Source organism: Phragmites australis, chromosome 15 (assembly GCF_958298935.1).
Source record: "Phragmites australis chromosome 15, lpPhrAust1.1, whole genome shotgun sequence".
In the NCBI taxonomy this organism is placed as follows: domain Eukaryota; kingdom Viridiplantae; phylum Streptophyta; class Magnoliopsida; order Poales; family Poaceae; genus Phragmites; species Phragmites australis.
The window spans coordinates 26295143-26353304 of NC_084935.1; the positions used below are offsets into that span (position 1 = coordinate 26295143).

General features: G+C 47.7%; 2 protein-coding genes across 2 annotated transcripts; one reads left to right on the forward strand and one right to left on the reverse strand.

The window, feature by feature from the left end:
* The first annotated feature begins 18422 nt into the window (after positions 1–18422).
* LOC133893212 (auxin-responsive protein IAA24-like) lies at positions 18423–19630 on the forward strand. The gene is made up of 3 exons (XM_062334186.1): positions 18423–18742; positions 18830–19144; positions 19236–19630. The coding sequence occupies exons 1-3, from the start codon at positions 18549–18551 to the stop codon at positions 19291–19293; spliced, it is 567 nt and encodes a 188-aa protein (XP_062190170.1). The 5' UTR covers positions 18423–18548; the 3' UTR covers positions 19294–19630.
* A 2434-nt stretch (positions 19631–22064) lies between these two features.
* LOC133892252 (uncharacterized mitochondrial protein AtMg00810-like) lies at positions 22065–22445 on the reverse strand. Its single transcript, XM_062332940.1, has one exon. It carries the CDS (start codon positions 22443–22445, stop codon positions 22065–22067), a length of 381 nt encoding a protein of 126 aa, XP_062188924.1.
* Between the last annotated feature and the right edge of the window lie 35717 nt (positions 22446–58162).

The window sequence follows — 58162 nt, forward strand, 5'->3', positions numbered from 1 at the left end:
TCAACCATCCCAAAAAGGTATAACAAATATATTATTTCTCAAGTTGCATCCGATGGGACAAACTTCGCATTCAAGTATAATTTCCATGGATACATTTTGTGATGAGATGGCTATCACTATTGCGCTTACTTGAAACTATTTTGTTTGTTATGTGATTCACGGATATGTGGTATTGTATTAAGACATGTAATATTTTGTGATGTGATTTCAAATGAACTAGTTGTATTAAACCTTCAATGGATGCACTATTGGATGGACATATGTAAGATCTATAACAATTATTTTGTATTAATACTTGTTCATTTCAAACCTCCAAGTTTGTATAGGGACAATAGTACAATAATCTTCGAAAAATGGTACTATTACTTGCGAAAAACCCTGCTTATACGATCATAGTACTGTACAACTGGAAAAACCAAGGGCAGCAACGACAATTCACCCCAAACCTCCTCATTCCTGGATCTGGAGCCAACCTGCTACCAAACACCCATACTAAAATCTAGTTCTCCACTTCTGGATCTGCTCCAATCTGGATTTGTGGATCTACAACTGAAATTTGGATCCAGATCCCTACCAAATAGGCCCTTTGTGTCCAATGCAGTCCCACTTTGAGGGTTTGATTTCATTGCTCTCAATCCCATTCGTGATGATTTGGGTCTTCTTGCTTTTTAATGAGATGACATAGGCACATACTTCAACCATGTAGTGCTATACATTTTTTTAGAAACCCCAGTATAACACACAAACACATGCACTGATGCACATACTCATGCCACCATATGTACACAGTCACATAATGACTACTGAAGATCGGAGATATAATGCTAAGAGATTGACGAAGTTACCACATGTGTCTCACTGTCGACGAGTACATCGCTTACCACTGAAAGAAAATTCCATCTTGATGAGATACACAATGAGCAAAGCTAGAGTTTGATCCCTGATGGCTACAAGTTACAACCACCTCTACTAACCACCCAAGCTAAGACTTAGTTCTCATGTAGTGTTATATGTTTGTTGGATGATTATGATATTGTTGTATATTTTTATCTGGTTGAGTGAGGTAAGCATGAAGGTGTGGTTCTATGTATTTTCTTGACCCATCCAGGCAGGTCTATTGTTAAGACTTAAGTGAAACAATGTGACTCAATTAATAAGTGAATTTTCCCTGTAGGTTTCAGCGAATCAATTTATTGGTTGAAATGTTAACATTGGGGTTTCGGTGATCTCACTTCACCTCACGTTGTGACTTTCTTTTAGTTTTGATCCTGGTTCAAGTGTTGAATGTCTAAGGGTTCTGTTTTATTGCTCTTACATTGATTTTGATTTGTAATTCCATTCGAAAATGGAGATTCATGGTAATTCAGATCTAGCCGTTAAATGAGATAAGATAGGCCCATACTATATATATATAGTTATATACGTCGTTGGACCACCATATCCTCGCATTGTATTTCGGACGTGGCTAACGCATGCACGTGCATGCATTAGTTGATCCATTCGCACACCCCTAATTAGGAAAATTCCTAATTAGTCAATTTCCTAATCAAGCAAACTAACCTACAATGTTTTCCCCCCACATGCTGACAGTAATGCATCACACATATAAACACGATATGATCACAGATTCTTAAAAAATGCAAGTTTTATAACACACAAATCTGGGCACAAGTTCAAAAGGCTGCCTCAAATATTTCTGCCCATATATCTGCACATTCACATATCTAACATGGGCACAAGTTCAAAAGGTTGCCTCAAATATTTCTGACCATATATCTACATATATTCACATACCTAACATCTTCTGCACATAGCACTATCATTTGAACTACATGAAAAAGCAGATGCATAGATCACGTAATAGAGTTTGAACTACAAAAAAGTAAACATAACCAGATAAGGTCAGAAAAGATAACGTATCCATATCACCGAAAATATGCACAACTTGATTGATCCCAAATGAGTAGATTCTTCTTCTCTTACAAAATGCATATACAACAAGCATTATAGTTCAAAAAATATGAGCAATTAACTTTGCAATCTACCTATTTATTTACTTTCTACTACATATTTGGTAGAAATGCTTATTAGTTCAAAAAATATGCTTATCCGAACCACTTAAGTAGCCTAACAGTGAATGCAAGCAGCAGAGGTATATTTTACTTCCTCTAGGGTGTATACTAGACAATAGAAATTTTTGCTTCTTGTTCATTGTATATACTTATGTAACTCATAAAAATGCTTGCATGCCAAATTGAATGAAATTAAATTTGACAATAATAAAACTAAGAGATTGTAGCTGGAACCTATTCTATTTTTAGCTTTAGCTTCCAATTCACTCGAATAAAAATTGCATGATGATTATGAAAGAATTGCTTCCAGATTTCATAGAAATTGCTTTCATATTTTCAGAAAAAAGCACCCTGAACACTGTGTTCATAACTACTTTTACTAGCTTCATCCCTACTGTTTGCCCCCAAAAAAGAATATAGCAACTACTAACCACCTGGCCTATATTTTGGATAACAAGCATGCACAAAGGAGTGATCAGAAGCAGAAGAAAAATGTGCTCTATCCCCACTTCATCCCTACTGCATATGCACAAATGCACAGGGTATACACAAAATTTCTTTAGATAGTTAGATGGGTGAGTGATGCTATATTTTGGGTAACAAGCATTAAGAAAGAAAATTAGCTAATAGGTTCTGGTTTAGGTTGAAAATTTCTAGGGAAAGATTTCGTTTGTTCTAAAATGATCAACGTGGCTGCATATGGGATACTCAAATGAACAATCAAATACCAATGGAGGATAAAACCCCAGCAAGTATTGATTTACTAATCCTAAGATACATATGGGACAATAATTGTTCATTTACACTCTGCTATACATATTAGCAAGTTTTTTACTTCTTGTTTAAGAATTTTTGCTTCTTTAAATAGTTAAGTAGCTTGATTGAATAACTAGATTTGCCTGAGAACGAGCACATAAATGACTTGGACACTAGAATTACCTTTTTGTTGGTTGTTCCTTTGCATGAAACACAAGCAAAGTCCTATAAAAGAAGGAAATAACCATACATGATTTAGGATATTTGTAGCATATCATTTCACAGAAAATGCATAATATGTGAGTATATGAATGTTGTACATATGTCATTTCAGCTTCGCTCCGGATTTCACATAAACATAGGATTTCACAAAAAACGATAGTTTAGATTTACCTATATAGTACCATAAAATTGCCAATGCAGTAAAATCAGATCAGTACCCATGTGGTTTTAGCTGTTCATTATCACGAGTGCAAATATGAATCGCACATCGCACAGAAATAGTTCATCACCATGGAAAAAGGAGCCATTCATGATTCAATTAACACACTATTGACGTCCATCTATCATTGAAACGAAAAAAAGTAAACCATAACTACGAAACCTATATGAAAAATCACTATTGCGCTTCATTTGTTAAAAAGATGTTAGGATAATAGGCGGATTTGCTAAAAGGCGTAAGCAAATCATAGTGAATTCATAAGCTAATTAGATCAGTGTGAAAAGCAAAATGCTTCTTCAAACCACTTAAGTAGACTAACTCGATAACCAGATTTGCCTGACAGTGAATGCAAGCAGCAGCAGTAGCATAAAAGTTTCAAGTCTTGGAGTTGATTATTAGTCTAGTTTACTTCCTCTAGTGTAGTAGCCAGTAGTGGATGTTCCAAATGCAGAAATGCAGCTATTCACATACAGATATGCAGAAATATAAACATCATAATGTTAATTTAATTTATTTATGTAGTGGACAATGATGTGATTTGTTGAACCAAGTGCTTCATGTAGTTTTTTTTTCAGATTTGAATATTAGGTTCCTTCTTTGTTTTTTGAAAATATACTTATATATACTATTATATTTTGCTTATACGTTTTGAAAGTATGCTTCTCTTACATTAGATTTCAACAATTTAATTGCTTGTCATACAAATGCAGGGTTTCATTCATGATAACTGATACAAGTGCTTTCATGCACTGACTACATTCTGCATTACTGATCAAGTGCTTTCATGCATTGACTACATTGAAAAACCACTCAAATACATCATACTTCATTAGCTGCTTCTGCTGCCAAGGTGCAACTACAATACCAAGCAAAAACAACGTGATAAACACTGCTTACTTGAACAACTTCTCCACAAACCACAAATCACAAACCGAATCATGTGAATCCACCAAAAAAATGCTTCAAGAAAGGGCTCTACTCCGGATCATCCCAAGACCAGAACTTGCACCAGAGCTGACAACTTGAGAGAACCATGAGAACCAGCAACATGCACTTTATGATCACCTAGGGTTCTATTTCGATGGCATACATGACATTAATCCATATAAAATGGAGGTCCCAAACACCTAAGATGAAAACTTGGGCAAGTATAAAGACTGCACAGAGCACAAAAGTACCAAATAACATGAGACAAAAATAAAATAAAAACAAGGCATGAATCAGTAGATTTAGAGCATAGTTAAATGAATGCACCACTATGTGTTTTATCAGATAAAAGGATAAGTACCAAAAGCAGCTGAGTAAACAAATCAATCACATAATGAACCTATTTGCCGATCAGCATAAGTAGCTAAGATCAGTAGGAGGATAAGTGGCAAAATAACGAAAGCATAAGCAGTAGCTTTGTATTTCATACAAACCCCATGACCAGCAACAGTGGAGACGGTATCGAAGCAACCAGGCTGAGTAACTCTAGCTCATTTACCTAGCCAATTAGGCAAATTTGCAAAGGAAACATCACGTAAAGCAAGATCTTACTTATGAAATCAGCAAAGAGATTAATTTAACTCAGCCTAACTAAATCTAATAGAACCCTGGAGAAATTTGAAAAGGAAAAGGAAAAAACTGAGAGACATGGGAAGGATTTCCACTTGGGATAGCCAATCCTTGGATCCCCATTTCAATTCTGTACTGCACCATCTTCCCACGAGAGAGAGAGAGAGAGAGAGAGAGAGAGAGAGAGAGAGAGAGAGAGAGAGAGAGATGTGATGTACCAGGTTGGGTTTGAGGCAGGCACAACCTAGCGGGAGGATGGCTGACGAATCGATGACAGGACGGAGCACGCTGCCATGGAGATAGCCACGCACCAGCGAGCTGCAACCGCACTTCAGACATGGCAGGCCCCGGGCTACATGCGCACCGGCCAGGGTGACTCCTCGGCCTTCTGACCTTCAGATCCAGCACCACACCACCCAAAGTGGACTCCTCCCGCCTCGAATGAAGTCCCAAGCAGCAATCCCACTCAAAATCGTTCGTCATGGTGGAGGCCACGAGTGGCAGATTTGGTTCCGCATCCTCGAGCTCGAGGCAGTCCCAGGAGATGGAAGTGATCTCCATTGTCGTCCGCATCCTCGGTGAACCCGAGGTGCTCGATCCTAGGTGTGAAGAGGTGATATCCATAAAGAGGAATAGGATGCGGACACGATCGGCTGTAGCGGCCACCGGTAAAGCCGAAGCGGAGGAGGTCGAGGGAGCCAGGGCAGCGTTGAGCGAGCCGGGGAACTGGTGAGCCCTCATTCCTGTTGAAACCCTAATCCCCTCTCCTCTCTCCTGCCTTCTCGCGTGCGGGGAGGAATGGGGGGTAACTCAAGTGGGAGTAGCGGGTAATTATTCTCCCGGCTTCTCGTGTGCGGGGAGGGACCGGGGTAACTTAGTGGGAGTAGCGGGTAATTAAATTATGGGTTTGGCCGTAGGAGTCTATTTGGGCGGCTGGAAGCGGCGTGCGAGCCGAAGTGACATCATTCGCATGACCGAAAAAAAGTCTTTACCTTGTTTTATCATGCTTTCTACAATAGTTATGGCTATTGCACTACTATAGAACTGGACTTATATGCCAACCCATCATTGTCGGTTCCTAATGGGCCGGCAATGATGGGGTATCACCGTCGGTTCATAAGCCGTGTGGAAAGAATCAGTCATCGTGGCTTATGAACCGGCAGTGATAAGGGTCATCACTGCTGGTCGATAGATTGAGCTGACAGTGATGCCCTGCTCCCTCATCACTACCGGCTTAATCCACCGACGGACAGTGATAGCATAGCATCATGAGCCAACAGTAATGTCCTGGCTATATAAAAGTCGTCATCTCCTTCCGCAAGCTCAAGCACAACAGAGAGGAGCTCTGTTCTTGCTCAGTGGTAGCCATTTTTGCTCACCAGGATCTTGGTGGCTTCAAAATTTTGAGGAATCCTCATGCCCTAGGTGTTCCAAGGTGTGTAACTTCCTCTCCAATTCATTTCTATTTAAATTTTATTTGCTAAAATGCTCTAGATTTTGAAATGATGGAGATGAACCTATGGCCATGATGTTCTGAGACAATATAGATGCAATTATACCTCATTTATGATATGAAAGCTTCAATTCCGGTGGAAAGTGTCTTTATTATTGATTTACATTGGCTATATGTATGAGCATATTTATTTTTGGTTTTTAATGAATTAGAAAATTTAGCCATGATATTAAGTTATATAGCAAACTCCAATTATATTTTTTATATTTTAATTAATTAGCAAGCTCCAATATAGAAACTTTAGGTATGAGCATATTTATGGTTGATTTTTAGTGAATTAGAAAAATTAGCCATGATATTTAGGTATGTAGAAAGCTCCAATTATATTTTTTCTATTTTAATTAATTAGCATGTTCCCAATATGGAAACTTTAGGTATGAGCATATTTATTTTGATTTTTAATGAATTAGAAAATTTCGCCATGATATTTTGGTAGGTAGCAAGATACAATTATATTTATGTATGAGTATATTTATTTTTCATGTTTCCTTAATAAGTCATAGATAAGGTGTTGAATAATAAAGAAAATTTTTAGGGATGACACCAATAAATACTCATCGAAAGCGGACGCGAAAGCATGCTGTGGAGGAAACCGAAGGCTCAAAACCTAGAGGCGTTCAGGCGTCAGACTTCAAAGTCTTTAACACGGCGACGAGCCTGGAGCATAGACGACGCTGTAGTCGATCAGGTATTGCCTGGTCCTCCGCTCCACCACCATCGCCCCCCCCCCCTCCCCGGTGTCCCCGGACGTACACACGCTATCAATCTTCAGTGCGGGGACGTGTTCCTCGTCGCGGGAGAGGTAGAGGGATACTGGACTGGCTCAACTCAACTGACTTTTCAGAGGGTGACTTGTAATATTGTGTGTTTGTCGATGTCTGACTTGTAATATGTGTTCATTACTATGTATTAATGAATGTATTTTTATTATTGATTTACATTAAATATATGTATCATTGTATGCATGTATTGAGAGAGAGACGGAGAGATTGATGAGAGAGAGAGGACAGAGAGTAGGACCGTGGAGCGGGGAGAGGAAAAATATTGCCGGCTCAAACCTTCGACCGGCAGTGATGCCAGAGAATCACTATCGACTGAATCCTTCAGCTGACAGTGATAACCTCCTTCACTGCCGGTCCACCGAGCTGACAGTGATAGTCCTCAACTATCATTGTCCGTTGCCGGCTCTAAAACCGACAGTAAAGAAGGTTTTGGAGCCGGCATTGAATGGATTTTTGTAGTAATGTTGTTTGATGGCCCTGTTGTATGCGAATCTTGAAGGTGACATGCCTTTTTTTTAATGGGAGATGACTCTATCTATATGCTAAGTACTATGACGGATCTTTAACTTGTAAGACAGTGGTCGTTCTAAATTAAGTGTATTTTGCATTTATTGCTCTTCGCAATGCGATTATTAAGAAAGAGGAAGGAGGGTTTGAACCTTCGATTTCATGCATGTAGTAAAAATATCAAAATGGCAAACAGGATAGATACATGAATGTGTTTGAAATATTACATGTACTATATCAATACCTAGGAATAAATTAGACATATCCCAAATGCATAGTTATAGTTCTTTGTAGCATGTGCTAATTATTTCCATGTCCATACAGTTTTTAATCGCAACATACACAGCCATTTGATACAAGATTATGAACGCGATAGTCCTAGAAATAAAGTGACAGAATTGGAATCTGTGAAAAAAACCGATATCTTCAGACCTCGTCATATCGCATGCTCAGAATTTGCTCTCATAGAGTCTCCTGATCGATATCCTCTCGACGAACGTGGATCAAATGATGAATGCAGGAGCAGGACACAAGGTGATCATGACTAACGTTGGGACAGTGGACCGCCCCATTTGTCATCCGTGTGGAGCTTGATTTTTTTTAAATAATATTATTTTATTAAAAAATTGTAAAAATAATATTCAAAATAGAAAAATTAAATAAATAGGTGCTAGTTGGCACTCTAATTGCCAACTAGTCACCCATAGGCAATCTGAGTGCTGAGTAGTCTTTTTTTAGCAATCAGTTAGCCGACATGTAATTCCTTAGGACCTGTTGGCAGTCTTGTGTCCCGCAGATGATATTTAAAGAAAATTTATAACTTTTCATATGATCTCGTATAGATATTGTATTTATATAAAATTATATCTATCGATATGATCTATAACTTTGTAGTTTAACACTTTTTTATTTAAATTTGTTTAGATGTCAAAAAGTGGTTATAAATTTTAGATTTGGAATTTCTAGCTACTTTTTGGTTATATAAATGGATTCAAATAGAAAAGTATTTAAATGCAAAGTTGTAGATCTCATTAATAGGTATAATTTTAATATAAAGATCATCTCTATCCGAGATAATATGAAAACATTATAAAAAAATTTAATATCATCTGCAGGACACATAACCCATCGGCAATTGGAATGTCGACAGACATCCACGTGTAGGCCAAATAGGATGTTGATACTCCGATTACCGATAGGTGACTAGTCGGGACTTGAAGTGTTGATTGACACACATTTATGCAAATTTCCTATTTTAAATAATATTTTTGTAATTTTTTAATAAAATAATATTATATCCTTAAGCATGATCATTGTTCATGTCAGGCGCGCACCAGGGTCCAGAAGTTGTGTGGCACGCTCGGCCCGCCATGTGTCACAGTCCCATGGCCAGCCAACCAGGAGGAGATGCCGACATGGATGGGGCCCCGCTGCTGCTGGTTCAAGCAGGGATTCTCGATCTGTGGCCGCCTGCACTGGAGTCTGGAGGACGTCCAAGAAGAAGAAACACGACAGTGCAACGGGAACAGTAAAATTAATACAGTAAATTACGGAACCACTACTACAGTATTTTTGGTACAGTAATTGACGTTAGAAAACTGTTCATCTACTCACAATTTATTGTTTCCTCATGACTTCGTACCTGAAGTTAGGGGATCCGGATCCCTCGAATTCTGGGCGAGAATGAGAGGGGCCTTGCTGTTTTCCTTGGACGGCCTCGACGATAGACACGAGATTCGACAGGCCGAACCTGCAGGTGCAACAAAGCACAGCCGAATGAATGGCTCTGCTCCTCTCTCTCAAAAAATGAATGAATGGCTCTGCTCAAGAAAGTTCAGGTTCTCTCCTCTCAAAATCTTCTTGGAAATGTGGTAGCAGCGCTACTTGTAAGGTCCTATTTGGAATATTCAAATTTCTACTAAATCCCGGGGATTTAGATCCCGAAACATCCTTTCCAAACAGGTGCTAAGTTTAGCTTGAGTTACATAATTTATAATTAGCCATGTATATTTCTATCTTCGTTAGATCAACGGAAAGCACTGACATCTTCCCCTGTTAATCGCCTGCTGTCGAAATACTGTAAGTGAGAGAAAGAAAGTGATAGGAAGTCAAGTTCCCAACTTCTTCGATCATTGGTATAGGAAATCCGTGTTAGTAGTCTCTCAATTATTAAACGTCAAGTTGATCGATCGATCGAATGCTACTACTTACCAGCAACGGAATATATACCAACAACATATATGTATGTATGTATGTATATGTGTTTGGTTCCCAGATGATTTTTTATAGAGCTATATTATATAAGCAGACCGAGGAGAAATAAACTAAGTGGAGTCATATTTATTAAAAAGAAAAGTGTTTGCTTATTTGTATCTGTTTGACTGAGCTGATTTTTTCTATTTGGTTAACCGAATTTGAGACCGTATGAGTGAATATAAGAGTTGAGATTATGATTCATTATTCTTATAAAGGTAATTTTATAACACTAACAAATGAGCTTATCTATATGAGTGAATACAGAGTCTGCAAGAGACAAACAAGCTTCTTTTAGGAATTCTACATATCCACAGTTGCAGAATAACAGAGATTTGAGGAACCAAATATACCCATATAGATTATGCTGATGCTGCACTAGCTAGTAATACTAATGATTCGCTTGTGTATGGATGGACTACAGAGAAGCAGGCAAGAAGCCGCATCTATCAGCAACCAAGTCACATCTAGGGAGGATTTTTTTTAATGCTACGTAATATACTTATCAATAGGAAGACATTTATAGTAATTTTATCAATTAAGTTTTGCATCTTAAATTTTCAGTAGACGTTGTTTAAACACGTACATATTGTTGTATGAGTATGTAGAGTCTACATGTTTTACGTGCTTCTAAAAAACTACAAGCTGCAAAGCCACCACGTACGTAGGTCGTGCCGATCGACCGTCCGACATGACAAGCTGGCTCTTGCAGTCTTGCTACACACGACATGCACACACTCGCTGTCGACCGTCGTCGTCGTCTCCGCTGGATATATACCAGCTGCAGCTGGCTGGACCGACCGAGAGAGGCGAACGATTGATGGACCAATCAATTTACATGTGCTGCATCCTGGGAATGCGTATGCATAGCATCAAGATGGATCAAGATCAAGGTGATACTCTGTGTAGAGAACTGACCAAAGGTCGGTCAGATGGCTGAGTGTGCTCGTTTCAAAAAAGGAAAATAAGTCAAGGTGACACGTACGCTTCGTATTTAGGTGCAATAGTAGTTACCAATCATCACTTGTTAGCTAGACTATCGATCTTTCTAAGACAGAAATCTCGAAGCGGAAGCGAATTGCCGTCACAGCCTTACAGGTACGCTAGCCGTGTTTCATTTTTGTACGTAGAAAGCTGTCAATAATTTGCATTCTGTACTGTGCATAGTGCCATCCGATCCGTATGCACGGCCGTTCAGTGCACTGCGCACCAGAGAGAGAGAGAGAGAGAGAGAGAGAGAGAGAGAGAGAGAGAGAGAGAGAGAGAGAGAGAGAGATGGCAGATGGGAACTCGTTCGAAGCGAATGCGCGTCAGAACCGTTGGGAAACCGCGGGAATTGAGCAGATGGCACGTATGCCAAGTTGCCAACAGATCACTAAACGGAAGGTAGGTAGCGATCGATCGAGATGGAGAAGGTTCCATGCATTGCAATGTCACACGTACCACGTTCTTCTGGTGGCCCGACTCGTCGAAGACACAGTGGACTGCCGAGAGCGTACGTGCTAGCTCCAAATGAATTTTGCATAAAAAAAAAAACCCAGCTAGACTTGACCCGGAACTAACACGGTTTCCCTTCTCCTTTGGTCCCCTCGTACCTTCTCTCTCGTTCTACGCATACCCGGGGTCGGCCGGGCTGCTCGATCGGCCGCCGCCGCCGCCGTGCGCGCGCGCGTGTAATGGCTAGCTGCGCCGTCTGCCGAACAGCGCGAGTATGGGCGTGGGTCCTCCGGGCGACGCCGCGCACGATCGTCCGGTGTCTCCGCGCGGGCGACGATGGAGATCGTTTGGGAGCGAGTTATATGGCCCTTGCCGACGCCGGCATGGAGATGGAGCGGCGGCACAGGGCTAGCTGATCGAGCCGGAGGAAGGCACGCCGATCGAGTTCTGGAGAGAGGTTCGTTTCTCGCCGTCGATCGTCCTCCATCTCCAACGCAACAAACTCGACCGGCCGGCCGTTCGCACGCACGATGACACACGGTACAGCTGGTGGCGATCGATCGAGCGGACGGAGACTACCGTACCGCCGGCTTTTCGGGGCCAGCATGATCGTGCCGTGCCCTTCCCGGAAAAGGAGCTGAGCCATGCATACGGGCCGTGACAGCGACGCGGCTGGCTAAAGCCCGGACCTAACTTGATTCGTCCTGCCAGGGACAGCTAGTTTGGTGCACCGTGCCATCCGTCCGTGCTGACAAACTGGGAGCAGCCTAACTGACCACTTTAGTCGTCACGTTTCGCATGCTTCGCCGGACATTTCTATTTCTTCCGAGCGAACCTCCCGACAGCCTCTCACTCTTTTGGTTTTTAGAAAAAAATTCTTTCGCGTCTTTCTGTTTTTAAAAAGTTTGTACAAGAAAAGTTTTACAAAAAAGTTAATATATGAAGCTTGAAAAGTTTCGTAACAAAAGTTTGCACAAGAAAAATTTACTCAGAAGTTTTAAGGAAATTTTTTTGAAAAATATTATATGGGCACGCGCGGAAAAGTTTTTCTGTGCTCCGCCTATATACCCTGTAACCTTGTTCTGTTCGGTTCCTGCAAAAAGAAATTGGCTATGGTAAGTGGTATGTGAGTACTTTAGGTGAATGCCTGTACCTCGATCTGTATATTTTAGATACGGTGATGTTTTATATTCGGAGAAACTTGTAGTCGAGTTGTTTGTGCAGCACGTGTGTGTATATATATACATCCTCGCGTTGTGTCTTAAATAGGTATTTAATGCATCGGCTAATCCAACTTTATCGAATCAGCTCGCAATCCGAAAATTCTTTTTAAAATCGGAAACCACAAATTATAAAAAAAACTGACAACAGTAAAATTCATAATACAAAACAGAAAATCACACATTATAAACATAGGAAAACTGACCGCTATAAAATCTCTATTACAAAATAGAAAAACACTTATTAAAAAAAACCGACGAACGAAAAATCCATATTTTAACACACTGATTGTTAAATATGAGTTCTATATACGCACATACTTGCATCTGTTTTTTTTTCCGTCTCTGGTTGCTAGTTCTTTAGTCTCCTCGCGCTTGCTTTTGTGTTTGAATGAACAAAGTGATGTACGGAATTAGAGGTAATTAATTTCTACGACTACAAGGAAATGCATATAAGACCACTCTCGATACTTTGTTTCGTAAGGATATCTTAATGAGAGAGAGTAACAAGTTGGTATTAAAAAAATAAGTTTTTAATATATAGTATATATATGTCAGTTCTTTTGATTTTCTAAGATAATTAATAGTTGCATGTAATATGATTAAAGCTCATTACTGTAAAAACTCTCTTCACTGCCGGCTATAAAATCATCTTCACTGTCGGTTTTGGAGCCGACAGTGAAGGGCCTTATCATTGCTGGTTCAAGGATTCCGGCTAAATCCTTCAGTTGGCAATGATAAATCTGAAATCTCTACCGGCTGAAGGATTCAACCGACAGTGTTTTCCCTCTCCTCCCTCCCCTCCTCCCTCTCTCTGTACTCCCTCTCACTCCTCGATCTCTCCGTCCCTTTCTCAATACATGCATATAATAATATATATATTTAATGTAAATCAATAACAAAAGCACCTTCATTAATATATAGTAATGAACACATATTTCAAGTTATAGGCATCGACAAACACACACACACACATACACACACACACACACACACACACACACACATATATATATATATATAATAGTTCTCACAGGTTACCCCTGAAAAGTCAGTTGAGATCAACCGATCCAGTATCCCTCTACCTCTACCTCTACCTCTCCCGCGACGAGGATCGCATCTCCGCACTGTCGACTGTTGGCGTGTGTACATCGGGGGACGGGGGGTGGGGGGGATGGTGGTGGAGCGTTGGACCCAGCCACGCTTGATCGACCGCAGCGTCGCCTAAGCTCTAGGCTCATCAGCGTGTCAAAGACATCAAAGTCTGACGCCTGAACGCCTCTACAATTTGAGCCTTCGGCCTCCTCCGCAGCATACTGACAAGACACCCTCTCATCCTCCTCCTAGGCACGCTTACGGGACGCAGCTTCTTGCTCCTTCGTAATGCACAGCTGATGAACCAGCCTCTCATCCTCCTCCTGGGCACACTTCCTGGCCGTTGTTTCTTGCTCCTCCTTCGCATCATCATTGGAAGACCATCCCGTCGATAGCAACTTCACATCATATATAGTAATTCATATCATTCATTAATAAATAGTAATTAATGACATACATTAATATCGTGTCATTTGACGAAATATAATACGTTGTCAAGCCCCTTGGTAGCCTATCTCCTTGTCGCATACTCTCTACTAGAAGGAATGGTGTTATCTGAAGATCTGTGATGCGTGGACGGCACAATCAGTTCATGAAACTCGTCGTTTGGGTTGATAATATGTTCCAAGAAGAACCCGGCGATCTGTTCTTAAAGGGCATGTATTTTTACAGGTTGTAACGTATTTGTGCGTAGTTTCTAGCACTGCGCTTGAAGAATCGAAAGAACTAGTCCTTGAACACGTATAGAAATTGAAAAGAATGTATCGATATGTTATTTCATACCTCAAGATCATTGAACCTAACAGCGTCTCCGTTCGGGCTGAATGTATGCATATTAGTAACAACATAAAACATGCAGAAATTATTACCAACTTTGTTACTTTATGGAGAGAGGAGAGGTGAGTAGTACTTGTGTTATGAATGATGCAAAGGAGCAAATGTAGAGGGAGAGAGGGCATAAGAAAGAAAATGCAGCATCCCAGTGTGGTGTTTTACGCATTGGATTGCTTAACCAGTTATTTTCTTAATAGTTGTAAGTAATATGATCAAAACTATCATTTTGATTATGTGATCAACTTTGTTACTTTACGGAGAAAGAGGAGAGGTGAGTAGTGCTTGCGTCATAAATGACGCAAAGGATCAAATGTGATGAGCATCTTAATATGATGTTTTACGTCTTTGATAGCTCAAACAACTACTTTTTTTCCATAAAAAACAAGTTACATCTCTCTTTTTAAATAGTTTGTCACATCAGTTTTTTCATTACATGCATACCTAATCAATATTAAAAAATCAGCCGTGTTGATAAGGTGAGAGACCTAATCATGCACTCATGGTTCAAAAGTATAATCATGCATTCACGTGTTTATCTCCGAGAACAACTATACTGTTTGCACACGCAAAGGGAGCTCCGGACGAGTCATCGTCGCCGGCGCAGGGAATCAGCTGCCCTTTCAGAATGGAAAAAATAGGAATTTCACAGTAAATATTTTAATTCCTAAGGGAATAGTAACGGTTGCCAAAGCCCACTGTCGATTCCTCAAATATTTTCTTAGCGATAATGTATGATTGCGAACGAACATTAGAAGAGTTAAATAGATGTCTAAATAAATTTCTTACGAAATTGATATTCTTCTCTATTTTTGAACCTAACACACTTTAAAACCATATACGGAAGCAATAGGTAAGAATAGATTGCAAGACTTCTAAAATCAACACTCTTCTTTGAAGGAAGAGGACTCTCAATTCTGTTTAAGGACATATCAAAATTTGTAGGGTAAAAAAGCAATCAACAAGAAGAAAACTTCTAAACCTAATAAAAATAGCCACCGTAAAAAGAGATTTTTTAAGTTGATAGATCCAAAAGGTTGAGATGGTTCAGGACCAACTCATATAAGAAGATTAATCCTCTAGCGACAAGAATAACACATTTTACAAGACCTAAAAGGAGCGGCTCTAAATGAAAACAAAAATCAACAAGACATCGCTAAAAACTTGCATCGAAACACGTGAGCTAAAAGTAGAAGACTAGAAGAAGATGAACTCAAGCATATACAAAAATACTTTCTTCATTAATCTCAGATGAACACTCACTTTTGACATATTACAAAGTATTTTTCTCACGAAATATCTCATCTAAACATAAGCTAAGCACTTCTACTTCCCTCTTCATACAACACAAATGAAGACTCTCAAAACTCACAAAAACTCTCAAAGGCTCACCCTATTCCACCCATCGCACCCATCTATTTATAGGTCAATGAGGCTTGCTTAACTCTTAAGTAATCATATTCCTAAACTGTCCTTCCCTTACAATGCACTCCCACCTAACACATGTGTAGTTTCGTCTGAATTTTTCTCCGTCCATCGGATAGCCGTGGCGTCTTCATGACTTAGCTTCGCCTCAATACTAGCTTTATGATGATGCACGTGCACTCTATTTTTCCATGGTTTTGAGGTAAAATCGCGAAAAAATCTTGCCCGCTTCTCAAAGCCTGACTCATTGCCGCTTGGTCTAACCCAAAGCAAACATCCCGATGTCAACGCATATACTATATCTTATGATCTTAACCGCTGACAAGTCTCTCCCGCTTATGATCCCTTTGGACCACTTTGTCACTTGCACTGACATCCCTTTTGTTTGATTTTGTCAACACTCTGTCTTCATCCTTTCTTTCATGTTTTGCTTAACTTCCATGTGCACAGCTAGGATCACCCTTCACTCCACCCAGCCTCTTCGATCGTCCGACATCAAGCACCCCGCTTGGCCCCGATCATCTCGCCGTTGGCTGCCATGTTGCATCCATCACCTGCACCGCATAAGATGGGCAAACACATATCACTAAACCATCTCTAGTTAGTTCCAAATCAAAATTATTAGCTTAAGACTCATCCTAAAAAAATCGTGAATGCCGGATGATCCAGCGTCCACATCTCCTGAGCGCCGAACTATTTGGTGTGTTCAACTTCCTAGACTAGCTGTCTAGAATCCCCTCTGCAAGAAATAGTCTGACACACACAATTTCTCATCGTCGGACCATCTGACATGTTCATTTCCATTAGACAACCATTTTGCAATATCTCTACAATAAATGGTTCGATGTATTATTCAGCGTTCACATCTTTCATCGCCGAACCATACGGCACATGTAAGTCCACCAGAACCAATTTACAATATCTTTGTAAGAAATACTCTAGCGTTCACAGTGCCTATCGCCGGACTATCTGGCTTGTACTTCAACCTTGTCTTTTTAGTTGAAATACTCTAGCGTATACACTATCTGAATGTCGAACCATCCGGTATGTTCATTTTCTCAGCGCCGGATCATTCGACATGTATAATTTCCCTGCACTCAGAGAAAGACATGTTAGCTCCATTTGTTCTGCAACTTTGGTTAGTAATAATCATAATTACATTATACATACATGCTCATGCAATCTAATAATTATAAAATCAAATCCACAACCTCATCAATCACTCATTATATATAAATCAAATTACATTTTAACTTAGTTTTTCAGACAATATACTCGGTCATAATCCATGCTCTCTACGCACAGTTATTTGTGTAGTAGAATAAAATTCAAAAGGGAAATAGATGAAAAATCAATACACCCAATTCACATAGGGCGTTCAATATTACAAAGTTACAACCATAGGCCACTACACGGCAAGGCAACTCAAATAATTTATTTGAGAGTACAACCATGGAAGCTAAGCTCTCCGACACAAATTACGCACGCTTGAAAAAAATTTCCATCAATGTAGTTTCCAATAAACGACATCCCGACTTTATGTTGTGTTCGATCTTTCTTCTATTGTAACCAGAAACGCATCCGATGGACTTTTATCTTAAACCTCACAAACCTGCTCGCACTGTCTGAGGATTAGGGATGGCAGTTGGTCCTGTCAGGTTGGGTCTCTGCGGTTTTCAAACTCGACGGGGCTGAGTTAGGGTGTAAAGATGGTCCCACTAGGCTGTCAGGTCGGGGTTCGATCTGAATCAGGTTTGAGTCTAATTTTCTAACCGTGGGGCCACTAAAATCCGAAAATCAATTTATCCGTACCACCGCCCATCCGACATTACAACCCAGCCTATTTAGTGATTTTAGTTAGGTCTCAGAATAGCTCAGAGCTTCAGACCCTCATCCCTCACTCTCTCAGATCTCAAAATGATATAACTGTGTGACGCGTGAGGATCCAACTCCAAGAATTGTCGGGTTTTGGGTCCCTTATCGGGTTAGGTCCCCAGTAGGGTTGGGGGTGAATTTGCATCCGATTTGAGCTTCGAGTATAGATCAAGTTTCAAAATTCGGGTTTCAAATTGGATATGTTCTAGCGCCACACGTCCCGACTCGCTCGGTTGCCATCCTTATTGTGGGGAGACCTCCAACAATCTCACAGCATTTTCACAGCATTTTCCTCCCCACAGCAATTTGACCAAAGTGTATTCAAACATCACCATTCCTTTTCACGAACCCATTGCACACGCGCGAAAGCACAGGGAGCGCGGCACCCACCAGCGACACGTGTCCGCTGCCGGTTGGTTGCCCGCCCCAATCACACGCCCACCGGCGGGTGGGCCCCGCGCACCACATGGGCTGCCGGCAAGGAATCTCCCCACGACCCCGTCCAAAATCGCCGGCCCCACCCTGTCGGCCGGGGCCCGCACGGCTCACCTGTCCCCGGGCCCCACTGCCGCCCGGCCGCGGGACACGCGCCTTACGCGCCACCATTTAAAAACGCGCCACACCGCTGTGGAAGCCTCGCCGGAACCACCCTATATAAGCACGCGCGGAGCGCAATCCTGCTGTCTCACCCTCCAATTCCACACGAAGCTTTTCTCATCCTCCTCTCTCTAGCTTGCAGCCATACCTTCTCTCTCAAGAGCGCCGGCTAGCCTCACCTCTTCCATGGAGATCGACGCCGACAACCTCAGCGCGACCGAGCTCCGCCTCGGCCTGCCTGGGAGCAGCAGCACCGGCGACCGGCCGAAGAAGCCGTCGCCGTCCGTCGGGGCGAAGCGCTCGCTGGACGACACCAAGAGCGAGGCCTCGGGGACCGGCCCGGCCGCCGGAGACGACCAGGACGCCACCGCGCCTGCCAAGTAAGAGCAACATACACATGAACACCCTTTCATAGTCCCTGCATACAGAGAGTACATGAGGTAACCAGGTTTACTTTGGTTCATCAGGGCACAAGTTGTAGGATGGCCACCAGTGAGGGCATACCGGAAAAACACATTCCAGGCGGCGGCGGCGGCCAAGAAGGCAGAGCAGCAACAGCAGCAGCAGGGAGGCCTGTATGTGAAGGTGAGCATGGACGGGGCACCTTACCTCAGGAAGGCCGACCTCAGGATGTACAAGGGGTACAGGGAGCTCAGGGAGGCGCTGGATGCCCTCTTCACCAAGTCCTTCTCTGCCGCCGGGGAGGGCGGCGACCACCAGCACGCCATCGCCTACGAGGACAAGGACGGTGACCTCATGCTTGTGGGAGATGTGCCCTGGGAGTAAGTATCATCGGATCGACATTTTACTATTTTAGATCTGAAGTTGTTTGTGTGAAAGAAGTCTCATAGTGATTCATGTATGTGTTTGCAGTATGTTCATCGCTTCATGCAAGAAGCTGAGGATAATGAAAGGCTCTGAGGCCAGGTGATGGTTAAGGCACAAGAGTTTAGATCATGGCATGAGACGCATGGGGTCAAGCAAGGCAAGGATCAGGAGAGCTGTGTGGCTTGGGCTCTCCAGTACTGTACAAAGAGATCTCTGTTTCTGCTGCATCAAAGACAGAGAAATATCTACGAATTGTGTATATAATCTTAGGTTAGCCGCCTTTTGTTTTTTCGAGATGTGTTTTGTATGAGCAAAGGCTGTAAAAAATAAGAATAAGAAAATGAGAAATTTGGCTTAAGTTTGGTCATTTTTCTCTGTCCAAAGGTCGCCTTCTCTATATGTGCTTATAATAAATACTGTGCCAAGGCAGCATTTTGTCAGATCAGGTTTCAGCCTTATCTATTGCCATCTAGTTTTGGGGGGCTAGTTTGCTCTTTGTATTTCACTACAGGCTCGGTTATTCAGAACTCATCCGGCGAATCGAAACACACATCTGAAGGCAGTAGATCTGAGTGAACACAAAACATGATTTTCCAAATCCATTTACTGAAGATCAATAAACATAACCAAACAATTCCTACATGATTCTTGACATTAAAAAACACAACAGTTGCAAAAGAAAATCAAGGACGCAAGAACCTCCAGGCCATTGGTTCAAGCTGTGAAGAAGATAAGGTGCCTGCCTGCTGCCAGACAAAGCAGGGGCATGAACCAACAGGACCCAAACGCACAGAAAGCCACGCATGCTGTCTACGAGGAGCAGTCCATGGCATGATATCATACGCAGCACTGCAGGAAGATAAACGGACATGAACCTGCCACATATACTCGCAGATGGTTCAGAGGACAAGATGATATGGTTGGTGCACACATTCCAGGAATCTTCCCCTGAAGCCAAAAAATCGCGCTGCCCGAGCCATGGTATACAGCAGCACGGAGGATATATCCTGAAATAGCGACAGCTGACCGTCTGCAATTATATCATCAGAATGCAGCAGTTGAGAGCATGTGATGACTGATGACTGTCAGTCTTGGGGTACAATCATACTGTGACTACATTAACATATGAGACAAGGAACATATGATAAGGGCATTAATATTTTAGTTTAAGATTATAAAAAACAATTTGTAGGTTTTAGATTGTAAAAAATTATATAGTATAATTTACCAAAGGTAGTAGAATCTAGATTACTAGATTATTATAATCTAAGAATTAGATTGTGATGATAATATATTTATTTTAGCTTATAGATTGTAAATCACAATCTACTGTCCTTGGCTAAAACAAACCGAGGAAATGTTTTCATGTTACTAAGTAGGACCTGTACTTTTTGATATAAACAATCTGGTACAAGACCCACCCGCTAAATAAACATGAATCGGAATCAAGGAGACGTTCAAAATACTGCCGTATTCACACCAGGCTTTTCAGGTTATGGAAGTATGAGCACTGAGAAGGGAGCAGATAGTGGGCCTAATGGCAACCAGTTCACAGCTTAGAAAAAGGTAACAAAGATGCCTTTAAACAACTTCAAGAACTGAATTCATAAGATAAGCAGAATGCAATGTTTATGGTAACATCAGCCCATGAGTTCAGACAAAATATTTTGACATGCATTTGTTTTCTTAAAAGAAGAAGAAGATATTTTGACCAGTAGCTATTACTTCAAAAGAAAGTGCAGAAACTGAAGCATTAAGGGGTCATCTCAAATCAAGTAAATTCATTAAAAAAAACGCTACTTCCTTCGGGAACACATGCGATTTTTATTTTATTTATAACTTCTATTTCCTTTAAATTTGCCAGCCTTTAATTGCACTTCTGGAGGGCAGCATTTGTTGTGGTATCCCACAGCAGAATATTTATGCCTGTTGAGACAGAGAAGTGGTACAATGAGACTCCACATGTTGATTAATAGCATATAACTATCGGAAGACAAATCGTACAAATAGCCTAACTCAGATACTGCTACAACTAATTTTCTTTGTGAAGTAATACCAACAACTTGTGCCAACTGCTAGGACCTAATTTTCTTTGTGAAGTAATACCAACAACTTGTGCCAAGAAAGGAGTATAGTCATCAAACCTACAGTCATGTCATGCACCTGGCATGACAGTGCATCCAACCATCCACTGGACCATCTAGAAGAGTGCCTTGTCATGTAAAATCCTGTTGTTATTATTGAAAGAAATGGAGAATGAGGAGAATGCTCGACTTGAGTTTATTCTCACAAAGCTAGCTGGCTTATATAGTGGTACAAGACGCTAAACTAGGTAAGAGATATCCTAGACAAGGTAAGCCTAAATTAGGTAAGCGATATCTATACAAGGAAAGCGATCAATCTCGAAACTAGGAAGGAGATCAATCGCTGCTGTACATCCCATAAGAATGGTCAGCTGGGCTGGCCGGTATGACTCATATTCCAACACCCTCCCGCATTGTCAACTTGGAGCTTTGCGGATGTTGATATTGGAGCGAAAGTCTTAGAATACCATGGTCGGAAGTTCTTTGGTGAAGATGCCCACGTACTAAAGAGTTGTCGAGACATATAGAACACAGACGTCTCCCAGTGCCACCCGTTCGTGAATGAAGTGCAAATTAATCTCAACATGTTTAGTTCACTGATGTTGGACCCGGTTTATGGAGAGATACACTGCGCTGATGTTGTCGCAGTAGACAACGGTGGCCTTGGTCAATGGGCGATGAATCTCGGAGAGGACTTGACGTAGCCATAAAGCTTCGGCGATGGCGTTGGCGATAGCTCGGTACTCGGCCTCAACACTGGACCTGGAGATGGTGTGTTGGCGCTTGAGGATCAGGAGATTAAGTTGTCGTTGAGGAAGACGTAGTAGCCCGAGGTAGACTTGCGAGTGTCAGGGCAGCCTGCCCAGTCCGCGTTAGAGTAGATGACGAGGTCATGGGAGGGGCTACATGAAAGCTGCAGACCATGGCCGAGTGTCCCCTTGACGTACCTCAGGATGCGCTTGATCAGCAGGAAGTGTTGCTCGCGCGGGTCATGCATGTGGAGACAAACATGCTGAACATCATGCGTGATGTCGAGACGAGTGAAGGTGAGGTATTGAAGAGCACCCGCGAAACTCCGGTATAGTATCGGGTTGGAGACCGGGGTGCAAGCTGCAGTAGCTAGCTTGGAGTGTGCTTCAATTGGGGTGGTGCATGGGTTGCATGTGGACATGTTGGTCCGTTGAAGAATTTTTGTGGCATATTTTTCTTGAGAAAAATGCCCTAGGAGTCCCGATGCACTAAGATACTGAGGAGGTAGTGGAGGTGGCCCAAGTCGGTAATCGCAAATTCGTTGTGGAGGGCGGTGATGACCAGTTGAAGCAGTGCCATGCTTGATGCTATCAAGATGATGTCGTCGACGTACATAAGGAGGTAGGTGATGTTGGTCCTGCTATGGTAGACAAAGAGGGAGGAGTTCGTCTTGTAGCCGCGGAAGCTGATGGAGACTGCAAAAGTCTAGAAGCCGTTGTACCACACGGAGGAGCCTTCTTCAGACCGTAGAGCGATCTGTTGAGTCGGCATATGTGATTTGGGTTGCCGGCGTCGACAAAGCCAGAGTGCTTCTGGTAGAAGATCATCTCCTCGAGCTTGCTGTTGAGGAAAGCATACTTGACGTCCATCTAGTGGATGGGCCAATTGTTCCAGATGGCGAGAGAGAGTACCACACGTATGGTGTTAGGTTTGAGGATGGGGCTAAAGGTCTCATCGTAGTTGATGCTGGGCTGCTATGAGAAGCCACGCATAACATAGCGGGCCTTGTAGCAAGCAAGGGTGACATCGGAGTTGTACTTGTGGTGAGAGACCATTTGCTGGGGATGATGTTGGCACATGGCGGGGGAGGAACAAGATCCCATATATTGTTGGTGGAGAGTGCGGTGAACTTGTCGAACATCGCGGTCCGCCAATTAGGATCATTGAGAGCACCATGATATGTCTTTAGCATGGGGGACATGGTGATGATTGAGGCGATGAGGGCCTGACGTGCTTTGGAGCGGGTGATCATGGGGTTCCCAGTCATCGTGGGGACATGTGTCACGTCTGGTGGACCACTGGGGGGGGGTGTGATGCTGCGTTGGGATGGCTGCTTAGGGTCGATGCGATGGGCCGGTTGTTTGGCACTAGTGGTAGCCCAAGCTCGGTGGCTGTAGATGAGGAGGAGTGGTCTGGTGAGGTGAAGGCCGCCCGCTGTGGTCGTGCCGGGTGGCAGGCCAGCCACTGGTGCACTGGGCTAAAGTGGCAGCCCAAGGTGGTGGTGGAGACTCCCTTGTGGTGCGCCGGACGGAGAGGGCGCAATAGGTGTTGTGCTGGGGGGCCGCGGCTCTGCTAGGCGGAGGGGGGGCCGGAGGTGCTAGTGCAGTTGGGCTAGGCGTGTCACCGACCATCACCCCAGGACGGTCCACCTGTCCAGTTCTGGTTGCCTCATGTGACCGCCTCGAGTACATGCGGAGCAGCATCGAGCCATGTAGATCCACGAGGGTGGACGCGCCAGGGTGGGGAGGCACGGGCACTGCTATGCCATGGAGGGCGTCGTCCGCCGTCATGCCATGCCTATTGCTGGACTGTGCCATGACTGGGAGGCGTCCACCTATTGGAGGGACGGGTGGCTCAGCTACATCGGGGTGGAGGGGCATGAGCGTCGTCGCACCGGGGCCGCCTGCTGTCATGCTAGGATGGAGGGGCGCCAATGTGGTGCTGGGCAGTTGGAGGAGGGGTCTCGTACCACTGGAAAAAGCATCGGGTGAACCGCCAGTGGCTACACTTGCAGTACCTCACGCTAAAATTTCATTTGCATCGAACATGTGATAAGTCGAAGCTGGCATTTGTGAAGCAAAAGGAAAGACAACTTCGTCAAAAACCACGTGGCGAGATATAATGACTCGATGTGTGGCCAGATCGAGGTAGCGATAGCCTTTGTGGTTTTTTGGGTAACAGAGGAAGACACAAGCCGTAGAACGATGAGCAAGTTTGTGTGGCATGATGGTGGAGATGTTGGGGTAACAGAGGCACCTGAAGACCCATAGATGGTTGTATGTGGGAGGACGACTGAATAAGGCTTGATATGGTGTGGTGGAGGGAAGAGCCTTAGTGGGACGTCGGTTGAGGAGGTGAGTGGCGGTGTGAAGTGGCTTGTCACAATAAGTGGGCGGCATGGAGGCTTGGAAAAGCAGTGACCAAAGAACATCGTTAATGGTACGAATAGCACACTCAGCTTTATCGTTATGTTAAGAAGTGTATGGGTATGAGAGTTGAAGGTGGATGCCGCAGGTGAGGAAGAATGCACGGGCGACATTGTTGTTGAACTCTCGGCCGTTGTCGCACTGGATGCTCTGAATTGTGATGTGGAACTGGTTAGTGACATAAGTATGAAAGTGACGGATGGCCGGTTGAGTAACAGATTTCAATTTGAGAGTAAAAACCCAATAATAATGCATAAAATCATCAAGCATCACTAAATAGTATTTGTAACAATAAATACTGGGTACATGAGATGTCCATAGATCACAATGAAGAAGTTCAAAAGGAGCACTAGTGCTAGAAACAGAAGGATGAAATCTGATGTGAACATTTTCCTGAGCTGGCACACATGATAGAAGAATGGTGCCATTTTATTTTTAAGAGGCAGTGATGGCGTTGCTAGCACAAAGACTTGAAAGGGGCTGGTGGCCGATATGACCTAGACTTTGGTGCTAAGTGGTGGTGGAAGGTGCACTGAGGGCGTGATGACGGCGGATAGGCGGTGCAAAGAATGGTACAGGTCATTGGAGCTATTGCACCTGAGAATCAGGTTCCTGGTGCAGAGATCCTTCATAGAGAGATCAAACTTGACGTAACAAAGATTATTAGCTGTGAACTTGCGAACAAAAATGAGATTGGTGATAAGATTAGGTGAAACCAAAACATTAGAAAGAGTGAGAGGTCTGGCGGCGAGAAAGTCAACACGACCAGAAGCTGTGATAGGAAGAACAGAATCATCACCGACAAACATCTGATGCCTGGTGTTGGGGAGTGGAGAGAGGTGGGAGAGGTTATCCAGGTCGATGGACATGTGGGAGGAAGCACCTGAGTCCGTGAACCAAGGTGCATATTGCTGCACGGACATGGCGTTAATGTCCTAGATGAGCGAGGCTTAATCCCATGACGGTGCAGTTGGGGTGCCATATACTCCTAGTGTAGCGAAGCCGTGCTGGGCATTGGACGTCGTAGGTCATGGTCCGAGAATGCTCGGGCAGTACCAGGCCAGATTGGTGGCACGATGCCCTAGGGATAGGGGAAGGTGGGGGCTCCATTACCGGTGTTGTTGCCATGAGTGCCACTGCCACCGCGATGGTTGTTTCGGCCTTTGTTCTTCTTTCCGCTGTTTCCGTTAGAGGAGGAGCTCCTGGACCCAGCGCCATAGCTAATCGAATGGCCAGAGGCGGTGGCGCTAGGTGGTTTGGCACTGGTGGTGGCCACCGGAGCCGTAGAAGGGCTGGGCATCGTGATCTTGAGATTGGCCTCCTCGAGGAGGAGGGAGCAGGCATCGAGGAACTTTGGGAATGGAGTCTTGGTCTTGATGATAGTGGTGATGTTGCAAAAGGGCTTAGACAGCCCACATAACATGGTGAGGATGAGAGTGTCCTCAGATAAAGATTGGTCAAGGTTGGCGAGGGTGTCGGTGAAGGACTTCAGATGCTGGGAGTAGACGAGGATCGTCTGGTTGCCTTGAGCAAAGGTGCGGAACTCCGCTTCAAGGGAGAGGACGCTTGTTGTCATGGAACAATCCCTCCAGACTAGGCCAAACAACATGCGCTGAGGAGCCGGGCACGAGGAAGATGGCAAGTATCTCCTCGGAGACGTACGCGTAGAGGAGGGAGAGGACGGTGCAGTCCATTGATTCCCAGTTGGAGACGGCGTCGCTGGATGACATCTTGGTGTTTGGCTTGAGGGAGGAGCCATCGAGATGACCCTGAGCACCGAACTTGCTGACAAGAACTAAAAATAGCTCATGCCAACGGGAGTAATTTGGTGGATGAAGCTCAAGAGAGAAGGGAATGTGTGCGTGCACGTTAATGGTGCAGAGAGCGGAAGCAATGATGATGGACATGTAGGTGTGTTGAGAGTGCATGTGGTGGTGGCAGACAACTTGGGATGTTGGCACAGAAGGCACGCTGGTGGAGTGCAATGCCCGATCGCCCGGGAAGGAGCTGGTGGAGGTGGATGGGTTGCTGGCTAGCCTGGGGGCGTTCGCCAGATGTAGGAGGTTAGGTGAAGGAGGCGAGGGGGGGTGGGGGCGATCACCAAATCTTGGCTTCTGATGCCATGAAAGAAATGGAGAATGAGGAGAATGCTCAACTTGAGTTTATTTTCACAAAGCCGACTGGCTTATATAGTGGTACAAGAGGCTAAACTAGGTAAAAGATATCCTAGACAAGGTAAGTGATATCATATATAAGGTAAGCCTAAACTAGGTAAGAGTTATCTATACAAGGTAAGCGATATCTATATAAGGGAAGCGATCAATCTCTAAACTAAGAAGGAGATCAATCGCTGCTGTACATTCCGTAAGAATGGTCGGCTGGGCTGGCTGGGCCTAGCCTGTATGACTCACATTCCAACAACTACTGTACATATGTATCTTTTCTTGCAATCAAGAAAACATGAAATATCTTAATAATCTAACTATGCAAGCAACAGATCCATCTTTTAAGCATTTTTAAGTGCAATCTGTGGCACAGCTTCGGTGGAAAAATCAAAGGCTTCACTTATAAGGCACGGAGAAGGGAAAAGAATAAACTCAGAGAACTAGATAAGGGAGGGGCATTGTCAATTTAATTACTTTAATCACCTTATTCAAGACAAACTAAAAAATTATCAATGATTTTTTTGGGAAAAAGAACAAAATTGAAGCGATACCGCTTAGCTGAAAAATCAAAGAAATTTTACCATCCCTCCGGCAAAATTACTGAATACACACTAGCTGCTCATAAGAAAAAAAATCACACCAAAATTTAACACGATTTACTGAACTATGTGCATGATTTAATGCATCCTGCAGAATAATATTGCCAACACGCTTATACTTTCACATTCAAGATCTTCTTGTACTTAACCATCCTCTCAGTATTCCGCCTTTCGTTTGAAAAGACCAGACGATGAAAATAGGTAATGTACACAGGGGAAGAAATAATACACTGGTCATAAATAAGAAGAAAACTCAAAATAAATGTAATAATACAGGTAAAAGAATTTTATCCTTCTCTCTCAACTGTGCTGCTTGTTGAATAGCCACGTGGCTCCGATTCTCTTACTGTCACTCAAGTTCCAAATTCTAATTTCTTGCACTGGGTCACCCCGATTTCATGAGGAAGGTCCTAAAGTAAAACAGATAAAGATAACTATTAATGTCAGGGCTTAGGCTTACACATATATGATATATTAGCTAAAATCATAGGAAAAATTGCAGACATTTCTAAATAAGCTGCACAATCACAAGAGATCTGATAGGAAGTGATAAAGCCCATCCTTTAGGAGGAGCTCTTCATGTTACTTCCCATGCATATTTAGTCTCGACTCTCGACGCGACGAATAAAATTTTGCAAGTCTATCAGAAACTCTACTACTCAGCAGCAGCTAGCGTTACAAACAATGTACACTGCATAATGCATATATGCACTGATAACTTTATCGCATACAGACAGCTCTGCCAAATACCCATGCGACTCTGGTCCTAAGTAGGATACTTTTTGGCCTTACACAACTCTATTATCACTGGTTGTGCAAAGTGGTAGTTATTGAAATCTGGTACACGAGTCGATCCTGTCACATACTATTATCTTTTACTTTTGAGAAACTGTCACATACTATTATCACCGGCCCAAGTGACGGCACGACATAAACTTTTTATTTCGCCCAATCAATTGTGCGAGTGCACGCACTACCATTGCTGGCCCAGTTCACTCTTCCAATTTTATTGAACCAAAGAAAAACACAGGCCAAGTTCTACTAAATTCACACCAGTTCAGTTCCAAATGCAAAATTACACTCCTAATTTCAACAGTTCTACAAACAAACAACTGTTTATACGGTGGTAATTGTTGACACAACACCTAAAGCTATATACCTCTAAAAAAACCCCCTAAAGCTACACATGTGGCGCCAGTAATAGGGCCACACAAGAGTCCTACGCAACAGACTCACGGCCTACCCGAAAATCGAACGAAAATCCCAAGCCAAGCCAAGCCAAGCTGAGCAGCGCGGCATTTTGACCAACCGATGATGCCCCCACATTGTCCTCGAGTAATCGTGTTGAGCAGCGTACGGAAACCCTAACTGCGCGAGCAACGCTAGCGACAAGAGGTGCTGACCTGGCCCGCAGCCTGTTGGGGAGACTGGAGGCTTCCTCTCCTGCAGGGTGAGGTGGCGCCGCCGCCACCGACGATGACTTGGGCGGTGGGCCATCGCCGGAACCCTAGGTCGCGCGACTGGCATTAAGGTGGCGGATGGTTTAGGTTTAGGTATGGGCGACTCAAATGTTGAGGTGTTTCGCTTTGGTGCGCTCGCAATTGCCGCTCAGCCATCCTGAATTTCTGATATTCTTTTTTCTTTTCTTTTTAGAAAAAAGGACGGATTCCTGATGTCTCTATGAGCAAGTGACTATTTCTTATTCTTTCTTCTGCGACAGCTCCTTTACCAAAAAAACTAGTGACATATGTATTCACAATGCAAAGATTACATGCTTATAGATTATTCTTTTGTGAAATGGAAAGAGGAAAAGAAATTATTATCATTAGCCAAATGGTCTGTAAGATCACGATCAATCACTGCTGGCCTATGCGGTTTAGATGCAGTGGTGTTGGATTACTCTCACACGGAGGGTTGGCATAAGTATACCATCATATAAACCAAAGGGTTTCAAACATATATCATCTCCGAATTGACCCATTTACGCGATGCAAATATTAGCAGCAATCTAGACGTGGTCACTTGCATGTTGTCTAGTGTGCCGTGATTATCAGTCTAGGTGCATGGCACTGTGTCCGTGCGTGTGTTAGTGTTTCCGGGTCCTACGCGCGTGACGTGTGGAACGAGTAGCTCGGATCGTGCGAGTAGCACGTATTCAGGAGTCAGTTAGGCTAGCTATCAGCGTTTGGTTATATTGTTGAGTTATCTCGTCAGTTAGTTTTTTAACGCATAGAATGCAAGCTAGAAAATCTGCCCCATTGTGTTAGTGTGTTCCTCGAGTGTTCGCGTGCGTTAACTACTGCACGTGTTCATTTCTTCCACTTAGCACACTACTGCAAAACCGATGAACAATATCGGTTTTAAAATCTCATCAATGCTGATTTTAAACTTGACACTGATTACTCAGCACTGATAGTCACATACTATCACTGATAGTCACAGACTATCAATACCGGGTATAGAACTGACATTGGAAATTAGCATTAATTCCGGTTCAGGATTCCAACCGATAGTGATGCGTATTCCAAGGCAAAAAAAGTGGTGCCCGATGCGGCAGCCTCGCCAACGATTTTACACACATCATAAACAAAATCACAAACAAGATTTCATCGCTGTTCTTTCACACAAGATTTCAAAATCACAACACGTAAACACAAACAAGATTACACACATTGATGGTAATCACAAACAAGATTTCACTGTTGGTTATATTGTTGAGTTATCTCCTCAGTTTGTTTTTTAACGCATCAAGAGAATACAAGCTAGAAAATCTGCCCCATTGTGTTCGTGTGTTCCTCGAGTGTTCGCGTGCATTAACCACTTCGCGTGTTCATTTCTTCCACTTAGGAGTCCCTTCTGTACTTGTGATCTAGGGGTCTATACCAACACTTCGTGGTATCAGAGTCAGTACATGCCGAATGATGACGGGGCTACGGAGGTAGGTGTCAAAGAAGGTTGGTTCAGTCCCGCTCGTGTACCGGCTGCTCAACAAGAGCAGCTATGATGCATGGTTGATGAAGATCAAGGTCTTCATGCACGTACAAGGCGTTTGGTATGCCATCGAGCTGGTGGATCCGAAGGTCGCGGTGGAGGACTGCAAGGATCAAATGGAGCTTGTTGCGATCTACCAAGCGGTGCTAAGGGAGACGCTGGAGCTGCTGGTAAAAAAAAAAAAAGAGCACGGCCAAGGAGACGTGGGAGACCCTTAAGATGATGCATCAGGGTGCTGATCGCGTGAAGGAGGCCAACATCCAGGTGCTCCGAAAGGAGTTCGATGCCCTGGAGATGAATGACGCGGAATCAATCGACATTTTCGTAGTGAAGTTGATGACCCTCGTCAACAAGATCTAGGCATTTGGGGATAAGCTCGATGAGTCCTACGCTGTCCAGAGATTCGTCCTCACAATGCCGTCAAAGTTTTTGTAGATTGTGTCAATGATCGAGCAATTCGGCGACATTAAAAAATTGACCATTGAGGAGCTCGTCGGCCACCTCAAGGCACATGAGGCACGGATGCGCGGTTGCAGCTTCAATGCCGACGAACACTCGTTGCTCACTCATGCCAAGTGGCAAGCGCTGATGAATAAGGGCGAAGATTGGAGTTCATCCATCTTTTTTTTAAGCAACATGGCAGGTGCACTCAGAGAGAGTTTCGTGTGGCTCTGGCTCTACATAGTCTACTGCAATATCACACCAAGGCCATACCTGATTGGTGAGGAAATTGGCGTAGGAACAATGTAACAGTAGGTGCCCGACTATTTCTGGCTCGTGGAGATACATAGGGTAGACCACACCATTGTCCATGGCTCTTGCATCCAAGTTGTCGGTAGTGAGCAATTTGCCATGCATGACCGTCCATGTGAAGAACCGAGCCTTATTGGGCTTAGCATGCGCCTTCCAAAAGAACATGTCCCGGAACGGTAGGCTTGCGCCATTGGACTGAATCTCAAATGCGGATTTGCAGTGTAGGTACCGGTGGGGGTCTATTTCCAAACAACCATATCTTGCTGCCCCGGCTGTAAGTGAATTACCTGAATCAATCTCCAAACCTCAATGAATTCCTTCAACTGTTGGAAGTTTTCGATGCGATTTAAATTTGAAATCCATCGAGAGTTTGTAAGCTCCTGTGCTACCATTCTGGTCTTATGTTTTGCAAGGCTGAAAAGATTTGATGCAAGTTGATCAAAACTGCATTGGTCAACCTAAGTATCCATCCAAAATTTTACCCTGTTTCCATCACCAATTTGAACGGTAACTGAAGCTGCAAAGAGTTCTTTCTCTGTAGAGTCCAGCCGAACCGGGAAATTGCTCCAAGGTCTAGTTGGATCGATCCAAGAGTACCATTGCCACCACATCCGTAGCGCACGACAGAAGCATTTGAGGTCTAGAACTCCAGCTCCACCAAGAAAATTTGGTCTGCACACAACCTCCCACCGCACTAGATTTCAGCCATGTCCATCACCATTTTCCACTCTGGCCCAAATGAAGCATTTCCGGATCGGATGTTATCAATCTCTTTAATTAGCCATTTAGTTAGCTTAAAGACAGTGGCATGGTAGATGATGGTGGACGTTAGCACTGAGTTCATCCATCTCCAAGAACAATTGCAATAGAGATGGGCGCGGCCGTGGGTGTTCATGTGGCAAGGGAGGCCACGACAATGGCTTCATGCCATGCCAGGATGGCAACAACTCCCGCGGCTCTGGTGGAGGAATTAAAGGACAAGAGCAAGGACAGGTGTTGTAACTGTGGCAATTTCGGGCGCTACACCGCGGAGTGTCGCAGCAAACACCGGGATGAGGCAAACCTCACTCGTACTCATGAAGATGAGCTAACGTTAGAAATAAATTCTATAAGAACCGGTAAAAAAGACTTCTGCGAGATCCTAATCCACACCGTGTATCTCTGATCCAACAAATGAGAGCGGCACACGCGTAAAGAAGAGGGACATGTGTCACGCTGAGAGTAGAGATCTTTTAAAGGACCGGATCCTATAAAATTTGTTTCCGCCAACGTTGCTTTTAGCCGTGTGCGTGGAAGAGCCATGTAACGTGGTACTCCTGAATGAAGAGAATGTGGTGCCACAACTACTCACCATAGAAGGAGGCCAACCGGAGACAGGTCTGTGGTATCTGGACAACGTTGCCAGTAACCACACGACAAGCCAACGATCGCACTTCACCGAGCTGGATGAAAGTATCTAAGGGCAAGTAAAGTTTAGTGATGGTTTATTAGTCCAGATCAAGGGGAAAGGTTCCATCCTATTCCAGTGCAAGAATGTTGAGCAGCGGCTCCTCAGCGAGATATATTACATAGGCCAGAATGCGTAGCAACATTATAAGCCTTGGTCAGCTGTCAGCGGATCAAGGCAGCATGATTGTTTTGGATGGCTCTCTATTGTGGGTTCATGACAAGAGCGGCAAACTAGTGATGAATGTTAAAACAACACCGAACATGCTTTACAAAATTCAGTTAGAAACTTGTAAGCCTGTTTGCTTTGCCATGAGCATGGATGATCCCGCCTGGTTATGGCACGAAAGGCTCGAGCATGTCAATTTCTAGGCACTGAAGGATATGCATGATATATGGTGCAGGGGCTGCCAAGGATTGTACACCCAACTCAGCTTTGTGAAGGGTGTTGCAAAGCAAGCTAGGATGCCATTTTAGCCTCAAGCAAACTATTGGTCGGAGCAAACACTTTGAAATATTCAAGAAGTTTAAAACATTTGTTGAGAAGCAGTGTGGACATGAGATAAAAGTGTTGAGGACAGACCACGGTGGTGAGTTCTTATGCAGGATCAAGAGTGGAGACTAGAGAGGGACGAATAGTAGTATCATCAAATTCTTTTAAATTGGATGACCTTCTCCTTTGTTTCACCCAACACACCTTAAAAATTCAAGTGAAAGTAAATAGAGAGAAACAAAGAAAAAGACCAATACCATGTGACTCTATGGATGAGATATGAACACAAGATTTCATTTAAGATCATTCCATAACTCTAGTCATAAAAAGCCATCAACTTTGAAAGAAACTCAAGAAGATGGTCACTAGGTAAAGAAACTCTTCAAGTTGATGACTTAGAGGCAAAAGAATGCGAGACTCAAATTTGTACTATTATACACACATTTTATGCCCCTAGCAACAAAGAGATTAACTTCACAAGGGTGAAAAAATTGCAGCTTAAAAAGCAAAACAAAAATCACAACTAAAAAAGAAAAACTTGTAAGAGAAGCAAGTGAACAAAAAGAAGGAGATTAGAAGGACATGAACACACGTTCATACGAGAAAATCAACTTTATTAAGTACAGAAGTCAGCCCTATTTTAGACAGATTACAAAATATTTCTCTCACAAAAATCTAACTTATTACAAAGGCTAAGCCTATCATCTTCTCTCCTCCAAAATCTATTACTAGGCTCTTAAATGGTTGGCTCAACACTCCCCTACAGCTCCATCCCTCGATTTATAGGTCTAGGAAGGTGTCTTAGCCTTTAAGTTTCTTTATTCCTAAAATACCCCTTGTTTACAATAGCCTTCTAACTACCACTAGAGTATTTTGGTCAATTTTTTAGATGGTGTCAGCATTAGCAACAAAGAACATGCATCAAATATCAAAAGTACAGATTGGCTGCATGTAAATGAAGCATACCAGAGGAAACAAGTTTCTATATCATATCAAGGTCAAGAAAACATTGTGACCACCTCTGGTCACTTGCCAGGTACTGTGAATATTTATCTCCTCATTTTATTTAAATTTCAACATGATATTTGGTTTAATATTAACTGATTGACTATTAAAAGTTGAACACGCTGTAGGTGGCTGCATACGTATACCTGGAGTAATAGATGGACACGAAAGCATCATTGATGTCACTATGACTCCAAACTACCCTATCATAGGTACATTGAACCTACTAGGAGGAGCATTATTACATTCTTGATGATGCCATGTTCTTACATGTGGAAGCATCTTACAAATTTGACACACAATATTAGATTCCTGATGATGCCATGTGATCCCATTTTAGGAAATAAGTATGCTCGCGATGCATCACATCCTATTAGCATGCCAGAAGAGCCAATACAACTACGATGTACCCCTGATAGCATCAAGACCGTAACCATTGATGATTGTGCCACTCACACTACACCACCTAATAATTCGATGGGAGAGTTAGCAAACGAGAAAATTGAAGCTAAACAAGTGAGATAATGTGCATGATATGCAAATCTAACACCTAAACAAAAGCAAGCGAGACATGATCGTCATAAGGTCTCCGAGGTATTGTGACACAGCACCCTAAGTGAGGAGCAGATCGAAGCAAGTCGTGAACATCGGAGGGTGCATAATATGACACCCTAGGAGAAGCAGGCACAAATGATTGGTCAATTCCTCCGGTCCAACCAACGTCTGTTTACATCTAGTCAGCTTCGGATCAAATGCTGGATGTGAAGAATGCCAACCAAATAACGCGCAGACAACATGTAACACTCGAAGAAAGGATATCATTGCTAGCCCATCGTAATGAGCACTTTGCAAGTAGACGGGACAAGAAAGCTTCTACCTCAATAGAAGAAAATCCAACTATAACTGTAGAAGATACCAATGGTTTAGATCCTCCACCACAGTCAGGTGTCATTAACAATGGTAATGTTCTTACATGTATTGCTCTTTTCTCAAATCCCAATACAACATATACCCTAATGTATTGTACTTGTGTTGTTATTGACAGAAAATACCCCTCAAACTACCAGTGACCAGGCGCCTACAACTCGTCCACTAGTTAGCGAGGATGGTAATTTCCTTGATTGTATTCATTTTGTAATTCAAATACAATCAGAGCCATCATATATACTTATACAAATATGTATGATATGATAGGTGATGACGATGGCGTCGTATTCGAGGAGGACTCTGAAGAGGAGGAGGGCTACATGTTCGCTAGTCAAGGTACCTTTTTGGCATTGTTTCGCTTTATGTCCAACCTTATCTAACTCGTTCATGCTAAAAATCACTTCAGACAGGCATACCAATGATGAGGATGTCAGATTCGATGAAGCTGAAGATGCCTCAGCTACTACCTCTAGCATACCCGATCTGTACGACCATGTGTAAGGCAATATACCCCAAGCAACGCACATGCTGAAGCCTGTTGAAAACTACAAACATTGCAACACGATGAAGTTTGAGTATGAGCTAAGGGGTTCTGTTGTTGTAATGGAAAGATTAAACTATCCACCCTGGATATGCCACCTAAGCTCATGAGGCTCTGGTCGAGTGCAGACGCTGATGCTGGACACTTCTGTGACAACATTAGATATTTCAATGGTCATTTCTCATTCACTTCACTATATTATCGCCTTGACGGTGAGACCAGCGACATGAGAAAAAGTGGTATTTACACGTTTCGTACCCACAGCCAAATGTACCACAACATACGATCGTTTGGTATAGACGGGACTGAACCCAAGCATCTGGAGCTCTACTTTTATGATGATGATCCCAATATATATCATCGGTATCACCGTTGCTGCCAGGAGCAGTACCAGCAAGACAATAAAGTCATCAGAAGGCTCGTTGACATACTTCGTGGCAACCTGTACTCTGAATAGCTCAGGAGTATGGGACAGGTTGAGGACCTTGGGGACTACCATGTGACACTGAACCTTGACCATTGGCTAGACCAGGGAACATATAACGTGTCGACGACTGCAGAGGTGGTTGCCGTGTGGGTCAAGGGGAGCAAACGACGAAGGACATTCGAGAATAGTGTTATCCTACTGGGGAAGAACATGCAAATATATGGCATCTAGTCGTATCATGGATGCTATGATGCTCTTTCATACCCTCTCTTCTTCCCTAGAGGCGAACTCGGCTGGAATTCCGATATCCCAAAGGTTTGTGTGTCCATGAATGAGATGAACGCTGCTCGTGTGGCTCGTAAGGCTCGTGTTAGTGTTTGCAAAGATTGTATTTGCAATGTCAATTCTTGGTATTGTAATCACTTATGCCACCTAACTATATTCTAATGTCCTAAGCTCCATGCAGATTATGGTGGCAGGCTATGCGTGTCCGTGAGGGATTACTACTGCTACAAATTCCAGATTCAGTCAGGGATATTCAATCCAATACTATTTGGCAAGCATCTTTTCCAGCAGTTCGCGGTCGACACATACATAAAGATCGAGAGCTCGTGGCTGGACTACATATGGGCACACCAGAAGGAGTTAAGGGCGGACCTGTATCAAGGCTTGGTGGATAGCTTGCATGCCAGGGAGGGTAGAGTGGACGTAGTTGGAAAATGGACTGTGCTGGCTACATCATTTATCAGAGGTCCGCAGGACAAGAGGCGCCAGTATATGGATGCTATGGCTTTAGTGACAAAGTACGGGAAGTCCAACATCTTCCTCACAATGACATGCAACCCAAAATGGGATGAGATCATGTGCGAGCTCTACCCTTGACAAATACCTCAAGATCATCCGGATCTCATCGTGCGTATTTTTAAGGCAAAGTTAGAGGAACTAAAAAAGTAGTTGCTTGAAAAGACATCCTTGGCAAGGTGAAAGCCTAAGTCTATGTTGTGGAGTTCTAGAAGAGGGGTCTACCACATGCCCACTTCCTACTCATCATGCAGGGACGATACAAGCTTATGTGTTCCAAGCAGTATAATTGCCTCATATCAGCCGAGCTCCCGGACAAGCATAAGTACCTATAGCTGTACAAGATGGTCGTCAAGCATATGATGCATGGGCCTTGCAGTGTGCTGAACCGCAATTGCCCATGCACAAAGGATTGTTCGTCATGCAAGAATCATTATCTGCGGCCTTTCAATGTGACTACTTTACAAGTCAAGGACTCCTACCCGGTGTATAGGAGACGTGAAGATGGTCGCTGTGCAACAGTTCAAAAACATGTGCTAGACAATAGGTGGGGTGTCCCTTACGACCCTTACCTTCTGTGGTTGTTTAACTGCCACATCAATGTTGAGGCATGCTCGAGCATAAAGGTTATTAAATACCTATTTAAGTAGATATACAAGGGGCCACGATAGGGCTTTTGTGATTGTGAGTGAGGCTAACAAGGCAGACAACAACGACGACATCAATGAGATCAAGCAGTATAGAGATGTGAGGTGGGTGACTCCCCCTCTTTGGAAGCCTTGTGGAGGATATACGGCTTTGAACTGGGCAAGAACTCTTCTCCTGTGATGCAACTGCAACTTCATCTCCTAAACATGCACATGATTTCGTTTCAAGAGGGCCAAGATATCCAGCAAGTGGTTAACCATGATGGTGTTGAGAAGTCAATGCTGACAGAGTACTTTAATGTGAGGGTAATGAGGTCCAAATATGCTTTTTATGTTCATTTCACTGATTCTATATTCGTTGTTTCCTTTGAGCCTCATGATGTTGGACATGCTTTATCTAATTCAAATTGGGTTAATGGCATGCATGAAGAGCTTGCAAATTTTGAGAGAAACCAAGTTTGGGTCCTTATAGAGCCACCCCCTAATGTTCAAACCATAGGCACAAAATGGTTTTGCAAAAATAAACAGGAGGAGGATGGGTCAATAGCAAGAAAGAAGGCTAGACTAGTGGCTCAGGGTTTCACTAAAATTGAGGAGAGAGACTTTAGAGAGACCTTTGCACCGGTAGCTAGGTTAGAAGCTATTAGGATCCTCCTAGCATTTACGGCATCCCAGGGTTTCAAGGTATATCAAATGGATATCAAGAGTGCTTTCCTAAATGATTTTATACAGGAAGAGGTCTATGTCATGCAACCCCCAGGCTTTGAGTATCCCAAGTACCCTCACAGAGTATACAAGCTTTAGAAAACTCTGTATGAGCTTAAATAAGCACCCAGGGCTTGGTATGCTAGGCTTAGTTCTTTCTTGTTAGAGCATGAGTATGCCCTGGGGTCAGTTGATAAAACTTTATTCACTCTCAGGTATGGAAAAGACTTCCTACTTATTTAGATTTACGTGGATGATATTAATTTTTATGGCTCTTCTCATGCACTTGTGATCAAGTTTACAGAAACTATGAGTAGGGAGTTTGAGATGTCGATGATGGGCGAGCTCAACTTCTTCCTTGGACTTCAAATCAAGCAATGCAAATAGGGTACATTCGTCCACTAGACGAAGTACACCGAGGAGCTACTGAAAAAGTTCAACATGAGCGACGCAAAGCCCTTGGCGACACTGATGGCTACCTTGACTGTGCTTGATCCGGATGAAGATGGCGAAGCAGTGGACCAGCGGGAGTTCAGGAGCATGATTGGCTCCCTCCTGTACCTGACGGCGGCAAGATAGCACATCCACTTTGCCGTCTACCTCTGCGCGCGCTTCCAAGCTTCACTGAGGATGTCTCACCGTCAAGCGATGAATCACATTCTATGGTACCTTATGCACACTCTCGAGTATGGACTCTAGTATTGTGCTACCTCTTTGCTTTCTCTTCGAGATTTTTTCGATGTGGATTTTGTTGGTTGTAGAATTGACAGGAAGAGCACCTCTGGTACTTATCATTTCTTGGGTACTTCTCTTGTGTGTTGGTCTTCTCGTAAGTAATCTAGCGTTGCGTAGTCTACTGATGAAGCTGAATATGTAGCTGCCGCTAGCTGTTGCTTACAGATTTTATGGATGGTTGTTATCTTGAGGGACTTCAAGTTAGATTTCAACAGTGTACCACTTTTATGTGGCAATACCAATGCCATAGGCCTAGCCAATAGGCCAGTACAACACTCCGGAACTAAGCACATAGATGTGAGATTCCACTTTCTGAGAGACCACAATGAGAAAGGGGACATATACTTGAAATACATTGATACCCAACACCAGCTAGCTGACATCTTCACCAAGCCTCTAGATGCTACTAGATTTGCCTATTTAAGGGGAGAGCTTGGTGTGTACCATCCCTATGACATTGTGTGAGAGGGAGTTGCTTTGTATATACTCTATCTTACTTTTATTGCATTTGTATTGCATCGTATCATGTAAGATAGTCATAGTAGTTGAGCTTTGATTTGTATGTCTTTAGCATTTTTGATTGCTAGACTTGAATTTGGACTAAGTTGAGTAGTTAAACGGAGCAAGCTTTTAATCTTAGGCTCCTCTTGATGCTTTGACATGAAATATTTCAAGTAAGCTAGTTTTCTTTAAGATAAAATTTAGCAATTTTATGACTCATGTAGACTATAAAATGCTACATTCTTGATCACTATATTCGTAATTACTTTGGCTTAGTCAATGCTTGTGTTAAGGCTAGTTTAATGAATATCTTGCTCTAGGCTTCTTGGCTCATGTCAGTGATTTGGGGAATATTGCACTATATTTTTTATCTTTGTCAAATGTTTAGCTCATGATAGAACCTTGGGGGAATATATATTTCTTGTGTCGCAAAGACACTACTTGACTTGATCATATGAAAACTTGATTCTTTGTGAAAATGTGAATAATCTTGTGAAATCAAGTATCTTGTGCTAAAATGTGATCTAATACGGTTGTCTTGAAGCCTCAAAGTGTTTGCCGTACCGAATCGCATGAAACTTTGCTGGGATAAGAGGTAACTTAAGGATAAAAATGAAAGAAATATGTCTAATTATTCAATTTTGTTTTAAATCACTTGATCTAACTAAGTCTTGGTTTTATATATGAGCGTTTGCAAAGCTTACTGTCATGGATGTTTGTTTGTCTAGTTTGAGATTGAAGTTGGCTAGTTCTTAATGTTTGTATTGCCTCAGTACGAGGGTATGCTTATGTTGTGGTCGCTTTGAACATGATTCGGCTATGCGAAATTAAATATGCTTACTAATTCTTCGGGTTTAGCTTATGCAGCTTCATGTTCTTGTGTCACTTTTTCTTTTTCAGCCTTTGTGCATTTGTGTGCTCCATCTTCTACTTTCCATAGCCCTTTGATGTTTCTAGCTTCTGCAAATACTTTGTGATATATTTGTGAAAGCTCATTAGGATTACATGATCATGCATTGTATAATATTTTGTCCTTGATGTTTGCTTTGTCAAAGGGGGAGAAATGAATGAAAAAAAGGGAGAAATGAAAAATATGCACCAAATCACAAAGAAGAATCTTGCATGAATGAAAAATGTGCATTCATCAACGGGAGCATTTGATTTTGTGTTTTTGAGATTTTATTGCTCTTTTGAGGTTTTTGGATTGTCTTTACCTCTCTTAGGCCTTATGCAATCTTTCTTATATCAAATGATATGTTTTTGCACTTTCATGAGTTTTTGATCACTTGGATGAGCCTATCTTCTTCAAACCAAAATCTTTGTGCTTTGAGGTGTTACCAATGCACTCATCAAGTGAGAGATTGAGAAAACAAGTTGAAATATGCCTTGGTTTATATGTGATGAGTGATTGACAAGGTTGTCAATTTGGTTTGTCAAGGTTTTGATTGCTTGAGTTTGGTTTCAGCATTTTGATTATGGATTAACTAGAGTTAGAGTTGGAGAAATATATTTGCTTATCTCATGATGTGTATGTGATGGATGCAACTTGGCGGTCGATGACGGGTGATCATGGCTAAGCGAGTGCTTGATGTCGGGCGATCAAGGAGGCCCGGTGTAGTCAAGGGTGATCCTAGTTGTACACGTAGAGGTTAAGCAAAGTATGAAACAAAGGATGAAGATGGTGTTTTGATAACGTCAAGCGAAAGGGATACCGGTACAAGTGATAAGGTGACCCAAGGGATCGGGAGCGGGAGAGACTTGTCGGCGGTCAGGATCGTAAGACAAAGTACACGTGTCAACATCAGAACATTTGCTTAAGGTGTAAGCAAGTGGTGAGTCACGCTTTGAGAAACATGTAGAGGGTTTCACGGTTGGGCCTCAAAACCGTGGGAGGACTGGAGGGGTATGTGGCACCATCATGAAACTTGCATTGAGGCGAAGCTAAGTCGTGAAGGCGTCGCGACCGTTCGATGAAAGAAGCAAGAAATGGACTAAAATACCATCGGTGGTAGGTATGAGTGTACCACTAGAGATGGGTATTTTGGTAATAAGTTAGTAAACTTAGAGGACAAGTTTTCTAAGTCTATAAGTAGAGGGGTAGAGCTATGGGAGGATAGAACTAGCCACTTAAGCCCCTTGTACCACCAATTTATAAGCATAGTGCTAGGGTTTCAGAGGAGAGGAGGATAAGTGTTTAGTCCATGTAATATGTGAGAGTTTTTGAAAGAGAAATTTTTGTAATTCACCTAAAATAGGGCTGATTTCTTTAAGTAATGAAGTTTATACTTGAATTCCCCTACTTCTAGTGTCTCTATTTTGCATATGCTAAAATAGGTTCTGTCGGTGTATCAGGAACTAGGGGTCCCTGAGTGCCGAGAACAGGCCGGCCGTCCGCCACGTGTCACCATCCCGCGAGGTCCCCCCTTGAAGGATGAGGAAAATCTAAGTTCCGGGAGAAGGTGCTCGGGGCCGCAGCCTCTGGTTCCCGAGCACCCCAGTTCCCCGATAACCCGTAGAGTCCAAGTACCGGGAAGAAAGTGCTCGGGGAGGTGCCCGCTCGCCCCCGAGTACCATAGTCCCCCGATGGGCCGAACAGCCAAGTGCTCGGGAGAGAGTGCTTGGGGCTGCACGTGGCAGCCCCCGAGCACTCGGTTCCCTGAAGGTTCTACAGAAGAGCTCGGGAGAGAGTGCTCGGGGCTGCACGTGGCAGCCCTCGAGCACTCGGTTCCCCGAAGGTTCTACAGAAGAGCTCGAGAGAGAGTGCTCGGGGCTGCACGTGGCAGCCCCCGAGCACCCGGTTCCCCGAAGGTTCGCGCAAGATCACCCGACGCCCCGACGATCCGGAAGGACCCGTCGGCGAGGTGTCAACCAGTCAAAGGTCCGAAGCCGCATTTAATGGGCATGCGCGGCCTGACATCCTGACATTCCTAACTGCCCACGCCGCAGTGTCAGTCCCTGCCATGCTTTGGCAGAGGGGCGTGGGTCCATTAACTGCACGGGTCCCGTCCCGTATCATCCAGGGTATCTCGGGATAACGTTGCCAGGATCAAAGCGTTCCGCCTGCCACCCTGCCCTGGCAGAAGAACAAGACAGGGTGGGCGCGCCGGGTGCCTCTGTGGCCGCCCGGTGGGCCCTCTCAACTACGCCAGGACGTCCACAGTGACGGGTGATCGGATGCGCGCTACGTTTTTCCACCGCCCCTGTCACTTCGCCCGGAGGAAATGATGACGTCTTTCTCCGTGGCGGCTTGGAACTTGCGCCCCCTCTTTCCCATTTGGGGTAAGTCGTGGTCGGTGAGTGTATAAAAGGAAAGGATCAACCTGGATCAAGCAGGATGGAGCTATCTCTCTAAAAAAGGAAGCAATCTCCCCAAAAGCATCCGAAGAACACCACAAGCAAGCTCGAGTAGAGCTAGAGCAAGGGAGCCTCAAGCTCTCTGTTAGACAACACACCCTTGTAACCAGATACATCCTTGAAGGATTCCCTTCGAGGAAGGATATTGCACCCACACAGGAGTAGGGTATTACGCCCCCGTGCGGCCCGAACCTGTCTAAACTCCGGTGCATTTATTTCTCTTTGCATTAGGTCGATCATCCCCCACCACCGGCCGTTGCATTTTATTTCCACTTCCATTTATTTCTCCGACGAACTCGTTCAGGATCATCCCCCGGCCAAATCTTTAAAAAGGGGTCTCTCGGGATCCCTGCGACAGGAGTTCAACCTCCGACAGCTGGCGCGCCAGGTAGGGGGGAATATCCCTGAATTTGTTCGTTTGCTTTCTTCCACAGGAAAAGATGGCCGGTGGGTATCGTCTCCAGCGCTCCGGCTCCACTTCCAGTGACGGAGTGCTGCCCAACGCCCAAGAGGCCCTAGTCGCTGCAGCGTACCAGCAGCAGCCACTATCCACGCGCGCTGTTTTTCCCTCCCAAGGGGACCAAGGTGCTGGGCCCAGCAGAGCCGCCGCCGCCACCGCTGATGCACTCTCCTTTCCCCAGCAGGAGGTCGAGACCCCGGCCGCCAGGTCCGCCTCTGGACAGCGTCGGGTGCCGCTTCGGCGCAGACTCGCCTTTAGCGAGGCTAGCCCGGGGAGCGCGCTGCTTGCAGCGCATGCTCTCCTCAGGCACCCACCCGTCCAGGCCACGCCGAATACTCCGGAAGGCCGGTGGATCCAAGATGTCGTCGCCTTGGTCGGCACTGCTCGCCGCCAGGTGCTGGCCGGGAGTCCTTGCACCACCACCCAGCGTGGTGCCGCCAGAACCGGCTCCTCAACGAGCAACGTCCGCACGGGCCGGGGTGCCTCCAGGCGGAGTGCCGCCTCCCTGGCCGTGTCCGAAGCCCGGGACCTCCGCTTGCGTCTTAACGAGCGGAGGGGCCACGAGGACGCCCGTGTCACTCTCGAGCGCCAGCGGGAAACCCGGCAGGAGGCCGAGGTAGAGGACCAGGCTTCCTCTTTCCCGGCCCACGATCACCGGGAATCCCCGGCTTGCCGGCATTCGCCGCCCAGGGCACCCGCCCGCGCCGCGGGGTACGGCACCGGTTGCCGTGCTTTTACCGCTGAGCTCCGTCGGGTCAAGTGGCCCTCCAAGTTCCGCCCTGAGCTGCCGAAGAAGTACGACGGGTCCATCGACCCCGTCGAGTTCCTCCAGATCTATACTATGGCCGTTCAAGCGGCCGGAGGCAGCGAAAAGGTGATGGTAAATTATTTTCATGTTGCCTTGAGGGGCTCTGCCCGTTCCTGGCTTATGAACTTACCCCCGGGGTCTATTAGCTCCTAGGATGACCTCTGCCACCAGTTTGTGGCCAACTTTCAAGGCACATTCACGCGCCCCAGCTTGGAGTGCGACCTCCACACCGTCAAGCAACAGGAGGGGGAGACGCTGCGGCGCTTTATACAACGTTTCAGCCAGGTCCGCAACACCATCCCGCGGGTGGCCCCCACGCTGTTATCGTCGCTTTCCGGTAGGGCGTTCGCGACGAGCGGATGCTCGAAAAGCTAGGTACGCACGAGATCGAGACCACTGCGGAGCTCTTCGCGCTGGCCGACAAGTGCGCCAAGGCTGCGGAGGCCAGGGCGTGGCATGCTCCCCGCCCTGACGCCGACCAGCCAAGTTCTTCCCGCTCTGACAAACGGGAAAAGAAAAAGAGAAGGAAGCGCGAGGCCGCTACTATCGAGCCGGCCCAGGGCCCCGCCCATAGGCCAGTTCAAGAGCCCGACCGCCGACAAGAGCGCCGGGCGGGCACCGACAGACGGCCCGCACCCGCAAGAACCCCTGCCAGGGCCCCTCCTCAGGCCCCCGTGCCCACAAAGGCCCCCGCACCAGCTAGAGCACCGGCTCCTGCAAGAGTCCCGACCCCCGGCCGGGCTCCTGCTCCAGCGAGGGTCCCCGCTCCCGCGGGGCCCGAGCCAGGCAAATGGTGCCCCATACACCAGACCAGATTGCACGACCTCACGGAGTGTCGTACGGTCAAAGGACTCATCGAGCAGCGCCAGAGGGAGCGCGACGAGTCCCGCGGGGGAGGCGATGCTGAGGTCGCCCCCGACAACGTCGAGCTCGGTTTCCAAGAGCCCGAGCATGCCGTCACCTTCATCGACGGAGGCGCCTACACGCCTTCCTCGCGCCGTGGCATCAAGGTCATGCGACGCGAAGTGTGCTCGGCAACCCCGAGCGAGGAGGCCGCTAGGCCCCTAAGGTGGTCGGACGCCCCGATCACGTTCAGCATGGCCGATCACCCCGCGAGTACTGCAGCCGTGGGGCGACTACCCCTGGTGGTGTCCCCCACTGTCTGCAATGTTAAGGTCGGCAGAGTGCTGATCGACGGTGGTGCAGGCCTCAACCTCCTCTCCAAGGAGGCTTTTGAGAAGCTGCAGGTGTCCTCCAGGCGCCTAAGGCCGTCGCTCCCCTTCTGCGGAGTGACCCCCGGGCACTCCCTGCCCCTCGGGCAGGTCGAGCTGCCCGTAACCTTCGGGAGTCGGGACAACTTCCGCACGGAATGCGTCCTCTTCGACGTCGCGGAGCTCCCCCTCCCCTACAACACCATCCTCGGGCGTTCGGCGCTCGCCAAGTTCATGATGGCCGTGCACTACGCATATCTCACGGTTAAGATGCCGAGCCCCGCGGGCCCCATCTCCGTGATCGCCGACACCGGCGGCGCCGTCTCCTGCGCTGAGCAGTCATACATGGCTCTGGTTTCAGCACAGGCCGAGGTCGAAGGCTGTACAGGGGGCCCGGGGCCTCCTTCATCCAAACCCCAACTCGCCGTCGACGCCTCTATTCCGACGAAGGAGGTCGTGGTGGGCGAAGGCGTCACCCAGGTCGTCCGGATCGGCGGTGACCTGGGCAGCAAATAAGAAAGCGCGCTCGTTGCCTTCCTTTGGGCTAACGCAGACGTGTTTGCCTGGCAACCGTCCGACATGCCTGGGATCCCTTGGGAGGTGATCGAGCATCACTTGGTGGTGCGCCCGGACGCCCGCCCGGTGAAGCAGAAGGTCCGGCGGCAGGCGCCTGAGCGCCAGGAGTTTATCCGAGAGCAGGTCAGCAAGCTCCTCGACGCCGGATTTATCCGAGAAGTCCTCCACCCCGACTGGCTGGCAAACCCAGTCATCGTCCCGAAGGCCAACAGCAAGCTCCGCATGTGCATGGACTACACCGACTTAAATAAGGCTTACCCTAAAGATCCCTTCCCCTTACCTCGTATTGATCAAATTGTAGATGCAACTGCAGGATGCGATCTTTTATGCTTTTTAGATGCAAACTCTGGATATCACCAGATTCGCATGGCCGTAGGGGACGAGGAAAAAACTGTTTTTACCACTCCGGTGGGGACTTATTGCTATATGTCAATGCCTTTTGGCCTGCGAAACGTTGGATCCTCTTTCCAGCGAGCTATTCGTATTACCCTTGATTCACAGGTTGGCCGCAACGTCGAGGCTTACATCGACGATCTTGTGGTCAAAACCCGAGACCGTGCCACCCTACTCGAGGACCTTGCCGAGACTTTCAACAGTCTCCGCACTACCCGCCTCAAGCTCAACCCCGAGAAGTGTGTCTTCGGGGTGCCGGCGGGCAAGCTCCTCGGTTTCTTGGTTTTTGGCCGAGGAATCGAGGCCAATCCAGAGAAGATCCGGGCCATCGAGCAGATGCGACCCCCGGCTCGACTCAAAGAGGTCCAGCGTCTCACCGGCTGCATGGCGGCCCTCGGGCGCTTCATCTCCAAGCTCGGGGAGCGAGGGCTCCCCTTCTTCAAGCTTCTGAAGAAGACCGGTCGTTTCGACTGGACGCCGGAGACCGAGCAGGCCTTCCGTGATCTGAAGAAGTACCTCACCTCGCCACCCGTGCTGGTGGCTCCCTCCGAAGGTGAGCCCCTACTGCTCTACGTTTCGGCCACTCCTCAGGTCGTGAGCATGGTGCTGGTGGTGGAGCGTGACGAGTATGTGGGGCCAGGTGCTGGGTCCCAGCTCCCAGTGGCCCCCGAGCACTCACCCGTCCTCGCGCCTCCCCCTGAGCGAGGGGTCGAGCCCGAGCACACTGCTCCTCCCGATCAGGGAGTCGAGCCCAAGTATCCGGCCAGCCCCGACCATGCCGCCGAGCCTGAGGGCTGCAGCAGCCCCCCGGGTAAAGGCGCCGTCCGGGCCCGCCGGGTACAGCGACCGGTGTACTTCGTCAGTGAAGTCCTCCGGGAAGCCAAGACAAGATATCCCCAAGCTCAGAAGCTGCTCTACGCCGTGCTCGTCGCTTCCCAGAAGCTGCTCCACTACTTCCAGGCGCACAAGGTCTCGGTGGTTACCACATATCCACTGGGACCCATTCTTTGGAACCGGGAAGGCACCGGGCGTATTGTCAAGTGGGCAGTGGAGCTGGCAGAATTCGACCTGCATTTTGTCAGTCGCCAGGGGATCAAAAGCCAGGCGCTCTCCGACTTCGTGGCAGAGTGGACATCCGTCCCCAACATCGTTCCAGAAGAGATCTCTGCCTATCCCGGGCATGACGACCCCGGGTACTGGGTCATGCACTTCGACGGCTCCCTCTCGCTGAAAGGCGCAGGGGCCGGAGTGGTTCTCACCTCCCCAACGGGTGAAGAGCTCTGGTACGTCGTGCAGTTGCAGTTCCGCGCGTCCAACAACATGGCGGAATATGAAGGTCTCATCGTCGGCCTCCGGGCTGCGGTGGGGCTCGGGATTCGTCGCCTCCTGGTCAAAGGGGACTCCCAACTGGTGGTCAACCAGGTATCCAAGGAGTACCAGTGCACGGATCCTCAAATGGCGGCGTACGTGGCTGCGGTCAGGAAGCTGGGGAGGCGTTTCGATGGCCTGGAGTTGCGGCACATCCCTCGCCGCGACAACATTCTGGCCGACGAGCTCTCCCGCCTGGCCTCCTCCCGTGCGTGCGTCCCTGCCGGAGTCTTGGAAGAAAGACTCGCACGGCCTTCCGTCCTGCCTGCCGAACAGGACGAAGGGGAAACCTCGAACTCAATTCAGGGGACCCCGGCGGTGCCCTCAGTGGGAAGCCCCATCAGGGCACCGCCGTCTGGCGAGTGAGCTGCGTTCGCCGAATGTTCTCAAGATGCCTCGTGGATGTCTGACATTCGAGGGTACTTGAAGGAAAAGTTCCTTCCTGGGGATGAGGCATCTGCCGAAAGAGTTGCTCGGCAGTCCAGACGCTATGCCATAGTAGATGGGGATCTCTACCGGCGTAGCGCAGGAGGTGTCCTCCTGAAATGCATCTCCCGGGCAGAAGGCGGCGATCTTCTCGCTGAGATCCACGAGGGCGAGTGCGGTGGCCATTCATCGTTCCGCACGCTGGTCGGGAAGGCCTTCCGGCAAGGTTTCTACTGGCCTACAGCTCTCCAGGATGCTTCCGAGCTGGTTCGGCGCTGCAGGGCGTGCCAGTTCCACGCAAAGTAGATTCACCAGCCAGCTCAGGCTCTTCATACCATCCCCCTGTCATGGCCTTTGGCGGTCTGGGGGTTGGACATTCTGGGTCCATTCCCCCGAGCAATCGGGGGTTATGCGTACCTATATGTCACCATTGACAAGTTCACCAAGTGGCCGGAGGCGGTCCCAGTCATCAAAGTGACCAAAAATACGGCGCTCCAATTTATCCACGGCATCACTAGTCGCTTTGGCGTCCCGAACCGGATCATCACCGACAACGGCACCCAGTTCACGAGTGCCCTGTTCGGGGACTATTGCGAAGACCTCGGCATCAAGCTCTGCTTCGCCTCCGTCGCTTATCCTCGGAGTAACGGGCAAGTCGAGCGCGCCAACACGGAGATACTAAAGGGCCTCAAAACCCGGACCTATAACGTGCTCGCCAAGCATGAGAAGGGATGGGTGGACGAGCTGCCCGCCGTGCTATGGGCTAATCAGAGCACGCCAAGCCGCGCCACCGGGGAGACTCCGTTCTTCCTCGTCTACGGCGCTGAGGCGGTCCTCCCCTCCGAGCTCACTCTAGGCTCCCCTCGGGTGCATGCATATTCTGAGGGTGAGCAGGATCAGCAAAGGCGCGACGACGTTGACTACCTGGAAGAGCGCCGGCGGCGTGCCGCCGTCCGGGCGGCTCGGTACCAGCAGAGTCTGCGGCGATATCATCTGCGCCATGTCCGGGCCCGATCTCTCGAGGTGGGGGACCTAGTTCTCCGACGCGTCCAGTCGCGTGAAGGAAAGAATAAGCTGTCCCCTATGTGGGAAGGTCCCTTCACCGTGATCGGGGTCCCGCGAGAAGGTTCTTTCAGGTTGGCGGCAGAGGATGGGCAGCCGCTCCCGAACCCGTGGAACATTGAGCACCTGCGTAAGTTCTACCCGTAGACGGCCATGCTCGCGGCTCAGGTCAACCAGGCCGGGGGCTTCCCCCCGCCCAAGTTGACCGGGGGCTACCACCCATTGGGTAAGTCACCGTCGCCCAACCTTGTAAAATTTGTAAAATCAATATCTCAATATTCAGTCGTATGTCAAAATCGTTTTTCTGGATTCCGTATGTTTAATCTGTCTGGTGAGATGCTCGATTGTGCGAGAAAAAGTTCGCTCTCTTATTTTCCCCGCTGATAAAAGAATCCCAATCGGTATGCATGCGGGCAGTGGTCACTGACTTACGTCCGGCATGGTAGGCTGTGGTGTTCGGTGCCGTGGCAGGCTCCCGGGCACTACCGAGTTCCGGGGCGCTCTGGGTGATCCTATCGCTCGAGCTGCTCGAGTAGTTCGGAGCCCAGGCCCCCAGGACGGGTTGTCGGTGCTCGGTCTGGTCTGTCATACCCGGGTGCCACCGAACCATAGGACCTCTAGGTTATGCCTCTGCCTACTCTTGTCCGCCGGTTTGGGTATTCGAGAGGTCTCGGGCCGAAAACGAGAGCAGTCTATAACAAGTACCGCACTAACAGAGCGCACCAAGCAAAGAAAATCCCTATTCTCTCTCAAGTCACAGGTCGACAATCAAGAGCAGCTCGACCACGAGGGCTTCGATGCCCAGGTCGCTGGTCGGCCCCAAGGGTCCTCGGGTGGTCCTACCACTTAGGCATGGGTGGTCGAGATCACCCGATCCCGGGATCCTCTCGTGCCACTGGACGCTCGGGCGCTCCGGCTGAAGGAACCAAGTCCCCGGGCACCCCGAGCTCGGAAGCACGCGCCCCTCCTGGATCGGTTGGCCGGAAGGCCAACAGCTGTCCGGTGAGTGGTTAAATTCAGACAAATTTGCATTCAATAATATTATGTTCCCGTGTCATCCTCGGGGGTTCTCGCATTTTAATCTGCTTGGCGAGATGATCTCCTCGCGTACAAAACCCTACCGTGTGTCTCCTTTTTCCTGGAACGATAGAGCGGTTCGCAGAAAGGTGTGCCGCGCGTACGGTAATGTCCGACAGAAGCCCTTCGTGGTGGTTGTGGTGTTCGGTTCGCTTTTAAGGACCCCGAGCACTATCGAGTCCTTGGGTGCCCTGGGTAATCCTATCGCTCTAGCTGCTCGAGTAGTCCGGAGCCCAGGCCTCAGGGGCGGGCTGTCAGTACTCGGACCGGTCCATCTTAAGCCCGGGCACCACCGGACCACGGGGACTCTTGGTCACATTTCCGCCCGCGCGCGTCTCCGGTCTACTAACTGAGTGGTCGCGAGGTGAAAAAGTATTCACCAGTCACGGTGTGTTCCGTGCTGGATCGATCCATCGCCCGAGCAAGGAACTTCGTGTCTTTGTCTTTTGACTTAGACGATGCGGACTCGCGAGGGCTCGAGGGCTGAACGCGCCAAGAACAACGATCGGGACAACTTCGTGCTCGGGGATGGAAAGGTCGGGAACGGTCCGACTGAGTACTCCCCGGGGCTTCAAGGCAAAACATCGGAAGGAACACTAAGTACTCAAGAACACTGGAGTTGCGAGCCCAAAGAAAAGCTGCCATAATATTCACAAGGCAAATACAAGCATTTCTGAGGGATCACTCCCATATTTACATCTGTCCAAGACAGCAACAAAAGAAAAAGAAACGACTACAAAAAGCCTAGTCGGCAGCGGAGGCGGTGTCCGAGTCATCTGGGTCATCCCCGGGGGCTAGCGGCGGTGGCACTTCCCGCCTAAAACCGGCCGCCACTTTAGCAGCGGTACTCCGAACCGCTTCCCGGGCAGCCTCTCCCTCGGCTTCAACCACTCCTTCCCGCGCCGGCTCCAGCGGGAAGTTCGGGTCTCTGCTTCGGTAGCAGGCCAGGATGTGCTCGGCCACCGCATGGGCCAAGCCGCGTCCCTCCCGGGCAGCGAGTTCCTGGACGGCCCAGGGCAGGGCCTCGAGGCGCTCGCAGACCAGCTGAAGCCCTAGGACTTGTCGTGCGGGGCTGTCACTCTTCTAGTCTTCGACGAGCCGTCCGAGACCGCCCTTCTCCACGGCCCGCCGCATCCGCCGGAGTATGTCCTCCAACATCTGCTGCAGGTTGACCCGCGAGACGAACGCGGTCTCGAGCTTCTCCTTCGCAGCCCGCAGCTGCGCCTCAAGTCCCTGGTCCCCGACCGGGCCAGAAGAACCGCCGTCGGTTGCGGAGCTCGCAGCTTGCTTCGTCTGCGCCACCAGCTCGGACAAGGCACGCTCACGGGCGGTTAGCCCTGCCTCGTGTTTCGCATTCTCCTCTTCCCTGGTGGCGGTGGCCGCTGCCGCCGCAGCAGCCTCCCCCTCTCGACGGGTTAGCTCCCCCTCCCGACGGGCCAGCACGTCCTCTTGGTGGGCCAACGAGTCCTCCTGGGCACCTAAATCCGCCGCCGTGATCTCATTGTCCACCTCCCGAAGGGAGATGTCCTCCTCCCAACGGGAGATATCTTCTCTGATCTTCCGGAGGTCATCTTCCCAGCGTTGGAGGTTGGCGCGCGTCTGTTCGGCCTCGCCCTCCCGACGAGTCAGCTCGGCCCGCAGCTCCTCGGCTGCCTTCTCGCGGACTGCGATCGCTGCCTCCTTCTCCTCCGCCTGCCCCATCCTGGCAAGGGCCTCGACAGCCTGCTGCCTCGACGCCTCAGCCAGGCGGGCGGCGTCTTCTCGCTCCCGCGCGGCTTCCGCCCGCGCGGCCTTCAAAATCTCTTGTTCCAGCGTGACCTCCGCGCGGGTATCTTCCAGGAGTTTCTGCTCCCGCGCGGTCGCCGCGCGGGCCTCCTCCTGGGCGCTTGCGAGCTGCGCCCTCTCCGAAGTCAGCCGGGCGCGCTCAGCTTCGAGCTGCCCCGCCTTCGCGTCCACTGCCGCGCCCAGCCGCCCGACCGCCACCTGGACGCCTTCGATCGCGGCCAGGAGGGGGTCTGCGGGCTGGCCGGGCGCCGGTGGAGCATCGGCCTCCCCGCAGATCACCTCCGGGGGGTCCGAGCTCTCCATAGGATACCACACCACCATCCGCCCCGGGCTCTGCCTGCCCGGGGTAGGTTCCACCGGTGCCGAAGACTCAGGCGGCGGCCGCATTCCTGCCTCGGCCGCCGTGTCTGCCGGCCCCGGCAAGGCCGCTGTCTCCACCATCATCCGCCCCGGGCTCTGCATGCCCGGGGTAGGTTCCGCCGGCGCCTAGGGCTCGTGCGACTGCTCCGTCCTCCTCTCGGCCGCCGCTTCCGCCGTCCTCCCTGTGGTCGCCACGGCCGTTGGCGCCCCCGCCGCCGCTGCATCCGCCTGCGTCGACGCGGCCGGTGGGCTTGGCTCTGGCCTCGGCGCCCGCGCCCCTTCAATCGCGGTGGCGCCCACGGTCGGCCTGCGGGAGATAGACGAAGATTAAAATCGAAGCTCAGTTCGGGCAAGGAGCGTCCAAGGAAGAGCGAAGAAGGAAACTTACCCGGTTGTCGTCCCCCGATACTGCCATTTGGCCGCCGGGAGCCTGAAGTCCGGGTCCGGCGGCGCCGGCCCGGAGTCCTCCCGTCGCCTCTTCCGCTAGGGGCTCGACGCGGCCGCCGCGCGGCTCTCGGGCACTGGGCCAGGCCCCATCCGCACGAGTCGCGGCTCCAGGACCGGGAACGCCGCCGCTGCCGACGGTGACGGCGGGGAGTTCGGCACCGAGATGAAGACTCGGGGGGCGCTTCCCCCGATCCCCCGGTGCCACCACCACTGCAATGTCAGTGGTGCCCTCCTCTCTGGTGCGGCAGCTGCTGCCCGTAGCGGCCCCGTCGCCAGCCCGCGCCGAGCTATCCGTAACCTCCTCGCATAGCAACTCGTCCAACCCAGGGAGCTCGGAGGCCTCGGGGCTCCGGCTCCTCGGCCGGTCCACGAGCCCCTGGGCATCGAACTCCGGCAGCAGCGCCATGATCGCCACTCGATCGGGATTGGCGCAGAGCGCCATCTCCGGCCACGGGAGTTCCGCCCGGCTCATGTCGTCCACTCCGGTGATCACTCGGGTCATGCCCCTCAGCTCCGCCGGGCCCAGGTCCCAGCTTGAGCCGATTTGGGTCCGAGTGATGTCCTCAGGCCCGGTGTAGAACCAGCACGGCCGGGCCCGCTCCCGCAGGGGCGCCAGGCGACGGCGCAGGAAGTCCACCACCACCATGACCGAGGTCAGCCCGGAGTCACGCAGGAGCCAGATGCGCTCAAACACCGGCTCCAACCTCGCGTCCTCTGGCGGCGGCACCTCCCACGTCGACCTCCGAGGTTCCGTCGCCGCTTCTGGTAGATCAAGACGCTCGTGGGGGTCGACGTCGACGAAGAACCAGTCCCGTCGCCATTCCTCCCACTTGCTGCGCAGTACCTGGGGGATGTAGTGCTCCCCCAGGCCGTCTCGTAGCCGAAGGCTGCAGCACCCCGCGACATCCGCCGTGGAGTGCCCTCTCTTCTTCCCCGTCGGCCGCAAGACGAAGAAGTGTCGTAGAAGCGTCGTCGAAGGCGCCACCCCCATGAACATCTCGCAGAGGTGCGCGAAGACCGCCAACACCACGACGAAATTGGGGCTCAGGTGCACCAGCTGGATGCCGTAGGTCTCAAGAACTTGGAGGAAGAAGGTAGAGAACGGCGGCACCAACCCCGCCGCCACAAAAGAGGTGAAGAGAACAATCCGCCCGGGAGCGGTTGTCGCCAGCATCAAGCTCGCCGGCGTCACCACCACGGCTCCCTCTTGCCCCTCGGGCACCAACAACTTCCTAATCTTGCCCGCCGCCTCTTCGTTCCTCAGACGAGACTCCGGCAGAATGCTGTCCGGAGCCTTATCGCGACGGCCTCCTCCGACTCTCGGCATCTCGGCAGGAGTGGAGGTGCTTTGGTGGTGGAGAGAGAGAAGGAGAAGCGCTCCGGTCGCCTGAAAGTTTTCTAAGGGCTTCGGAGCACGAAGGAGGCAAGAGCAAGAGTGCAGGAAGGCGTAAAAAGGGGGACGGATCGATCCCCTCCCCCTTTTATATCTCAAAGTTCAAATGTTGCCGCCCAACGGTTCGCTCGGCGAAACGCCCCCTCGATCGACGCAACCGCCAGGCGAATCTCCCGCCGATCGTGCGACGTCAGCGGCTGCCAGGCGTATTTTCCTCGATCTGCGCGGCGGCCGCGCGTGCCACCCGTACGGTCGTCACACCCTTCGGGAGTTGTATGGACACGCGTCTACTCGTCTCCCCGCTGGGTCGTACCCAAGGCCCGGGTCTAAAAAGGCCACCTCTCGAAAGCCTGCCATGTGGAGTCCACGCCAGCCTCGGCCTCGACCACGACGAAGGGCCCATCTGCAGTCTCCGTGCCATCACCTACCAATGGGCCCGGGGGCTACTGTCAGTGTATCAGGAACTAGGGGTCCCTGAGTCCTGAGAACAGGCCGGCCGTCCGCCACGTGTCACCATCCCGCGAGGTCCCCCCTTGAAGGATGAGGAAAATCTAAGTTTCGGGAGAAGGTGCTCGGGGCCGCAGCCTCTGGTTCCTGAGCACCCCAATTCCCCGATGACCCGCAGAGTCCAAGTACCGGGAAGAAAGTGCTCGGGGAGGTGCCCGCTCGCCCCCGAGTACCATAGTCCCCCGATGGGCCGAACAGCCAAGTGCTCGGGAGAGAGTGCTCGGGGCTGCACGTGGCAGCCCCCGAGCACTCGGTTCCCTGAAGGTTCTACAGAAGAGCTCGGGAGAGAGTGCTCGGGGCGGTTCCCCGAAGGTTCTACAGAAGAGCTCGGGAGAGAGTGCTCGGGGCTGCACGTGGCAGCCCCCGAGCACCCGGTTCCCCGAAGGTTCACGCAAGATCACCCGACGCCCCGACGATCCGGAAGGACCCGTCGGCGAGGTGTCAACCAGTCAAAGGTCCGAAGCCGCATTTAATGGGCATGCGCGGCCTGACATCCTGATATTCCTAACTGCCCACGCCGCAGTGTCAGTCCCTGCCATGCTTTGGCAGAGGGGCGTGGGTCCATTAACTGCACGGGTCCCGTCCCGTATCATCCGGGGTATCTCGGGATAACGTTGCCAGGATCAAAGTGTTCCGCCTGCCACCCTGCCCTGGCAGAAGAACAAGACAGGGTGGGCGCGCCGGGTGCCTCTGTGGCCGCCCGGTGGGCCCTCTCAACGGCGCCAGGACGTCCACAGTGACGGGTGATCGGATGCGCGCTACGTTTTTCCACCGCCCCTGTCACTTCGCCTGGAGGAAATGATGACGCCTTTCTCCGTGACGTCTTGGAACTTGCGCCCCCTCTTTCCCATTTGGGGTAAGTCGTGGTCGGCGAGTGTATAAAAGGAAAGGATCAACCTGGATCAAGCAGGATGGAGCTATCTCTCTAAAAAAGGAAGCAATCTCCCCAAAAGCATCCGAAGAACACCACAAGCAAGCTCGAGTAGAGCTAGAGCAAGGGAGCCTCAAGCTCTCTGTTAGACAACACACCCTTGTAACCAGATACATCCTTGAAGGATTCCCTTCGAGGAAGGATATTGCACCCACACAGGAGTAGGGTATTACGCCCCCGTGCGGCCCAAACCTGTCTAAACTCCGGTGCATTTATTTCTCTTTGCACTAGGTCGATCATCCCCCACCACCGGCCGTTGCATTTTATTTCCACTTCCATTTATTTCTCCGACGAACTCGTTCAGGATCATCCCCCGGCCGAATCTTTAAAAAGGGGTCTCTCAGGATCCCTGCGACAGGAGTTCACCCTCCGACAGGTTCCCATTAAGTTTGCAAGTTTTTCTTTTTCGGTTGTGATTTTCTTATTAATTTTCGTTTTTGTCTTTGACCTGTGATTTTTCAACCTTAGAAAGTTATTCTTCTTATTGCTAGAGATATAAACGTTTATATACTCACGTATTTGAGTCTTAAATCCCCTTGTCTTTATTACATCAATTTGAAAAATTACTTCTTTCGATAACTATCTTTTTGTTTTATTCTTCGTTCAAGTTTCAAATTTTTATGCTTAAAGACATATAAAATAGTCTTAAATAGAGCCTATAGTTTATATTTAATTTGTGGAGTTATGTAGTCTTAAAACTTTTTTTCTCATTTTGTTTATCTAAATTTTATATTTTCGTTTATGCGTTTTTAAGAACGTTAAATGAACCAGAAGTAAACCATCTACGCCAGAATTTTGTAAGATGCTATTCATCCCCTGTCGTCGTTCTCAATCTTACAATTACTCTTATAACTTACTTAATTAACGGTGTGAAAAACTATCTAGAGTCGACTCTACTATATATATTAAGGCAGCTACATATTGTTGACCGTGGGATAAGTTTTCCGCTGGCTAGCTTTTGATTCCCTCTCCGTCTGGGACTACCTGGAGCTGACTGAGCGTGTTCATCTTAGACTTCTCTGTAGCTTAGAATTGGATAACATGGAGGACAGCTCGATCACCAGGCTAATATGCCGAACCGAATACTACGTGCATCAATGGTGTCGCCCCTCGTGTCTCGCCTGGTTTTACTCTATCTTATCCACCGGTTGACCAGCTGTGTGCGGCAGTCAGTTTGCTGCCTTGGTGCATTAACTATAGCCTGTCCGAGAACGAGGCTCAGCTCAGTGGCAGCGGTGTCGGTGGGCAGCGTACCTACCCGGGTTCGATCGTCGTCGGGCTCACCACAAAATAAACTTCCTTGCCAATAATGTGTGCGTGCATGTGTGAGGTTGGTGTGGTACGCTGCTGATTCGTGCGTGTGAGCTGTCCAACTTGCGCCCCTTTCGACGACCTCGATCTCTTCTTTTCTGTCGAAGTCGCGCACGAGCAAGTGCGTGAGCGCACGCGCTCTAAATAGGATTTTCGGTCTACGAATTAGCAGCGTCCGTTAGTGTGTACATGTTTAAATACTATAGCAATACCTAGTTGAAAGATGTAAAAAGACTTTAGCGTAGAGGCATGGTCCCTACTGGTCATAACTAAGCTTTACCCTGGCCCTGGGTAGTGTGATCGTTTCATCTACCTCTTTAATTCTTTAGCTCAACTATAAAATGGCATGTATTTGGGATGAGATGGAGTATAAAGATTGGAGTTAGTGGTGATAGTTAGTCTGTCATCCCACTACTTCCTGACAGGTGGGCTCATGAAATCAGCCCCATCCTCCATGCCACCACTGCATTCCCCTCTCTTCCTATTGCGCGCGCCACCAACAATAGACAGTGACCCCTTCCTTTGAGGTATTTGATTTTTTACCACTCTGCCATTTAATACAATGATAAATTTGCCACCCAGTCCATAGTTATAAACTTAGAAGGCCCCATTTATTAGTCTCAGTAGAGAATAACCACTTTGGTAGAGTGATAAAAAAATTAAATATTTCTCCTCTCATCCACCCGATAGCGTGCGAGAGGGCACCTTCGGGACCCACCTACTTCGCCTCGCTAGCGCCACCGTTGGTCTCCTTGCTCCACCTTCTCATGAGCTATCGCGCTACGCCTCCTCCTGTCATTGCCGTTGCCCCGCACTACTGTCTCTCCCTTGAGCCTCTTCCCATGTCCTCTCGCTCCTAACCTCCCGACCCTTCGCTATTTCTATCCCTCTTCCTCGTATGATTTGTCACATGCTTGCCATGGAGACCCTAAGAGGCTAACCAACATCGGAAGCTGTCTCTTGGCTCAGCGAAAGGGAAGGCGACTACCCTCAGGCGCTCGGAAGGCGGGCACAGGTAGGGTTAGTGAAGTCTTTACAAATGGAGATGAACATAGAAAAGGCTCGCATGTGAAGTTTTTGAGAGGAACCTAGGGCCCGCATCTAGGGCATTTAGAGCAGAGGTTTTTGAACAGCATTACAACCAAACAAAGGAAGCCTGCCCAAAGTCTATGTAGTGGATTGTGGACAACCACAAACTCAAATTTGCATTCACCTATTCTCACTCTCCGCCTACCACGGAAATGAATGGTTTATTGCATGCAATGTCCACCAACAAATTACTACAAACATTGGATTTAAAAAAAAACAATATTGAATTAATGGAAAAAAATTGTAAACTAATATTCATTTTAGGAAAATTGCAGAAGTAGTATCCTGTCAGAAAGCAAAATGCTGATAAGGGACATGTCGGCAGGTGAGATGCCGACCGGGATATATCGGCATTTTGTTTGCTGACATCTGGTGGGCCACCGCATTTAATGCGGTTATAAGTGCGACTGGCTTCCTG

What these genes read in the sequence shown, in the direction of transcription:
- LOC133893212 (XM_062334186.1), top strand. Translation starts at nt 18,549, where the DNA reads ATGGAGATCGACGCCGACAACCTCAGCGCGACCGAGCTCCGCCTCGGC. An exon ending in GACGCCACCGCGCCTGCCAA is followed by an intron (nt 18,743 to 18,829) that starts GTAAGAGCAACA and finishes TTGGTTCATCAG; the next exon opens with GGCACAAGTTGTAGGATGGC. An exon ending in GTGGGAGATGTGCCCTGGGA is followed by an intron (nt 19,145 to 19,235) that starts GTAAGTATCATC and finishes ATGTGTTTGCAG; the next exon opens with TATGTTCATCGCTTCATGCA.
- LOC133892252 (XM_062332940.1), bottom strand. Translation starts at nt 22,445, where the DNA reads ATGTCCACATGCAACCCATGCACCACCCCAATTGAAGCACACTCCAAG.